The sequence below is a fragment of the Rutilus rutilus genome, assembly GCF_951802725.1.
Source record: "Rutilus rutilus genome assembly, chromosome: 13".
In the NCBI taxonomy this organism is placed as follows: domain Eukaryota; kingdom Metazoa; phylum Chordata; class Actinopteri; order Cypriniformes; family Leuciscidae; genus Rutilus; species Rutilus rutilus.
The window spans coordinates 11,224,024-11,284,971 of NC_140218.1; the positions used below are offsets into that span (position 1 = coordinate 11,224,024).

The 60,948-nt window shown below is 38.3% G+C and overlaps 3 protein-coding genes across 3 annotated transcripts; 1 reads left to right on the forward strand and 2 right to left on the reverse strand.

Moving 5' to 3' along the window:
* Nucleotides 1-26,485: 26,485 nt before the first annotated feature.
* Nucleotides 26,486-31,248, reverse strand: tent5ab (terminal nucleotidyltransferase 5Ab). The gene is made up of 3 exons (XM_084427907.1): nt 31,182-31,248; nt 30,203-31,058; nt 26,486-29,245 (listed from the first exon to the last, which is right to left on the reverse strand). Exons 2-3 carry the CDS (start codon nt 30,587-30,589, stop codon nt 28,463-28,465), a joined length of 1,170 nt encoding a protein of 389 aa, XP_084284033.1. The 5' UTR covers nt 30,590-31,058; nt 31,182-31,248; the 3' UTR covers nt 26,486-28,462.
* Nucleotides 31,249-46,109: 14,861 nt separating this feature from the next.
* On the forward strand, nt 46,110-52,382 carry tgm1l3 (transglutaminase 1 like 3). The gene is made up of 14 exons (XM_084428807.1): nt 46,110-46,292; nt 46,740-47,134; nt 47,866-48,057; nt 48,144-48,395; nt 48,797-48,915; nt 49,039-49,146; nt 49,283-49,460; nt 49,553-49,691; nt 50,102-50,294; nt 50,563-50,716; nt 50,798-51,082; nt 51,254-51,414; nt 51,621-51,757; nt 51,867-52,382. The coding sequence occupies exons 2-14, from the start codon at nt 46,741-46,743 to the stop codon at nt 52,009-52,011; spliced, it is 2,457 nt and encodes an 818-aa protein (XP_084284933.1). The 5' UTR covers nt 46,110-46,292; nt 46,740; the 3' UTR covers nt 52,012-52,382.
* A 3,468-nt stretch (nt 52,383-55,850) lies between these two features.
* On the reverse strand, nt 55,851-59,883 carry tgm1l6 (transglutaminase 1-like 6; the record flags this gene model as incomplete). The annotated part of the gene is given in 15 exon segments (XM_084428200.1): nt 55,851-55,998; nt 56,128-56,264; nt 56,349-56,509; nt 56,663-56,947; nt 57,196-57,349; nt 57,438-57,630; nt 57,710-57,848; nt 57,940-58,117; nt 58,255-58,362; nt 58,534-58,652; nt 58,755-59,006; nt 59,129-59,320; nt 59,450-59,529; nt 59,531-59,610; nt 59,713-59,883. Coding segments are annotated over 15 exon segments (2,397 nt in total).
* Nucleotides 59,884-60,948: the final 1,065 nt, after the last annotated feature.

A 60,948-nucleotide genomic window follows, 5' to 3' on the forward strand; every position in this document is an offset into this window, starting at 1 on the left:
TTCAATGACAAAAGTTACAACTGGCTTGAACTTGGCACAACTATTCTTCTTAGCTTGGCTGAATTCTACAATGCCGGCTCGCATGAACTATTTTAGCTTGATTTGATTGGACCCTTCAACTTTATAAATAGGCTACTCTTTTTCGGCTAAAAGACAATGATGGCAGCAGGGATCACGGATCTTGTTTTGTCTCCCTCAATCTTTTCCTTTCTCTTTCCTGTTTCTTATCCCTCGCTCTATCTCTCCTCTCCGTTTGTTCTCTTCTCTCACTGTCTGCAATGATCCTTGTCTGTGTCCTGATTGTTTAATTTGGATGTCACTTGCCCACTGGCTCTGTGGTAATGGATTTAAAACTGTAACATCTCATAACCTTTGAATGCCTGTTTTCTTTTCTTTTCTTTTTTCTTTTTTTAATTAAACAAAGCAGGATATTGTTCAGGCTTAATCTTATGTTGAACATACTCATTAATGCGAGTCCTTTAATGTTTTTCCCACAGCTGAGAAAGATTTCTCTCTACACCCCACCGTCCACCGCTTGCTGCACGTGTCCTTCAGTTTCCTGAGCCGAGTGGATTAATTTTATATTTATTTTTAATCCTATCTGGCATATAAAAGGCTACAAAATAGGGTTCCTAAACTCTAAAAATATGTTTAAAAATATTATTCAAATATCTATTTTTCAAAAAACAATTGAAAGATTTTTTTATATATATATATATATCTTCCATGTTCATTGTCAACCGCAGAAGATCAAACTAAATATCTAAATATTTGCACATTTCTATTTATAACCTTCCTACAGTATATAAGAGAGATTTATATGTACATGTTTTCTTGACTTCCTGGGGATGACAAACATAACGGACGGACAGATGGATGCACCAATGGATGGCTGGATGGATGGATGGACGACAGATGGATGGATGGGCAGATGGATGGATGGATGGATGGATGGGCCGACAGATGGACGGATGGGTGGACCAACCGACAGATGGATGAATGGATGGACCAACAGATGGATGCACCAATGGATGGCTGGATGGATGGATGGACGACAGATGGATGGATGGGCAGATGGATGGATGGATGGGCCGACAGATGGACGGATGGGTGGACCAACCGACAGATGGATGAATGGATGGACCAACAGATGGATGGATGGATGAATGGACGGACGGATGGATGGATGGATGGATGGATGGATGGATGGATGGATGGACGGATGGATGGATGGACCAACGGATGGATGGACAGACGTACGGATGGATGGATAGACCGACCGATGGATGGACCAACAGATGGATGGATGGATGGATGGATGGATGGATGGATGGATGGATGGATGGATGGATGGATGGATGGACCGACAGATGGACGGACGGACGGAAGGATGGACAACAAAAAGAATGATGGATAGATCGACAGATAGATAGATAGATAGATAGATAGATAGATAGATAGATAGATAGATAGATAGATAGATGGATGGACCAACAAAAAGAATTATGGATAGATTGACAGATGGACGGAGGAATAGATGATGAAACCTCTGTCCTTGTTTGACTTTAAACAGGCTGAGCGTCTAGCGTAACATCCATGAGGTCACGTTCTTGTTTCATCATAAACAGGCAACGTGGTTGCACATGGATCTGCTTTGGGAAAGCACTCTACACATCCGGCATCATATGAGAAACATATGAATTACGGGACAAGTCATAAAATCGAGCGAAATCAAAAGCATTCGGTCGAGCCCTTTCAGCGTCTCAGGGACTGAAGCGTATCCTCAGTGCACAAACAGAATAAACAGTGATCAGATGAATTCAAAGAGTTTAGAGGTTGAAATTGCCCTGTGAGTGAAGCCATGCAGATAAAGCTGCTCTCAGCCCTGTGCTTTACTGTGTGTCTGAGCTTTTGAAGGTCAAGCTTGTGGTTAGAGCAGAAAATGCCCGGTATGTGCAATGTTGCCATGCTTAAATATGGCACAGCTGTGAATGAAGCTACTTCAACTTCATTTACCCAACATTAATATGCTGGTCAGCATGGCACAACCTGTGAATGGCCGATATCTGGGCCAGTGCAGGCGATGATTTCCAGAAAGTGTTGAAAATAATTTTGTCAGTTGTACTTTTATTGGAATATTTTTTATGTGTTGTGTAATAGGGCCAGGAACAACAGAGAGAAGAACCAGGAACAAGAGTATTAGAGCAGTCAGTCTAACTTCAATGAAGACCATATGTCTAATAGCGTCTCTAGCTCTGAATATACCTGGGTCACATCCCAGAGGAATGGTTAATGGCTCGGAGGTTGCTCTTTGAGACTTAATGGACTTCTTGAACATGGACAATTAAAGGGTTAGTTCACCAAAAAATGAAAATTCTGTCAGTAATTACTCACCCTCATGTTGTTCCAACCCCGTAAGACTTTCATTCATCTTCAGAACACAAATAAAGATATTTTTGATGAAATCTGAGGGCTGTCTGACTCCTTCATAGGCTGCTAGGTAATCGATATCTGCCATCCCAAAAACGTTAGTAAAGACATCGTTAAAATAGTCCAAGTGACCAGCCGACGCTGCTCATGTGTGTGATGCTGGCCAATAGTGAGCTTTCGTTCTGACGTACAACCCAGAAGCGCTGTTACACTACGTGAACTCACTCAGAGAACCACAGAAGAAAATCAATAGCTGAATAAAGTCGTTATTTTTTTTATTTTTTTTGTGCACAAAAAGTATTCTCGTCGCTTGATAAACTTAAGGTTGAGCCACTGTAGTCACTTGGACTATTTTAACGATGTCTTTACTAACGTTTCTGGGATGGCAGATATCGATTACCTAGCAGCCTATCGGAGTCAGACAGCTCTCAGATTTCATCAAAAATATCTTAATTTGTGTTCCGAAGATGAACGAAAGTCTTACGGGGTTGGAACAACATGAGGGTGAGTGATTACTGACAGAATAAAAATTTGTGGGTGAACTAACCCTTTAATTATGTCTCAAATGTTCCTACTAAAAGTCGTAAAGGAGCCTCTAGAACACAAATAGAGACAATTGTTGACATTCAGCAAGAGTATAGAGCTATAAAAATGAATGTGGAGAGCAGATCAGATCATATGCTCTTGTTGGAGTTCATATAGAGGTCTCTGACTTCTGATTGTAGAGTTTAGGATCTTGGCACAGTTTGAGACAATTCAGATCTCTTTTGAAACTCTAGATGAGACATGTGAGAATGCTTTTTTGTGAAGAAAGTCTCATTTTGCTCTGTGAATTTGCAACTGCGAAATGAAACATCTCATTTGTGATTAATAGAATCTTTAGAATGTATATTTGCCCATTTCGGTCTCTTTTTGTCTTAGTTTATGTGCTCACGTTCGTTCCTCCCCGTCTGCAGTGTTTCCGAGGCCAGACTGTGGTCACTACGCAGCTGGTTTGTGCCTGAGAATCGAGATTCACTGGAGATTTCATAAAAATATATTCTGTTCCTAATTTATCTCTTTTGAGCACATCTGAATCACATCAAGGACTAAACTAAACCGAAGGTTATGCTTTCATCATAAATGCTCATTTAAGTCATTGTTTTCAACTTTTTTTTTAAGTTTAGCATACCAGACAGACAGACAGACAGACAGACAGACAGACAGACAGACAGACAGATAGATAGATAGATAGATAGATAGATAGATAGATGGATAGAAAGTTAGACATACAGATAGATAGATAGATAGATAGATAGATAGATAGATAGATAGATAGATAGATAGATAGATAGATAGATAGATAGATAGATAGAAAGTTAGAAATACAGATAGATAGATAGATAGATAGATAGATAGATAGATAGATAGATAGATAGATAGATAGATAGATAGAAAGTTAGACAAACAGATAGATAGATAGACAGACAGACAGACAGACAGACAGATAGATAGATAGATAGATAGATAGATAGATAGATAGATAGATAGATAGAAAGTTAGACAAACAGATAGACAGACAGACAGACAGATAGATAGAAAGTTAGACAAACAGATAGATAGATAGATAGATAGATAGATAGATAGATAGATAGATAGATAGATAGATAGATAGATAGATAGATAGATAGATAGATAGATAGATAGAAAGTTAGACATACAGATAGATAGATAGATAGATAGATAGATAGATAGATAGATAGATAGATAGATAGAAAGTTAGACAAACAGATAGATAGATAGACAGACAGACAGACAGACAGATAGATAGATAGATAGATAGATAGATAGATAGATAGATAGATAGATAGATAGATAGATAGATAGATAGATAGATAGATAGATAGATAGATAGATAGAAAGTTAGACAAACAGATAGACAGACAGACAGACAGATAGATAGAAAGTTAGACAAACAGATAGATAGATAGATAGATAGATAGATAGATAGATAGATAGATAGATAGATAGATAGATACAGACGTATACAGTATAATGTATATTTTGTTTATCATGAAGCAAGTGGGCTTGTAAACCCTCTCTGTCTGCCATTGGTCAGACAAAATAAGGTAGTCCCGCCCCAAAACCGTGTCATTGGACTTGAAATGTTGCACCCAAGGGGTCAAAGTTTGGTTGTTTAGCCTTGTTCCCTGCTGGTAGATGCTGTTACTACGCCATCAGAACCCCAAAAGCCTCTTTCTCCATTGACTGCCATTTGAAATAAACACTGACAAACTTTTTTACTTTTCACTCACATGTTGACATTTGTTTCAAATGGCCTCTTGAGAATGAAGTATACTGGCAGCTGCTATGGGAAGCGATTATGGGAAAAATTCCTGTAAAATCGGAGCAAGATTCAATTAAGCTCAAATTAACCTACGTTTTCTGTCTCGGTGATTTAAGAGAGAGAGAAAGAGACGCAGGAAGTTGTTTTTGATTTGTACCAGATTTTCCGTTTTTAACAAGTCCCTATCGATATAGTCAAAAACCTTTGTCAGCAAACATTACACAACAGTGACCCCTTTTTGACGGCACAAAACAATGGCAACAAAACAGCTTTGCTGCATTATATTTATAACTGGAAAAAACGCTGTGTTTGGGGATTCAGACTTGGTAGTGTTTGTATCAGGGTAATTTGTTCAATTAGTGAAAATCTCCTAAAAATGTTCCATTTGTTCCATCATGAAGTTGGATTGTAAAACATTCAATGCTCCTTTTTTTTGTGTGTGTAAGTTTTAAAAAGGCACAATTATCCATTTTCTGCTATTTCAGGTTTCAGGCTGGTGTCTTTATTCTTATATTCAGTTCGTATTGTCAAGCATCACTATTATTATTGTTTTTCTGAACCCCTAATCCCCAAAAAACATGATACTTTCTTGAACCACGTCCACAAAAACTTTAATCCATTGTAATTTTTATTAGTGTCCTGTGGATAAAACCTTTCCAGCTCTAAAGTCTTCGTTGTATTCCCAATTTGATGTTCTCCAGAGCAAGAGTGATTCACCATTTCTATGTTTTATAGATGGCTAGTGTTTATGACATGTTATGATTACCGCAGCTGAATGTTATCTCCACTTGCTCTGAGATCCAAGCAACATCTTCTGGCTCTGTTCTGTTCTCTTGTTTTGTCTTTACAGTGTGAAGCTGTTCAACCATCTTGTGAAAACTTTGAATATAAAACCACCGAATCCATCCGGAACTGTTAACATCCATGTGAACTGCGGACGACAACCAGATTACACGAGTTGAACAAAAATCTGATTTTGTCTTTAATCAGCACGTTCAGAGAAATGCAAATAAACACGATCACATACACTGATGAACAAACAAACACAAGTCACTAACACACTTCAGATGTCATAATCACTATTGGCTATTATAATGTAGTTGATCAGTCGATGTTTATGTAATGATTAGATTGAGATTGATAGATTTAGAAAACAGGGTGTTGTTGAATGAAGCAAGAGGAGTTCTGCTGTATCTCAAGTCTATGACCGCGTATACGCTGTCAAAAAATCACCATTTTTTTCACTGATTTCTGGCACAAATCAGATCTTGAACCAAAGGACAGAGAAACGCATTGAGATTGGGGTTATTCAGGTTTAAAGTTGAAAGGACAATATTGCAAACACTGCAATAAAAATCTTAATGACTAATCTTTTTTTTTGTCTTATTGTCCATGTTAACATATTAAACAAAATAAATCCAGTTTATTTATATATGTGTCATACATTGTTGCATATCAGAAAGCTTAATCTTGTTTTAAGGGTTTTTTATAGATATTTTTACTGTAAAAAGACTAATTAATTTTCTTTCTGTTTAAGCATCAATACACACAATAATGCATCAAAATAATGCATTTTATATTTTATGCTTAGCACATCATTAGCGCAACATGCTCTTGAATTAATATATTTATTCATAGAGATTTTAATAAAAAGTATGTAAGCGGTACAAAGTTTCAGACTTATTTTTTTGATCATAGTCAAATTTGTGAGAAAAAAATAAAAAATATATATACACTCACCTAAAGGATTATTAGGAACACCTGTTCAATTTCTCATTAATGCAATTATCTAATCAACCAATGACATGGCAGTTGCTTCAATGCATTTAGGGGTGTGGTCCTGGTCAAGACAATCTCCTGAACTCCAAACTGAATGTCAGAATGGGAAAGAAAGGTGATTTAAGCAATTTTGAGCGTGGCATGGTTGTTGGTGCCAGACGGGCCGGTCTGAGTATTTCACAATCTGCTCAGTTACTGGGATTTTCACGCACAACCATTTCTAGGGTTTACAAAGAATGGTGTGAAAAGGTAAAAACATCCAGTATGCGGCAGTCCTGTGGGCGAAAATGCCTTGTTGATGCTAGAGGTCAGAGGAGAATGGGCCGACTGATTCAAGCTGATAGAAGAGCAACTTTGACTGAAATAACCACTCGTTACAACCGAGCAGAAGACCCCACCGGGTACCACTCATCTCCACTACAAATAGGAAAAAGAGGCTACAATTTGCACGAGCTCACCAAAATTGGACAGTTGAAGACTGGAAAAATGTTGCCTGGTCTGATGAGTCTCGATTTCTGTTGAGACATTCAGATGGTAGAGTCAGAATTTGGCGTAAACAGAATGAGAACATGGATCCATCATGCCTTGTTACCACTGTGCAGGCTGGTGGTGGTGGTGTAATGGTGTGGGGGATGTTTTCTTGGCACACTTTAGGCCCCTTAGTGCCAATTGGGCATCGTTTAAATGCCACGGCCTACCTGAGCATCGTTTCTGACCATGTCCATCCCTTTATGACCACCATGTACCCATCCTCTGATGGCTACTTCCAGCAGGATAATGCACCATGTCACAAAGCTCGAATCATTTCAAATTGGTTTCTTGAACATGACAATGAGTTCACTGTACTAAAATGGCCCCCACAGTCACCAGATCTCAACCCAATAGAGCATCTTTGGGATGTGGTGGAACGGGAGCTTCGTGCTCTGGATGTGCATCCCACAAATCTCCATCAACTGCAAGATGCTATCCTATCAATATGGGCCAACATTTCTAAAGAATGCTTTCAGCACCTTGTTGAATCAATGCCACGTAGAATTAAGGCAGTTCTGAAGGCGAAAGGGGGTCAAACACAGTATTAGTATGGTGTTCCTAATAATCCTTTAGGTGAGTATATATTTTATTTTTCTATATTGCAGGTGTTTTTGAGCTGTCAAACCTAAAGAATAATTGCAGAAATGATCTTTCTCTACTGGAATTGTCAAAAAAAAGATACAAGACTGTTTCTGTTTGGCGTAAAAGGCATTTTTCTTGGCGTAGCTGCATAGAGACGCTAACCAAACCGACAGCGCTGATGATCTAAATGGGAAGTCCGGCTCTCCTTTGTGAATAAAAATAAAAAATATCCTCATATAGAAGCCTCTGTAACCTCTGATAATCAATATTTTATAGTTATAATTGCCTGCCAAAATAAAGCAAAGCTACAATCCAAGCCATCCATCTTTTCCGACTTCTTAGCAGGGATGTGTTGCCGTCTATTATTTGTGGCTAGCCCAAGAAAAATAAAAACCTCTTTGTTGCATTAAAAGTCCATTTGTGTTCAGGGCTGAGTGAACTGAGTTTAAAAGTCCAACAGCATTAAAGCAGAACCAGGAGTTGGCCTGAATGAAGCAGCTTTCCTGAAGCTCAAACAGTAGAGCGTTGGCACTTGCAACATCAAGGTCATGGGTTTGATTCCCAGAGAAAGCAAGAACTGATAAGAATGTATAAATGTGTACCTTGAAATGCAATGTAAGTCGCTTTGGATAAAAGCATCTGCCAAATGCATAAATGTAATTGTCATGACAGCAAATGCAGAGCAGTCACTGTGAAGGCACCAGAACAGCTGCTTCTAATACTGTCCTACAGTAACATTAAGAAAGAGAGCAGGAGATCTGCTTCGTTCTGCATAACAAGTCTGGGCTAAATAACAGCTGTCGTGAAACCGAGGTCGCCTCATCTGTCTGTTCTTACGGGACACCCAAGGACACGTTCACAACTACAGGTCATCTGCGCCTTCATTGATGCTTCAGCCCGGCTAATCAAAACCATTACATATCTTGTCTCCTCAAAATGTACACAAATTAAATCACATGTGTTGGGACAGCTGGTTGGTGAGGCAATAGTGAGACGCTTATTGGTGTCAGAGGTTCTGATACACACCAGCAGGCGGTCAAAACGCAGCTCAACAACACCGTTTAACCTCGTTTCACCTGTCACCACGTTTGTGATCAGTTTTTAACCATTATACATAAATGTTTTTGAAAGGAGTCTCTTCTGATCACCAAGCCTGCATTTATTTGATCAAAAAGTAAAAACAGTAATGTTGTGAAATATTTTTACAATTTAAAATAAGTGTTTTTCTATTTGAACATTTTCCAAAATGTATTTTTGAATTACTCCAGTCTTCAGTGTCACATGATCCTTCAGAAATCATCGATTTGGTGAAACATTTCTGATTCTGAGTTGTTAAAAACTGTGATGCATTTTTTGGATAATTTGAAGAATGTTCAAAAGAACAGCATTTATTTGAAATAGATTTTTTTTGTAACATTAAAAATGACTTTACTATCATTTTTGCTCAATTTATTAGATACTTGCTGTATAAAAGTATTAAAGTCAAGGCACATATGAGGTATAACTAAAGTCTTGTGTTAGTTTTTATACGGTTCAAATTTCAATCAAGTTTCTGTCTGTTCTGTTTTTGCTCTCACATTTCATATTTGGGTTTTGGTAATAGTTTCAGAGGGTTTGATTTGGCTTTCTGGATGGCAGTTTTTCATATTCTTCAACTTTTTTAACTTTTGTGCTCATGGTTGAGATTATTCTCAATATGATGTTTGGCAAACATTGGTATGCTTACAACTGTAAGAGTGAAAGAAATTATTATGATGAATTTATTAAATTCAGTTGTTTACTTGAGGAATATTGGTAGCACTTTATTGCAGTCCTTTTCCACATGCACATACTATGTACTTATTATAATAATTACAATAACTGGGTAATAACTAGGTACTACCCCTAAACCTATAACCTTAACCCATAGTTACCTCATATTAACCAGTACTTTCTCAGGTAAGTACACTGTAAGTACACATAAGTGCATGTACTGTTAAATAAAGGAAAATGCAACCGGAATATTGAAGTCATTCACCAAACAATATTTTGCAGTGTCTTGAAGCCTGTTTTAAAGTGTGTGTTTAAGCTGGAAGATGCACTTTGTTGTTGCACTTTTTTTCTGAATATGAATAAAACTTTTATGGAACAAAATGCTCAGACATGAATATGCTCAGATTTCACATGCATTTCTTGTAATCTTATTACTGAATTGCTTGTATTCACTGCAGGCTTCAATACTCATCTGGTGGGTGAAATAAATAAAAACATTCTAAAGCGTTTAAAAAATGAAATGAAAAACATGCCTTTTTTGGGCAGTTTTGCATTTCACCAGCCCAGATGATTAGAATAGTGAAGATTTCTCAACAAGCCGTTGTGACAAGTGACAAAAAAAGACAAAAAATGCCTGTGAAGTGTCACATTTGAACATGCATGTGTGCAGATTTTGCAGTGATTAAGGGAACATTTCAAAAGGTACATGATGTCAAAAAGGTTAGCAACCTCTCGTGTAGAAAATGGGACAAATGATAGATGGCAAAAGAGTAAAAACTACCCACAGGCCTTAGCCCTACATGAAAATACCTCTTTAGAATGAATGTCCATACCAAATCAGTCTAGTTTGTGCAGGTTATTGTGTTGTGCCTTGCTGGTTAAGCCAGTTAAAGGGATAGTTCACCCAAAAAATTTAATTCTGTCATTCAGGCACCAATGGAAGTCAAGTGTTTGGTTACTCATATTTTTCAAAATATCTTTCTTTTTTTTTCCAGCAGGACAAAGAAATTCATACAGGTTTGAAACAACATGAGGGAGAGTGAATGATGACAGAATTACAATTTTTGGGTGAACTATCACTTTAAGAAACTTGGAGGGAACGTGAGCACACTAGTCCAAAACACTAAATATGCTGGTGATCATATATGTAATGGTCCTTTCAGGGCAATTTAGTTTGATTATAACTCACATGAGAACCTTTAAGCTTTTCGTAATTAAAGTTTGGTTCAGAACATAAGCGCTGATCTGCTAAAGCTTGACAAATAAAAGCATGTTTACATGAGCTGCAGGCGCCTGTTGACAACGGCCTCTTCTCTTTAGTAGGCTATTATATTTATAACTAACCCATTTGAAGTCTTTTGGTTGACTGGTTTCTTTGGGCTCTGGCTGGTTGACAATAGCAGCTGGTGAGTCATCGGCTCACGGCAGAGTGTTCCTGATGCGGCCCGGGCCAGAGCGAGTTGGATCTCACATCTGGTTCTGATGTTCTCGTCTACTTCACCCTGCAGACAGACCCGAATCTGGCTCAGGGGATGAGGATCGGCCCGGGGAGCCCATTACAATCCTTGCTGAACGTCAAACTAATTTTTAGTCTTCAGAACAACGGCCTTTGCTTTCTCCTCTCCCACATTTTCAGCTCAAGAAACAGTTGCACTGCGAAAATCCTCCAAATCCTTGAGAATCGGTCCAAAACCTGGTCCAGTGCAGGATAATTGGCCGGTTATCATTTTTCCCCGTCTTTCCCTAAAAAGTCTAGTTCACAGTTTTTTTCTATTCTGTCAATTCCACTTTCTCAATGAGCATGTCAGTTTAATGCAAAGCATCTTACAGGACATTTATTGCAGATTCAGTCTGCTTTGTTTTAGTGTCCAATTAACTAAAGACAGATTTTGCGTGAAATAGAGCGGGAAAAATGATGCAACTAGGCCTAGTGAATTTGCTCCTCAGTCACCTATAAGTGCACGAAGACATGACACAGCTCACATTTATGCACCTTATACATTTACATTTATGCATTTGGCAGACGCTTTTATCCAAAGCGACTTACATTGCATTTTCAAGTACACAGTTACATTCTTATCAGTTCTTGCTTTCCCTGGGAATCGAACCCATGACCTTAGCGTTGCAAGCACCAACACTACTGTTTGAGCTTCAGGAAAGCACCTTTTTAAAGTATCCAGTTTCCATTGTTTTTTTAATCTGAAAAGGAATTGCATGAATTATTTTGATATAAACTAAACATTTCGGTTATTGTTAGGCTTCTGGATGTTCAAATATTGTCCACTAACATACTGTATATTAACTCCCAGACTGACGTGAGATTAAATTTTGCCACAAATGAATCATGATTATATAAGCTGTTGGGAAACCCAAACACTAAAACAAAGTACAATGCTATTTGGCTCTAAAAAGACATTACAGCGTGACAGACTGTTGGTTGACGATGAAAGGACAAACTGTGAATCACCTTCATGAGTTCAGCAGAGAAAGGATGAGCAAATGGATCCAGTGGGACCGAACTCAAAAAGCACACGAGCGCTCAATGTGTCCTGAGCAAATACTAACCGTTGGACCGTAGCATTCATCATGCTAACTAAACATATATACCACAAAACTGAACATTTGACATTGAAAAATGACCTACACGGTAAAAAATTTTTTTTAAGTACAATCAACTTGGATGTTTAAGTCACTTTAAAAATGAGTCTGACTTTTTAAAATGAGTTGAATCTTGTATAACATAAAGTTTAAAATTGCTTAACTTATTTTGATGAGTTAAAGCAATGTAAAAACAATAACTTATTGATCACATCATTTTTTTTACAGTGTGTTAGTCTGTACTGTATATCTATGACAAAGTCTGTCTGGTCAGGCATTTACTTACTATTCAATTAAATTATTATTTTTATCGTTACAGTTTTATTTTTATTTATTTTGACTGTGTACAGCCAGAAATGCTTTGATGCAAATGTACATTATTTATCATGCCACTTACAGTAAGCAAACTAAAATGAAATTGACAGAGAGAACAAATCTGCGTCTGAGGACGAAACGTGAAACGAACAACAAATGTGGTGTTAAATGTAAAACAGCTGTGCTAAACAGCTGGAAAATATGAAGATAAAAGACAGAAATACTAAAAGAGAGTATAATAAATAATATGCAATAGGATACTCTAAAAAACAAAGTACTGTATATTGTAATATTGAAATGTTTTTTAGGATTAACACTACTTCTCAAAAGTTTGGGGTTGGTAAGATTATTTAATGTTTTTCAATGAAGCCTCTTCTGCTCACTAAGGCTGCATTTATGTGATAATAATACAGTAAAAACTGTAACATTGTGAACTATTTTTACAATTTATAAGAACTGTTTTGTATTTGAATATATTGCAAAATATAATTTATTCCTGTGATCAAAGCATCATTGCTCCAGTCTTCAGTGTCACATGATCCTTCAGAAATCATTCTAATATGATGATTTGATGATCAAGAAACATTTGTTATTATTATCAGTGTTGAAAACATAGACTGTAAAAAAAGATGGACGACGCCCCTTCGCTCTCTTCCATTGATGAGAACTGAAGCCGCCCAGGGGGGAAGGAAGTCGACCGGAAGTTGAAGTCGGCCGCGTGCCGCCATCTTGTAGCAGAACTTCACCTGCAGTTAGCATCCCATTGACTCCCATTCATTTTGGCGTCACTTTGACAGCGAATAACTTTACATCTGAGGCATTTAAAGACTCCATTTGTCCATTATTTATTTCTAAAGAAACACGACAATGTATAAAATGCTCCATTACCTTGTAGCTTATGTTATGGCCCCGTAGAAGCAGTTTTTGTAAAAGTAGGCTAACGATTGCGTCATAACCACGCGACTCTCTGTCGCACAGTAGAGAGATTACCGTATGGACAGGAGGAGAAGCTCGCGGGCAATCGGGGGGACGTGGAGGCAAAATGACAATATAATTAATCAGAATACTTAGCAAAAGTTGCTCCTGCTCCAAGCTTATGGACACCTCCTACTCACGCTCTCCGTCTCTGCAAGATTCGGAAGGGAATGATTCAGATTTCTCTTGGCACAGCTACTAGAAGACAGACGGGTTGCTCACGTGGTCCGTGTAAAGCTTTGCTCGGTTTGAGTCTGCGCGTCAGGAAAGGAAGTGCTAAGAAATCGCTAAATATGGGCTTCACTTGTCTCAATTGAGTTCCAATGGGGTCGCTGTGTCCATTTCTTTTACTGTCTATGAAGCCGCCAGAGTCCCGATATGGCGCTGACATATTGGAACTTGAGTCTGCGCAGTAGCGATCTCGGGACCAGACCTGCGCAGTAGTGAGCAGGAAGTAAAGCCGCGAAAAAATGGAAAAAATGTCCGTTGGTGCTTCAGTGACTACTTCGCTCGAGAACCTGTCAATCACAGCTGTCAATCATGACGTTACACCACCGCATCACGTAACTAACTAAAAACCAACTTATTTTTGAAACAGACACTTGAACTTACATCAGCGTGATAAAAACGACAGCAAATGAAAGAAACCACATTTGGAAAAAAGATATTTGAAGTGTAATTTAATTGTTTAGTTGGTCTCACGTCCCGTTGAATAACATGGGGAGGCGGGGCTTATGACCTATACTAGGACCAGTCACCGGGGGGCGATCGAGACGTTTTGGCTTCACTTTTCAGGGCTTGTGCGGCACGCTTGGGGGGGGGGGTTGAAAACATAGACTGTAAGGGGTTGAAAACAGTTGTGTGTTCATACATGATACTTTTTTTCAAGATTCTTTAATGAATACATTTTTTTATTATACATAATTTGCAACATTGTAAATGTCTACACTCACTTTTGATCAATGTAACAAATCCTTGCTGAATATAAGATTTCATTTCTTCTCTTTAAAAAAAATCTTGTATGATTTACTTGTTTTAGCCAAATTCTAATTAAGCATGTCATAAATCCTTCAAAGTGAAGGAAATCCCAGAATGCATTGCAACAAGCTCAGTGAAAAAATAAATAAAAAGAATCCAAGATGGCAGACAAAGTAAGAGAAATGACTTTGAAATAAATGCAATCAATTGATCTGTGTAATTTCCCATATCTATTATGTTACTGACCCCCAGTTTCACAGACAAGGATTAAGATAGTCCCAGACTAAAATTGTTGTTTGAGCTGTTTTAACTGAAAGCAACTTGCAGAGACACTTCTTAAAATATGTCACTGCCATTGTTTTGTCTCAAGATGCACACCAGGAATGTGTTTTCTAAAGCACATGAACTATTGAACTAAGGCCTAATCCTTGCTTAATTCAAGCCCTGTCTGTGGAACCAGGCCTTGGAGTATTACAGTTTAAGCTTTGCAGCAGGTCGATAACTCCATTAAAATCAAGTGCAAGTCCAGTCTCTTGGGCAGGTGCTGTTTGTAGCTTGTGCAGGTTTCCAAATGGATCACTTATGAGTTATGTAAGCAGTGTAGTAGCAGCTCACAAAGTTTTGAAACAGTTTTTGTCCAAGCAGCGTGTAAAAAAAAGACTCCGTTTTGGCCCACACATCTTACAGTCAGTAATGATGAACTGAATGTGAGAAATGTGCGCAGTCGTGGGTGTGAAGTGACTATATGATTTGTTAATTTTGAATGTTTCGACTGTCTGAGGCTTGGTGTGGTGCTATGAGAGTGTGAGAGGCCGAATTTACTGCATCTCTTTCTGGCAAAGAAGAAACGGATTAATGAATGTTTCTTCCTTCCCCTTCAGCTGCTCGAGGACTTGAGATTTACAGACAGAAAGAGAGAAAGAGACCTGAGGAGGAAAATGGCATGAAAAAGGGAGTCAATGAAGGATAAAAAAAGTTAAATTTCACAATAAGAGAAAAGTAAAGTAGTCTCTTTCTTTATCTTCTAGTTCATATCTTGTTGCCTGTATGATATCCTACTGTTTACTTTATTAATAGACATTCCTGGTCTTATTGTGAACTAGTTCAGAGAAATCTTTTGTCAAAATATAGTAACTATATTTATAACTCCACTTATGAAAAGACTTTCCTTGTTGGCCACTATCTGGGCACTGTAAACGTTACTGACTGAAATTGTTGAGTACGATCAACTTGGATAGGTCATTTCAACTTAAATTACATTACACTGACTTGAAAAGTTGAATCTTGTACAACTTTTTATATTTTACATTGTTATACACTCACCTAAAGGATTATTAGGAACACCATACTAATACTGTGTTTGACCCCCTTTCGCCTTCAGAACTGCCTTAATTCTACGTGGCATTGATTCAACAAGGTGCTGAAAGCATTCTTTAGAAATATTGGCCCATATTGATAGGATAGCATCTTGCAGTTGATGGAGATTTGTGGGATGCACATCCAGGGCACGAAGCTCCCGTTCCACCACATCCCAAAGATGCTCTATTGGGTTGAGATCTGGTGACTGTGGGGGCCATTTTAGTACAGTGAACTCATTTACATGTTCAAGAAACCAATTTGAAATGATTCAAGCTTTGTGACATGGTGCATTATCCTGCTGGAAGTAGCCATCAGAGGATGGGTACATGGTGGTCATAAAGGGATGGACATGGTCAGAAACAATGCTCAGGTAGGCCGTGGCATTTAAACGATGCCCAATTGGCACTAAGGGGCCTAAAGTGTGCCAAGAAAACATCCCCCACACCATTACACCACCACCACCAGCCTGCACAGTGGTAACAAGGCATGATGGATCCATGTTCTCATTCTGTTTACGCCAAATTCTGACTCTACCATCTGAATGTCTCAACAGAAATCGAGACTCATCAGACCAGGCGACATTTTTCCAGTCTTCAACTGTCCAATTTTGGTGAGCTCGTGCAAATTGTAGCCTCTTTTTCCTATTTGTAGTAGAGATGAGTGGTACCCGGTGGGGTCTTCTGCTGTTGTAGCCCATCCGCCTCAAGGTTGTGCGTGTTGTGGCTTCACAAATGCTTTGCTGCATACCTCGGTTGTAACGAGTGGTTATTTCAGTCAAAGTTGCTCTTCTATCAGCTTGAATCAGTCGGCCCATTCTCCTCTGACCTCTAGCATCAACAAGGCATTTTCGCCCACAGGACTGCCGCATTCTGGATGTTTTTCCCTTTTCAAACCTTTCTTTGTAAACCCTAGAAATGGTTGTGCGTGGAAATCCCAGTAACTGAGCAGATTATGAAATACTCAGACCGGCCCGTCTGGCACCAACAACCATGCCACGCTCAAAATTGCTTAAATCACCTTTCTTTCCCATTCTGACATTCAGTTTGGAGTTCAAGAGATTGTCTTGACCAGGACCACACCCCTAAATGCATTGAAGCAACTGCCATGTGATTGGTTGATTAGATAATTTCATTAATGAGAAATTGAACAGGTGTTCCTAATAATCCTTTAGGTGAGTGTATATATATAATGTATATACATAATATATATGAACAAAACTTATTTTGACAAGTTAAAGCAATGTATACATTTTTATAAAAAAAAAGGCATGTGATAGAATGTGTGCAACAGCTTTTTCAGCAGTTTTGATCATGTTGATCAATTAGAGGCCTTAGAAATTAGCATGTCAAATATGATACAGTAGGCTTTTTAGGGTTAATGCACATTCAAATATTATTCATATTATTTTAATGTACATGAGCTAATAATATTTTCATCAATGTATAATGTTTGTGTGATACATTTGCAAGTTATTTCCTGTACGTTGACAGATCCACCGTCACATCACTCAAATTCTCCAGAGCCGGATACATTTTCATTTTACCTGATGGTTAAAGCTATACTTGCCTCAGAACAGGTGTGTGTTCAGGCCGAGCAGGTGTTTGCACGCTGTTTTGTGGGTGTGATAAAGACTATGATTTGCCACAGATGAGACTAGCCTCAGGAGAACTAAAATAGGTGAAGAAATTGCAAGAGAAAGCAAGAAATCTAGAAAGCGGATCTGTTCCCACTACTGAGTCTTGGGAAATGTTTATGTGCATGTTTATATGCATAATTACAACCATACAGCATGTGTTTGTGTGTGTGTGAGAGAGAGATAATCTTTACAAGCTTTTAACTAACTCTCTGTCAAAGAGTGACAAAACAGTTTATTTGCAAACATCCAGATGTGATTGTACATTCTGTCATATGATTTGATAATAAATGTAAGGTTATATATATATATATATAAACTTGAAGAGAGGGCAACTCTCTGAGAGAACAAAGGAAATTAACATTTGAACTCACTCTTGTGCACCAATCGAAGCGCAAGTCTCACCTCAGAATCATCCTAATCTACATCTCTTTCCCTCTTCCCCCATTCCTTCTCTCTCATGCTGAGATCACCAAAATTCACCCATGAATCTATATGGTTTAATGTAAATAATTATCATACAGTATTACACATGTTTGGTATCATTTGAAATGTCTCAGTGCGACTAGTACAAAGGTCCCATTCCCAAAGAAGTAAACCAAAAGGTAATAAGGGATTTAAGAGTTTAGAGATATCTTGTTAACTGCTGTGGGTGTGCCCCCAGTTGGTCTGGGAAGGTGATTAATGCAAAATCCCACTGTGAACTCATATTTACATTTGAGACGAGGTTTCTGCCTTGGTCTGAGTATTTAGTGAGATGCTGAAGAAGGCTTGTGGCGATTTGTAACTCAAATTAACCCGTGATGTGGAGTGTATGCAGGTATCGTATTTTATAATGTCAGGTTTGCATCTTCTCTCTTTATTCCAGAGCATTTGGTGTTTTGTATTTATTATCTTTGAACTGATTATGAAATTGGCATGGTACATTTACCTGACATAATAAATAGTAAACATTTTATTCTGACTGACTCTGAAATTGTTTTCCCAAGTAGATTAAACAGATTCGTATGTTACCGCAAGTTTTGCGACAGATTAGTGACGACTAATATTTGGCATCAATTCAAGTGTACTTGGTTTGCAAAGACAAGAAGTGAATTTCCGTTTAGAACAGCAAATGCTGCTTGACCAACCTAAATCATGGGTGTGTCTTACCTCTGTTTTAATTTAAAGTTACTTTAGATAAGTGTACGTGGGAAACCACGGCATGGCCAATCCAAAGCTATTATAAGAGAAGTAATGTTTGTCAGCTTATATCTGTAATAGTGGCCATACCTCTACTGAAGTAAACGTTAAGTTAAATTCAAGTGAATGCAATTCCATGGAGGCTATACCAAAGTATCTTTGATTGTGGACTTTAGCGTACAATACTAGTCCCCATTCGTCGACTGGCTTCACTCCCTTTTTCCTCACGCATGGTAGAGAAGCCAGATTGCCGACTAACCTGCTCTTGCCAAATTGTGTACCGCATTCTCCATCCAATTCACCGTCAGATTATGCTGTTAACCTGATGTGTAAACTTTAAGATGCATTCGCTACTGCAACCCAAAACAGGGAACATGCATTTCATCAGCGAAAGCGACACTATGATAAGGGTCTGAAGTTTACTCCTTATCAACAGGGAGACCTCGTGTGGCTGCATGACCCTACCACCAGCAGGCATAAACTTGCTCCTCATTGGAAAGGACCGTTGTGGACTGTTTGGAGTCAGAGGGTGATGTGATATATTATATGATATATATAAATGAGAGACAGTGGGTTAAAGTCTGGAATCTGTGTTCTGGTTCAAAAACCTTGATTTACTTCATTGTTCATCTTTTGTGTTTTCTGATTGGCTGTATTGCAAGTTGGTGTTGTTTTTCTCAGTGCTGAGCGGAAGAGTGAGTAAAATGACAAGACTGTTCACAAGCTGCTTCTCTCCGGTGATTTATTTCATCCTTTTGAGTGTGTGTCACGCAAAGTTAACGAATACTTTACATGAGTTTTATGAGGAACATCTGCTTTGTCAGCAGTGGTTTGCACACAAGTTTGAATGAAAGTGGCTGCTATTTTACTAGATGTTCTTGCAATTTACGATCTATCTATCTATCTATCTATCTATCTATCTATCTATCTATCTATCTATCTGTCTATCTGTCTGTCTGTCTGTCTGTCTGTCTTTCGACCCCATTCTGTCTGTCCATCCGTTTGCCTATTCATGCACATTATCATAACATCTATTCATTACATTATAATTTTTTGGTGCATTAAGGGATAGTTCTCGCAAAAATGCATATTCTGCCATCATTTACTCAGCCTGTCATTTCAGACTTGGACGTTTTTTAATTTTTCTGAAGATATGCAGTAGCTTTGTGGGAGAAACAGACCAACATTGAAAATATTATTTAAAAGATATTGATTGATTGGCTTTTCTGAAGACTTTGAAAGTAGCACATGAGTCAGATAGACTACTTTTATAATATATTTATAATATTTTTAATCATGCTTTATTTGGAGCAGGTAGCTAGGTCACTATTCACATTCATTATACAGGTTGAGGGTGAATAAATGACAGAATTACCATTTTTGGATGAACTGTCTCTTTAAATCACATTTAAGCTGTGTGAATGTCATTAGATAACAAAACATGAAGCCAAGTGTCATTGGCAAACAAATGTTTCTAGACCTTTTTTTGTGATTTGGAAGTGTCCAAGTACTTTCTGATCCCCTGTATATTCATTATCACACTATAGTTTTCAGTCTTTTTCTGTCCTATCAGCGATCCGTCTCAGTGCACCGTAAGGCCAGATGAATGTGGCTTTAAGTCTTTCTGTGAAGTTTATCTTTGACACCTCACATAATCCTTGAATAAATCAGTTTTGGGGATACAAGTGAGGTCTCCTCTGAGGTGCGAGGTGAAGATTGAGACAAATCTCAGCCGTTTTAAGGTACTCTCCATCGCTGTTTCCTGTCCAGCTGCTCCAGATGTTCCCCTCCATCAAAGGCCTGCACATCTGCAGCATGAAGGAGAAAGACTCCAGCTCCACAGACAGGCTCTTGGAAAAATTGCTACAGGGCAGTTGTAGCAGGAGACGTCTGTTCTGGAGTTATGGAGACTAATATATCACCGGTGAGGATGCAAACGGACAGAGTTATAGATCCATACTCACACACTCAGTGAAGGAAGTTTCAAAAGGAGGATAATTCGGGTATTCACATGCCTGATTTAAAGTCATTCATGTCTAGAACTATCCATCTATCTGTCTGCAAAGATAAGTGTATATATATATTTTTCCCTCATTTTGGCTCTGTATGCCACCAGAATAGAATTAAAATGCAACAATCAAGATGAAGTTGAAGTGCATACTTACAGCTTTAATTAAAGGGGTTGAACAAAAACATCATGTGAACTGTTGAGGAATACACAGTCCTCCTATTTTCAGGGGCTCAAATGTTATTAGACAAATATAATCATACATAACATTTACATTTTTAACATTTTGTTGAGAATCTTTTGCAGGTCTGGAATGCATGGACATCGCCAAATGTCCTCCTTTGTGATGCTTTGCCAGGCCTTTACTGCTAAAGGAGGAAAGCCCTCAAAAAACAACAAGTGAAGTCTTCTCTTGATTGTGGACTTTGACTATGACACGTCTTCTTACTGGAGAGTGTTCTTCACTTGGCTGGATGTTTTGAAGGGGTTTATGATCCCGCGATCATCCATCACCGTTGTCTTCCGTGGACGTCCAGGACTTTTTATGTTGCTGAACTCACCCGTGCATTTTTTTTTTTTTTTCTCAGAATGTCCCAAGCTGCTGATTTGGCCACTCCTAATGTTCCTGTTTCTGATGGATTTGTTTTGTTGGAGAGCTCCTCTGACCTCATGATCTGGGTTCACAGCATGAGCTCTCAAACGCAGACGCCATTGAGAATCAACCGCAGACCTTTACCTGCTGAACTGATCTGGGAATATCCCACACCTGTCCGTCAAACAGCTTTGAGTCAATCGACCAGTTACTTCTAATCCCTTGAAAAGAAAAAAAAAACATATTACATATTAAACAGCTGTAATACTTAAACACTTAAACACGTCAATTTGGTTGTGAATCCATCCATCTATCTATCCATCCATCCATCCATCCATTATTTCTATCTATCATATATTGTTCTAGCGTTCCATCCATCCATCCATCATTCTTTCTATCTATTATTCTTTCGGTCTATCTTTGTCTTTGTCATCATCTAATTATTATATTTTTTTTTTTACTTTCGTCCAAATTTTTATTAAAAATTTGCCTTTTTAAATTAGTTTTTTTTTTTATATAAAAAAAATCAAAATCAAGAACTGGTTTGGAATTTAAAAGGCATTCTTAATTTGCTTCTGAATGGCGCACAGTCTCTGTTTGTAGATGCCACTTTGTTTTAAACTTTCATAAATCTTTACGTGTGGCTTTATTAGCCACCACATTAGGGTACATGCTTTTATGCACATCATTTCAGGTGTGTTTTTTACGGATTAATCAAGAATGCTTCTTTGATAACACTGAGTTTACTTATTGTTCTGATCCCACTGCAGGCTCCCATAATGACATTCTCAGACAGGAATATGGCTGTGCGCGGAGGAGCCGTGGCTTTTGCCAGATTTGCACTCGGCTTGTCCCGTTTATCAGCAGATTTATAGATGGTGTGGAAAAGCCCCCTCATTCCTAAGCAGAAGTCTGGCCAATCATCACCATAATACTTTCATCTCACATTACTCCGCCATGGTGTCTGCTGCCACAGATGCCCACCCTCTGCGTAGGCAAGTACATGCGCTCGTGTTATTATTGAGCGGAATGAAAATGCCAGTCAATGTGGGCACTGAATATTACTTTCAGCATGCACTAACAACTAGCTACCGGAATAGCATCTCCCGCTCCTTTTCAAGGCCTTCATTTGCCTGGGTTTATATTGCCTGGTCAGCGTTAACATTGAGAAAACGTTTGCTTGTTTGGGTGTCTCGGAGGGAGGCAGTTAAATCAAATTTAGTTTTGCAAACTGAGACGTAAGATTAGCGTTTGGAGATTTATAATATTTACATAACTTTCAAGTCATTTTACCTTTTGGATGGGATGTTTGAATGACAGAAGGTTTTTGGAGCTTTAAACTGTAGATTGCATTATCGCTGCTGGCTCAAGCGTTTATGATTCTGTGAAACCCTACTCCCCCTCCCTTTTTTTCCGACCTCTCTCACTATCGCACACAGACAAAGAGCGTTATCCTCGTCTGGAATATTCTTCATTGGTCTGATGAGAATCCAACCGACAAGATCCGTAAAGAGTCAAAGGTCATTGTCTCACGCAGGGAGAAATCCAAACAACTGCTCCGTTAGAAAGAGGGGGAACCAGGGGACATACTCTCAGTGTCCACAACAACACCAGAATCTGTAGTTTTCATGGTTTACATCACTGACAGATCGGTTTTCTGAAAACATGACTTTTTAAATTGCCATATATGGATGTGTGCAATACAGAACAGTCAAGTAAACACGTCGTAATACAAGATGTCACAGTTTGGCCAGAAGCGTACAATAACGTTCTTGCGTTACTGTGGTGGTCAAACCGCAGTTATTGAATGTGGTGATCAAATATCATTAAAAGAAATATATTATAAGATCTAGCCAAATATATAAGTCAGCCTGGTTCACAGATGTAATAATGGCATCTGCTGCAGGAATGAGTCCAAAAAGCCATAAATAAGTGTGTGCTTCCATTTACATCATCCTGAAGTCAATGGTTTTTTTGAATGGGTTTTAGGTTAAATGCTTGAAATAAGATCTGTGGCTAACACAAGCACAGGATATTGTCACATTTTCACACCCACTTGTGATTTTTTTGTAAAGCTTTTACATGTTTGGAATAAGGTGGTTAATAAATGAGACTGTCAGGTACATTAAACGTCATCAGCCGAACAGATAAGCTCATCTACTCACTAGTCGCTTTCACAGCCTCATTGTGTTTATAATAATTCTATAATTGATCTTTCCAATTGATAGATTTTACATAAAGACTGAAATAGCTGTCGGAAGCTTAGTGACATTGAAGTTATGGCATCGTGGTCTAGTTCGACTTTAGCTTTTTACTTCTGCTGTTTGCATTTAAGCATCAATTTTCATAAAAAGTTGTGTTCACTTCAATCCAAAAGCCAATTGGAAAGCCCAAAGAGAAGAACCAGGGTGATGATAATGTCCGGGTTGGTCAACAAAAATATTTTATCCCTGCAGCCCAATTAGTAACGGCCGCTCAAAAGTCATCATATGTTCTGACAGAATTAAACTATTTGCAATCATATTGCTAATGTTTCATTGTTATCGTTTAGCAGTGTCCATGTTTTTTCAAGCATTCACATTTACATGCTAAATGACAAAATCAAAATTGTTAGTAATATTTTTTTATTTTTTTTTACTGAAAAGTATGCTTTAAAATCCATTTAACAATATTCTTTGGGCCTTGTAATTCTTATGGAATTGATTTAAATCAGTTTATCTGTTGAAGTATTTTTCCACCGCTCATTCAGGATGCACTACATCATTTTTGTCACAAGAAGGCACTCCAGATAGAACAAAGACAGACGGTGGGGACTGTTGGTTTCAATTCTCTCAAAATAGCCCATGAAGAGCCAGTTCATAATGGGAAGGGAACACTTAGCATGAGGAACTGCATACAAATGGTAGAAATGAATAAGTAAAAGCAGATCGTCAGATTAATTAGCATGTCACATGGTTAGCTCGAGGCTAGGTCAGTGGGAGAATTGTGTAGGATTGCAGCTTAGTAGAGCGAGCTTTTGTTTGCTCTGTCTCAAGGCATGAGAAGGAGGTGAACTGGGGAAAGGAAGAACCGTTTTCATCCTCGCTCTTTTTCTTACTGTTTTTCTATCCGTATCTTCATCTCGACAAAATTCAGTGCACACTGACCAACCAGTCTAATTTAATGGTAAGGGAGGGCACTCTCACCATGGTGTATGTGTTACAGTGCAATACTCATAAACCTAAGGGCTATAACTACCCGAGACTGTTGAGCACATGGCTATTAAGCAGTTAATCAGATTAGGGAAGATGGGTTAATATCCCTCTCATGGAGCGCTAAATATAGTATATTTGAAGTGCCGCTTAACGAGAGGATAACGTTAGCCCTGCCTATACGTTAACATACCCTCAGACCCAATTATTCATCCAGTCAGACCCGGAGGGCAAGCTGAACTAGCGCACGTATGCCAAAAGTGGGAGCTAAGCTATTAAAGCATCTAATAATGTGGGTGTTAAGTTAGCTCCCAATGCCACATAGTTAGGCTAACATTCAATGTTTGCTTTCAAGCATTTTGGGAGAAACCCCATGACCTTGTCATGTGGCCATCTTCACCATTTAAGCTACAGGAACTCTCTTAGCAACATTTGTTTGACAAATGACTCATCTCAACCTTTTTGGGCAAGAATCATATTTTGCTTTATGAGAGAGCCGAATTTTACTTTCCAACAAAAGCAGAGGGAATATTATTACTTTGTCTCACAAGGTCATGCCGTGATAAAAAGTCTAAATATTAAAATGTCTGATAATAAAGCGATCAGTTTGCATTGCATTGTCCAGTTTAAACCAGCTGCTGATCTCCCAAAATTCCTTTTAAATTCCAATTTAAGTTTGAATTAAGGTAGCGAACAGAATGGAGAATAGCAATTCAAGTTTAAATGTAAAGTAGATTTCAAATATATTGCAATTAAATTGATATTGCATTTATCAATGCAGTTTGTTGACTTCTCAAAGTCATGTTTGAAAGTAAAAAAAAAAGCCATGTGTATTTTGTTTATATATTTCATCATATTGAATAATAACTTTAGTGCACCAGAGTGGAACACTTTATATCCCACAATGCATTGTCTGTGTTGACTTTCTTTGAATTGCATAGACAGAAACTTCCTCTTCCTGCCGTTCCAGTTCAACTTTTGAATACAAAGGGAGTAAATTATTTAGCTCTAAATCTTACAAAACCATGAGACAAGTTAAATATAAGCAAGCAAACTTAGGCTGGTTTCATCTGTATTTTGTTTCACCAGCAGGCCTCCTAACAGACATATGGACAGTGGGAGGAAGATGGAAAAATAAGTGTGAGAGACTCAACCTGAAGAAAGCAGCACAAATCAAAAGGTAGAAAATAGTGCTGTTAATTCGATTAATCGCATCTAACATGCAGTTATGAAAATATATAATATGTGTGTGTGTATATATATATATATACACACACACACACACATTATACACACAAACTTTTATGTTAGATGCAATTAACTGCGATTAATCGATTTGACAGTACCAGTAGAAAATCTATATCCGAAAGTTTCGTAACCAAGTCAATGGTGCTATAGCGAAAGGGGATAAACGTAAATGAGGGAGAGTTAAGGACAGGCGGAGCGATATCCAGTATATGCCAACATGACGCAGGCTACAATAAATCTACTTACCCTGTGTGCTGCTTAGCTAACAGTTACAGGTCTGTTGAGAGACATACAGTTGCCAAAGTACATTAAAAGCACAAGATTATATAGAGAAATCGTTAAACAGGTAGATTGGTGCTTCGTTTAGCCAACAGTGATGTACTCTAAACAGACTAACCATCTGCTACTGTGAGCATAAGAAACTAACAGTCTCTGTAGGAGTGCTACAAAAAACGCTGGGTTTTAATGTGGTGCATTTGCAAGTGTTAATGTGATGCATTTGCAGAATCTAGATGTTTTTAACACATCTGGAAACACCATCTTATACCACCATGGATTTCTATACTAGTCAATTCTTGTTTATTCTAGTAAGTGCTAGTGTTGATCTAGCACACAGAGGTGTCCAAAAACTCGGTCTTGCCACAATCCTGCAGAGTTCAGCTCCAACTTGCCTCGACACTGCCTGGAAGTTTCTTGTACGCCTAGTAAGACCTTGTTGATTAGCTGGTTCAGATGTGTGTAATTGGTGTTGGAGGTAAACTCTGCAGGACAGTGGCCCTCCAGGACTGAGCTTGGACACTCCTGGTCTAGCATGATTTTAACCTGCAAAAACATCCTAAATGCATTGTAGTGCTCATTTGGGTTTTCTGAATACCATGCTGTCTGTTAGTTTTGTTAAAACCACACAACAGGAAGAGATAATCTGTGGGCCAACAAGAGATCAGGGTCAAATTGTGACTTGTGTTTTTTTTTTTTTTTATTGCTAACAAACATCACTGAGTCGATGTATTTTTTAAAATCACCATTTAATGAGTCATTCAGGTTTGCAAATACATGATGCATTGCGATATCGACACTCAGAATTTCACGTCTGAATTCACATACATGTTTAATTTAGAAGATAAGACACACATACACCGGGACATTCACACTTGTGTGGGCATCCAACCGTAATGACTCAGTATGAAAATTTACATCAACGCTTGTTGAGAATTTGCTGCACTAATGCTCGGCCGGGTTTTTCTTTCGACTCATAAAAGACAACAGTACTCTTCACAGCATTAGAGTAAGGTCCTAACCGAGACCTTTTCATAAACATCACCAATGTACAAAAATAGAAGAATCAGTAGAAAAATAAGAGATATGATGATAATGTGAGGGAGCGTTTGAGAGGAAAGTGTCCATCTCTGTATGATCAGGCGAATTTATCCATAAGTGCAAGCAACAAACTTAGGCCCTGTCCCAACTTGCAATCCTGCAGACTGGTGACAGCCATTGCATGCATGTAACCGCATGGTGTCCCATTTTTGGATTCCGAAGGTTGCTCATGAGTGCACCCATTTTGGCGAGCCCACACCTTTGAACTACTACCATACAGTCTATGCAGCATTGCGTCACCGAAGTGTAGACTGAGGAGGACCACAAGGGCTTAGGGGAGCATTTGGGACAAGGCTTTAAAAGTATGCATCTGAGCTTTTTGATTCAGACTTTATGGAATAATTCAAATGGGGTTCCAACAGCATGTAGATGCTCTTACGTCAAGTATTGTCGCTTCACAATCTTGAGGAACATTAAGAATATCTTTGGTATTTGTTGAACTTCCCTTAATTTTGCTTCTGCTTCTCACTGCTGTATCTCTGCTGGTTTTAATCCCCCAGGTTATGCAGGTCAGATGTGTCAAAGGTATAATCTCTGGATTTGGTGGCTGTGTGATAATTAGGCCTGCAGAAAGATGCCAGGTAACCTGGATGTAACAACAACAATTTGGACTTAAACAACTTTCATTAATTCTCTTCCTGTTCAGCCTCGACCTGTTTTACCTCTCTGCCTTAGATGTAATGGCATTGCCCTGGACATTTTAATCTGAGCTAAGCCAGCGCTGAGCCAACAGTATATTGAGGTCAGTTTAGATGAGACAAGAAGCTGTGAAAAACTCATACGTACATGCCTCGGGTGGAAATATGCAACACTTTCATATAGGCCCCCTAATTCTCACTATTGTGGTGCCAAATTAATACATTATAAGAATTAGGTGTTGCAACTATTGGTTGGAAATTCATGATCAAGTGGCTTTCAAAATTCATAACCCATTTACTACTGTACACTACCCACAGTTATATGTGACTCCAAAAAGATGTACTTTAGGGTCATTAAACAGAGTGACTTTCATTTTTCAGTTTAAGGCACTTAGTTGATAATCTGTTTTGGGTATCTGGTATCTACGAGAATATCCTTGGCTTGAGAAAAGTGTCCATTGATTTCAGTTCGTTATTTCTGATAGCATGAGTAATGAGCATTAAAAAAAAAAAAAAAAAAAAAACCACTTCCCTTGCTAATCTTTCCGCCCTTTCAACGTGATATGCAGATGTCTTCGATTCTTCAAGTATGTCTATCACACATACGTAAAAAAAAAAGAAAAAAAAAGTCCCTTTTGTGTCTGTGTAACTCAGATGCTCTTTATAATGTGTCCATGGTGTTTCCTCTCAGCCAGTGCTGTGCTTCTTTAGGCCTGGCACTTAGCCATGGAAAGCCTAGGTAGAACATGCTGCCAAATGGGAACAAATCCAAGTTACCTCACTCTTCTTCTCTTTTTCCCATCAGGCGCGCTCGTAGCTTCCCCTTGCAGCGAGTTAGCAACCGCCAATTGGGAAAGTCTTGGGTTTTCCTTACATTGTTGAGCACACAAATACAGACTTCTCAACTTGTCATTGGGCGGGTGCTCTAACTGGACATGTTGGACCAGATGTGAGTTAACACATTTTGGTCAGTTGCAGGGCAACCATGGCGAGAATGTGTGGGTGGGTTGGCAGGTGTAGACTGGCTGCACCTGAGCAATGTAGTAATTGCTAAAGTTGCCGTCCGCAATGTATGGCGCAGGCTGGTAAAAGCAAGTGACGTTAGCCACATTGGGAATTACATTCTGCTCTGCCAACACGCGTACTGCCAACATGGTGATAAGGCTCAGAGTCTGTCGCCTTTCATGTCCCATCAAGCATACTGTACTTTCATTGACGACACTGTGTAGGGTGGTCAGGTACTCATACTTCCGGTCCTCTAGTCCCACAAAGTGATTCTGCAGATAGGACTCGAGTTTGCGCCTTTGTTCTGCCACATCTGAGAAGTCGATGAAGAACCGGGAGCACATGTAGCGTTCGAGAAGCTTCATCTCGGCTTCCGAAGCGGCACGGAAACCTCGCACCAACAGGTGGCAGTACTTCAGCAAGCCGCCGCCCCGGATCTCTTCTGGATTTCGTGTGCAGATCAGTTTCCGTTGCAGGTGGTCCAAGGCTACGCTGAAGTCTCCGTAAACGCTCTCTCCCACAATGGAGGGATGGAACGTCTCAGCCATGGGGTTCTCCGAACACTCGTAGAAGAGGAGGAGGGAGTCCAGGCGGATCTGAAAAGAGTCGACGCTGAATTCAAACTGTCGCCGCAGGGAATCCACGAACTTCAATTCAACGTTCTTCCCGCTGTTGTTGGAGAGGGAGATCAGACTCCAACGGTCTGAATCATTACACACTTTCACCATCTTCTGCACATAAGCCTCCTGAGGAAAGAGAAAGAATGGTTGGGATGAGGACAGTGTTATCTTGAAAAAGTCCAATATATAATGTTCAATGAAAAATGTATGCATGTTGAAAGATGGAGATGCACAAAACTGTATGTGGGTGTTAAAGCAGACAAATAAATAATTATTGAAATCATTGCTAAGTTCCCTGCATTATTGAAATGTGTGCAAGAAAAGTTAAATATGTCTACAATAAGCATTTTGTCAATAGTAGAAGACTGCAGATGCATAATTTTGACATTGTAAAGTCACTTTGCATATCCAGTAAAGGCATTACATTGCATTGCTATAGCTATAAATTGTATCAGCCTAATTTGCATACATGAAAACGCTGTGTGCTTTTGCATACGGTAGAGAGAGGTGAAAGCGGATCCATCGTAAATTGGTTTAGAGAAATCCTCTTTGTAGTAGAAACCAACATTTTTACAACCAGTGACCTTATCTTATTGCAGCTTAAATCCAATAGACACTAGAGGCATGTCTAGTCCAGTCAATGTCAAATTATAACATGTCATGCACTTCCCCTTTACTTAACACATGAAACATGGAATTATATCATTATATTTAGCTGAATCTTGCTTATCCAAAGTAACAGTAGCTACACTTAGAATAAGGGCAGTCCTGATGGGATAGAGGTTAAGTGCCTTGCTCAAGGGTGCAGTGGCAATGATGAATCAATCAGCCCCTGCAAGGTTTCAGTTACTAGCTTGGATTTTTAGCTACCTTGCTTTAAAAAACCGCAACAAAAAAAAACCCAAACATATTAAGCCATTCTAAGCAGGTTTCTTTATCTGGTTTAGCTGGTCTCCCAGTCTGACCAAGTGCCCAAACCACCTGTAAAACCATGCAAAAAAAAAAAAAGCAGGACACTGATTTACAATACAAATGAAGACAAATGAAAATAACTAACAAATAATACGCTCACTAAATGTTTACCTTTAATGTCACTGGAGTAATTTTCTCTTTATTCACTCCTTCAGGCAGAAAGTCCAGGAGGGAGTCGAGAACGATATCCTTGACGGTCTGAAACGCCACTTCTCCTTTCAGATCCGCGCAAAATATGAGATCCAGATCCTTGTAGCCCAAACCGCTGTCCTCGTGGAGAACGTGACTGGCCGCGGAACCGTTCAACCGGACCTCCCGGACGTGGATCTTGCGCTCTTCCATGCGACACCGCACCACTTTGACAATATCCCGAGGTTTCATCTCCAAAGTGGGGAAGTTCCATTTGCCGTGAATAGGAATGGATTCGGTCAGGATGACATCCAGACGCTTCACCTGCTCCCAGTTCAGCACGCTCAAGTTACTCAGATTCTCTTCCATGGCGAGAGATCGGTTTGTTATAGACTTCTAGAATCAGGTCTGTAATTTTATATCGCTTTAGCCATGTCCAACGAAACGGTAAGCGGTTGTAAGGAAAATGCTATAATTTCATGAATTTATTCTAGAGAAGAGTCAGTCAGGTGAGAGTTTATATGCACGTCTATGCATTCGTTTTGCATGCAGCGCACCGCTACTGAGCCTCACCACTGTGCGTAAAAGCTCGCCAGATGTCCCGTTTGCGCACAGCGCTGAAGTTCGTGGCGACGGCGGTGGACGCGGGTTCTCACGGCTCTCGGGGAGCCGTGAGAATCAGAATGATTGCTGCATGATTGCGATGAGTTTTCAGGTCGGACAAAGAAAAAAGGGCACGCCTTTCCAAGAAAACGAATATCAAGTGGCAAAAGACTCTGTCCCTCTCCTCTTTTAAAGTGAAACCTGGACGCTTTGAGCCTTTACATGTTGTTATATTCTGTGAAAAATAAACGTATAAATCAATAAATCAATAAGTTGCAAGCCCGATTAATACATAAATTGCGCACTGAATGAATATAGATGCGCATAATCAATAATATGTGTTGAACGGATTACATACCTGTATGATCACATTGTCAGCTGTTCTGTCAAACTGCTGGCTGCTCATGTCATCTCGGCTGCACAGTGAGGATGCATAGAGATTAACCCGTAAACTAAAGCAGGAGTGACGGTGAATTTGAGTGACAGCTGCGCAAACCAATCCAGACACACGCTTCTCGCCTACAGTAATATTATACACAGTTATACCCCTTTACGACCTGTTAAAGCAATACAGGGATATTTATAATAAAGTATAGCTTAATAATTAATGATTAAAAACTTTTTTATTTTTATTTAGGCTATTTATTAATTCTGTTTCTGTAGCCCCAAGAATTGACTTGGTATACATGTCTCAGAAAATTATTTTATAATATCTAAAATACATCAGTGTAAGGAATACGTAGCCTATATAATAAACGAACCAATTAAAACTGACTAGCAAAAAAAACATCCCTTCTGCCTTTATAGATAGCTGTGAATGTCAATGCTGCCCTCTAGAGAAAGTCATCAGATCTTAAACTTGAGATGCACCTTTATACAGGTGAGTAAATAGAACTATATTTTAGGGACAACTTTGCAGAAAAATGTGCCTATATTGTATCTGACAAAGGGGCGTCTTCATAAGGAAATGGTTCTTTAAGACTCTAATGTCTTTATTGGCTTTTAAAAGTGCTGCATGTTTTATTTTAGGGTTCGGGGTCTGTGTTAGGGTTAGTCTGTAGTCATTATAATTAGCTTAATTTAAGGGCAAATGAAGTCTAAGGGAAGTCAAGTCCCTGTTTAGATGGCTATGCAAAAGGAGAGGGAGGGAGACGGAGTGTGTGTGTGTGTGTGTGTGTCATGTAAGATAGAAAGAGACTACTGGTAACTGTGTGTTGGTATGTGTGTATAAATGTCAGGCTGTCACCCAGATTCTATCAGGGGGAGCGGACCTGCGTCACAGCGGTAACAGCCAATAAAGCAGGATTATTCTAGATTACCCCCTACACCATGACTCTTTGGCGCACTTCTGAATGTGTGTGTGTGTGTGTGTGTGTGTGAGGAAGAGAGGAAGAGAAGGCAAAACGTGTGTTTAGTGCTTGAATCCGAAACAGAATGAATTTACTCTAACTGTACAATGCATGAAAAAAAACAAAAAAACTTGTAACAGTTTTTATTTTTATTTCGTTGTTTTAATACAGCAAAAGAACATGTCAAGAACATGTTGCAGTCATTTAATCTCAAAATCTAATTTTAGACACATGCATTGTCTGTAAAGCTGCTTTGAAACGATAAATAGGATATTATATATAATATATAGTATATAATATACTGTATTTATGTATATATTTATTTATTCGTTGTTTTTTTACATTATTACTTAATTAAAATCATTTTAAAATAAAGACTGTATTTAAAGACAATTCCCTGGAAATTAAAATAAATATAATTTATATAGCCTACAGTGATAAAAAAATAATAACAAAAAAAATGCAATGCAAAAGACTTTTAATATACTTGAAATCAAAGGAAATAGAATATTTTGCTCAGTGAAAATGAAGACTGTTGTGATATGTATTTATTGATTTATTTATTTTTACATTTGTGCACTTTGACATTATTACTTTTTTTAAATTGAACATTTATATACATTGATAGAAATAATTATATAAACATCAATTGCTATGCAGTGCAAAAAGACTAGTCCTTAAAATGCTTCGTTTTCTTAATGCAAACTGTAATCTCCTTGAGTCTTTTTATTTTCGGATGATGTGACCTGGACCTGATTCCTGGAGGAGTTGCATTGAAAGGGTCAGTTGAAGCGGTCAGGCATTTCCGGTCTCTCTCTCTCTCTCTCTCTCTCTCTCTCTCTCTCTCTCTCTCTCTCTCTCTCTCTCTCTCTCTCTCTCTCCACACATGGAGTCATAAACTTTATCACACTGTTTTTCGTATATTTGCCCGGATGCTTTCTCTTTAGCTCAGGCTAAAGTATGTTACGTGTGAACATACTACATTAGTCTACAGTGTCTTGTCTTTCTAGTCAGGTAGACATTGTCGAGGTAAGACAGATTGGCATCTGACCCCTGAATGAGATCAGAAGAGGCTTTATCCAATCCAGCACCCCAGCTATACCACTGAGACAGTTACACACTTTCTCTCGCTCTCTCTACTAAACCCCTGTGAGTCGGGAGAAGGCTTATTAGTAAAGCCTCAAACTGACGGTATCATTATATCATTATTTGCATATTTGCGGTGTCAGTGTCATTGATTAGATGAAAGCAGCAACTCTCTAGCATTGTGCTTCGTCGTATATATTGGCCTGTACTTTCACGACTCTTCGGACTTTTCATCACTGCAATTTCCAGACGCTCAGGGTTTCGTTCCAGTCCAAAACTGTCATGCCCCTCACTCGCTAACTTCCCTCGGTCCCGTTCACTCGGATGTAGGCCTACGTCATTGCTTACGTTGCATGAGTGGCCACTACTGGCGGAACCTTTGCAATAGGCTGAATTGGAACGTGCTAAGCACTTGATCGCTTAGAATCCACTATGGGGTTGATTTTTTTTTTTTTTTTTTCTTACGAAATTGTTTAATGCAGCATTCTATATATATAGGTGTGTTTAAGTTGTTTACATTATTCATTTATTTTAATAATTAATAGATCATTGAGTTGTTTGTGGTAGGGTAAATTAACCGCAATGACGTCACAATCGTGTTGTATTGTGGTATGTGGAGCTGCCTGAAGTATATGAAGTAGACTGGGGCTGCGTTCCAGTCCAAAATTGTCATGCCCTTCACTCGCAAACTTCCCTCCGTCTCGTTCACTCGGATGTATGTCATTGCTTACGTTGCACGAGTGCCCACTATACTGGCGGAAACTGCAATGGGCTGAATTGGAACCAAGGGGGTAATCTTTCAGCCGGAAACTGAAGCTTCCCCGGGCGCCGCCATTGATTAGCCGACCCCCACCTGCTGTTAGCATTCCATTGACTCCCATTCATTTTGGCGTCACTTTGACAGCGAATAACTTTACATCTGAGGCGTTTAAAGACTCCATTTGTCCATTATTTATTTCTAAAGAAACACGAAAATGTATAAAAGGCTCCATTACCTTGTATCTTACGTTATGGCCCCGTAGAAGCAGTTTTTGTAAAAATAGGCTAACGATTGCGTCATAACCACGCGACTCTCTGTCGCACAGTAGAGAAATTACCATATGGACAGGAGGAGAAGCTCGTGCGCAAACGGGGGGACGTGGAGGCAAAATGACAAAATAATTAATAATTAAAGTTTCTCCTGCTCCTAGCTCATGGACACCTCCTACTCACACTCTCCGTCTCTGCAAGTTTCGGAAGGGAATGATTCAGATTTCTCTTGGCACAGCTACTAGAAGACAGACGGGTTGCTCGCGTCACATCTACGTCGTCAAGCTCAGTTTGAGTCTGCGCAGTACGCTCGACCATCAGGAAGTGAGTGCTTCTAATTGACTTCACTTTTCTCCGTTGAATTCAATGGGGTCGCTGTGTCCATTTCTTTTACTGTCTATGATTGGAACGTCCTAAGCCCTTGATCACTTTGAATCAGCTATGGAGTTGATTTATGTTTAATGCAGCATCCAAATGTATGTAGGTGTGTTTGGGTTGTTTTAAAAAAAAAATATATATATATATATATATATATATATAATTAATATATCAAAGAGTTGTTTGTTGTGGTGGTGATTAGACGAGATCTGCGGTGACGTCACAATCGTACTGCATTGTGGGACATACAGGTGCCTGAAATGTACATATGAAGTACTGGCTCCCTCGGTCAAAATCGAGGGAACGAGGGTCTGTCCATATAAACTTCTCTCGTCCACTTCACGAAGTGGAACGCACTTCAAAATGGCAGCAAGGATTCCCCCGAGGGGAACTGCTTAGGGAAGTTCCTTTTTTTATTGCAAAAAAAGGGTACAAATCACAGTTGACTAACCAAAATATACTTAACAACATACAAAATTATAGTACATAAACAGAATACAATACAATATTGCCAGGGGAAGCTTATGGGCCATTACAAAGAGAAAGAGGACCATATGTTGACAGATTTAACTGCCTTTTTGTTGTTGGAGCCAGAAATCAGATTAATATAAAGTACAACTTCATGGAGAAAAATTACAAAATTAGTATTTTTTGTGCTGAATTTACACTTATGAATGTGAAATTTTGCCAAAAGACTGAACACATTTATAATGAAGTACATCTTTTCTTTACTTTACCTTATTGTGGATGAATGTTGTATTTTGCTTTAATAGAAGTCAAAGTCTTTATAAATATGGTCAATGATGAATCTGCTGAAGTTTTGCCAAAATGTTCTGGTGTGTGAGCAAAACCAAAAGAGGTGCAAAACAGTTTCTGGGTGGTCTTCACAAAAAGAACAGTTGTATTGATGTCTCTTTTAAATTTAACCATGTAATGATTAGCAGGGTAATATCTGTGAATTATTCTGAACGACACTTGTTTACTATCAAGTATCTGTGAGGAATCATCCAAACCTTTTTCCAGTCAATGTCATTTACAAATCGGTTCCAATAAAAAGTAACATTTGGAATAGAAACAATTTCTTTCTGAAATAACGCACGAATGTTTTTATTATTTTGAGGAAGTTGGGAAAAACTGATTTTTCCAACTGGTGATTCAGCCACATCAGGGAGGGAGACAGAAATAAGTGGAAGTCTGCCAGTATACCTAAAAAGGATGATTGTGCCTGATGGAATGGCGTCAAACACAATTGCAAATTCTCTTGGCGTAACTGGAATGTTATATGTTGATAAACTCTCTATAGGAGAAAAGTCGCCCCTCTCCATTAACCGGCTGGTCCACCAGCAGAATCTGATTAAGTACCCAATTCTCAAAAAAGAGTGACTTGTTCTTATTTAAAATATCTCTGTTATTCCAGTTTAGATGCCTGTGAGGTGTGAAGTTATGCTTATAAATTAGAGACCAAGCTAAAAGGACCTGCTTGTGAAAAGTGGACAGTTTTACAGGGAGTTTGTCCACATTGTAGTATAAAGCCCAGACCACCAAAGCGAGAGAATATATAGTGGGGAATAAAATTCCAAATCGAGACAGGGTTTTTAAGAAAATGCTTAGCCCAATTAATCTTAAAGGTATTATTTAGGCCGGGTATTGAAGTCCAAAAAGTTGAGCCCACCAGATTCATAATTATTCATAACAACACTTTTTTTAATATAATGGGTACGATTTTTCCAGATGAAGTCGAAAAGCATTCTATCAATGTCAACTGTCCAGGTGTAAAGAGAGAGCTGCGTACGTAAGCCGGGATATACCTTCAGCCTTGGTAAGCAACACTCTGCCTTTTAGAGATAAGTCCCTATGCAACCACTTGAGTTTTTTTAATGATTGGAGAGAAATTTAATGGACATCTCATTTTCTGATCTTTAGAGATAATAATACCTAAGTACGTAACTTCTTCCTTGATCGGAATGTTGCAAATAGTATATTACAATTTTTTAAAGGCAACAGTTCACATTTATTAATATTTAGGTAGACCAGAGGCCTCTGAAAACTGGTTAATTACTTGAATGGCGACAGGTATCTGGCTAGCATTTTTTTAAAAGATTGTGGTATCGTCAGCAAGCTGACTGATGATGATATCCCTACCCGGAAAAGAAATTCCTTGTATAGCACTGTTACCAACATGAGTTGTGAGAATTTGTGCACAAAGTAAAAACAGATAAGGGGAAATCGGGCATCCCTGACGAATGCCCCGTTCCAGATTAAATCTAGGGGAAGTTACATTTTTCAGTTTGATAGAGCTATTGCCAGTAACATATAAGGTTTTAATTGCTTTGCAGAAAAAGTCCCCAAAAACAAATTTCTCTAAAGATAGAAAAATAAATAAGTGGGGAAGTTCCTATCCACCTTATTTTGCAACGCGGAAGTAAATACGATGACGTACTTCCTTCTAATGTGTTAGACTTCTGTTTCGCTAGCCGGTCGGTAAGAAGCCATGTTGTGGGACCACGCACAAAACACTATTAAACACTGTGATGGTTGATGTTTATCACACCCGCGGTATAACACAGTGGGGTGATGAAATGAAGAAGTGTGGCCTAGACGGGTCTTCGATGCGCGTCTCAGCAGCTCGTTTAACAAATGCCATCTCTGCATATGCTGTAAATTTGGGTTGCTTATGACGTTCATATGGGAACACAATGTGCATTATGAAATAACATATAAATATATGAATAAAATAACAAAGACAAAAAAAAAATGTATTCTTTGTTATTCTAATTATTCATAACAACACTTTATGTATTCTTTATGTATTCCAACACTGTATTCTAACAATATGAGAATCAATGAATTATTAATAATTTACTGCCATTGTAAGAAATAAGAATTAACATGTAATCATGTAATCAATAAGAAGTAACTGTAGTCTGATTACCAGTATTTTAAAACGTAATATAATTTGCAAGTACTTAATTTTTGGAATCTGATTATGTAATTAGTAGGCTACCCATTTCCATCACCCTGTTTATATGCACATTTTGAAGTATCGCATCAGAAACGAGTGATGGAAACGGCAAATTTCAGAAAAAAATATCCCTTAATTCGCAAAAAAAGTTTTTACGCACACTTGAGGTGGTTTTTGACTTGTGCGAAAAAAATAGACCAACGGGAGATGGAAACGCGTTTGCTGAATAAACGTAGCGAACATTAAAACCCACGTGACTAATCGGCTTTTTCCGCTGATGGAGTTTTTTTTTTTTTTTTTACAGTTGGTTACCACCATCATCAGCTCGAACAACTTTGGAAACGCATCTAATTCGCTTTTCTTTTCTTTTTTTTTCTTTTTTTTGCGAACTTTGAAAAGATAACAGGTCACTAAATGTTGTTTTAATTGAAATAGCAACATCACCTTCATGACTGACAATAATAATGGTATAATAAGAAAAATAAATAAATAATCGAAAACTATTTTAAAGCCACAAAACCTCACATTGATACGTAGATGTTTTGAACGTTTTTTAATGTGTTGCTGTGTGGTTGCAAGGGTTGCAAAGTGGCCGCTTGCATGCACAAATAAGCCGAAACACCTGCCTTGCAAAAAAAGCACATAAAATCCTAAGAGAGTTGTATGCTTGCTTTTTCACTATTAATAACATACGAAATTTACAACATGCATTTTTTTTTTATTGATGCTACAGCAAGAAAGTGCAATATTATTTTTACACTTGTTTTCATTTTATCTGTCTCCATCTGTTTGACATCTTTAAGAGATCTCAGTAGCTTGTTTTGTTTGTTCTTGAAACTAACCTCAATTGGTTTGTGGTTAGTTGTAGCTTGAAGTGTACTTGTTCTGTCTCTGTGTGAAGTATGTGTAAAATGTGGTAAAATAAAAAGAGGTGTTGCAATATAGCACAAAATGGATGTTTAATTTCTAACATCGTTTAAAAAAAAAAAAAAAATTATAAAACAGACATAAAGCAAAGAGTTTAACCATGTTTTTTTTTTTATGTTTTTTTTTATTAAATGACAGTTATTCAATATGATTCATAACGAGACCATTAGCTGTTGTTGTTTTTTATAGGCATGGGACCAGCAGCTACTTTGACCCATTTGACCTCCATCCTGCATGGGGAAGTGTGTCTTCCTCTTACTAAGTTAGATTTTTTTGTTTTTCTTCCGAGGAATTGTTTCAAAAGAAGTCTTAAGCAACCAGCCAAGAAAAACATATATATAAACTTGAGGTTTTTAATTGCTTCACATTTACTTTGTTCAACATACAGTAAAATACAGTAAAGCTATTTCTTGATCTGACTCTTAAAATTTTATACATGCAGTGAGTGTGATTTGCCAAATATTTAATGTAATTATTTAATGTTTTACCTTGTGTAATGTTGATCATGTATTTTGAGGATGAGTGGATGCCACACAACCTGCCATGTCAGTGTCTCTTTAATTTAGCGAGCTTCTAGCAACCCGAATTACTGTGGTTTTTAAAAGTTGCTAAGCCTATTTTCTTTATCATACCAATGCATGACTAAATGGTTAGTTGCAATGTATTAGTTGCATTTAGCATTTTTGTTTCCCCCCAGCTGCCGGTATCATCAGAACACACCTGGAGTTTTTAGATATGACCCAGTTAACCAGTCAGGAATCATTCTTCTTAATATAAATATAAAGTCATTATCAGTTTGCGTCATCACGATCAGGTGATTTTAATGTTGATTTTCTAGAATTTGGTTGCAAATTAGAATACTATTCTTTTGGATTATGAGTGACCTGTATGAGATTACAGGTGAAGTGAATACATTTAGATAGTAGAACATTAGATAAGCAAACAAACAGTTCTTGTAATCAACATTTTGGATGCAGGAGAAATGGGCCTGAATAAAGAGCGACTTTGACAAGGGCCAAATTGTTAAAGTATGTCAAGGCGACTGGGTCAGACCAATCCGAGTGCCTATACGACCCCTGTCCACCGTCGAAAGCGTTTCAATCGGCACATGAGCATCAGAACTGGACCTTGAAGCAGTGAAAGAAGTTTGCATGGTCTAATGAGTCCCATTTTCTTTTACATCACGGGATGGACCTGCTGCGTCTTCATCCATTGTTTCGTCACCATTGAAGGTGATTGCTGATAGGCTGTCCCAATCAGTGGCGCCTGCACAATCCAATCACGTTTGAGAGAGAAACAACAAATTGAGGGTTTCCGAGATTTGTCTTTTTTCCTTTTTTTTTTTTTTTTAGAAGTAGTAACGGGTACTCACGGTTATGGATAGAAATGTAGCGGAGTAAAGAGTACAATATTTGCCTCTCAAATGTACTTGAGTAAAGTCATGAGTACTCCCCAAAAATGATACTCGAGTAAAGTACAGATCCCTCAAAATTGTACTTAAGAACTGTACTCAAGTAAATGTACTCTGTTACTGTCCGGCTCTGGTGTGCACTGTGTTAAAGAGATGCACCAGGATCACTGTGGGACGGCGAGCCGGTGGAGGGAGTGTGACGCTCTGGACAATGTTCTGCTGGGAAACACTGGGTCCGGATCCCACCGACCTAAACATTGTTGCAGACCAGACATCCCTTCATGACAACGGTGTTCCCTGGTGGAAGTGAACTCTTTCAGCGGGATAATGTAATCGCACTGCAAACATTGTTCAGGAATGGTTTGAGGAACATGTTGAAGAGTTCAAGGTGTTGCTCTGGCCTCCAAATTCTCCAGATCTCAATCCAATTGAGCATCAGTGAGATGTACTGGACCAACAAGTTCGATAGCACAACCTACAGGACTTGAAGGATCTACTGCCAGATGCATATATATGTATGTGTGTGTGTATATTGATGTAGGCTATGTAGACATAGGTTTATATATAAGTTCGTAACCATACAGTCAGTATTAGAACAAGTGTTAGACAGCACTATTCTTTTGGAATATATAATCGTGCTGTTCTAATTCTCTTGAGAGGAAGTGAAATGGCTTTGGCAGATCTGCTGAAATAGCATGTTCTCACCGGTTTCCTGGTGGTGTGTGGTTTCACAGAACACACTCACACATGCACATGCTTCGTATATTTGTGCTTTGTATACTCATGCTTTCTCTCTCACACAAAACACACTGGGAGCTCATTCCAGATGTGGTTTCTTTATAGAACAGTATATTTGTAGCCTGTTTGTTCATATATTTTTTTTTTTTTGGACATGTGCACTACATATATATATATACCATATCACCATATAAAGCAGGCAAATACCTGCCCCCTATTGGAAAGATTTTTGTTGACTGCAAAGATGCAAACCTGAACAAAGCTGCCTTCTGTAAGGCATGTCCAAAATGAATGATTGCATAACATTCTATATGCTAGATGTCTTTATCTGGTCGATGCATGCATTTCGGCGGTTGGTTGAAAGAATAAAAATGTCATCTGAGGGAGCGGTTGTTTTTATAATAATAACAGTTTTTATAATAAAATATAGCTGCAAGCAGCAATTACGGGGTTCAAGCATTTAAGCCTGTCATGCCAACTATGCTGTTGAGTTCTAGGCCAAACCGAAATGTAGCCCTGAAACCATTAAATATCCATGATAGAGAATACACAAAATCTATAATACCAGTGCACCCTAATTATTTGAAAAAAAAAAAATACTGGTTTTAAACATTTATCAGCCAATGCTGGATAATGATAAAGATTAGATTAAAAAAGATTGATTGTCCCTCTTGTGGACAACAGTAGTATAAGGCTTCATCTTCAGTTGAAATGTTTGATAGAATGTACTGTGAGCCATCTGAGCATCAGAAATCCTTGAAACCTGGCATGTTTCTTCAAAATCAGTTGTTCTTCTTATCTACACAGTTTTGTGAATTTTCTACTTTGTGCACACAATATATAGACATGTTACTCACAATGGGCCATACCAGAAATATATAAAAAATTGTATCTGCTAAACGCTTTCATCGATCGAAAATCTTTTGATAACTTTTTGCCATGAGAGTCCCTAGATGATGCATGTGAAGTTTCGAGCAATTCGGACAAACGGTCTATGAGGAGTTCGAAAAAGTAGAGTTTTCAAATAATCTCAAATATTTAACAAATCATTTGATTGACAGCAGTGGTTCTTGAGGCAAAGTTGTTCAGTATGAGGAGATCTATCAAATGATATGCATATTGTGTGGATTTGTAAAACACTACGTGATTACAGAGACATAAAACTCGTTAGCGCCATATAGTGGCCGATTTCTTTCAAAATTCTTACAGACCTCTAGGGCCATGAGTTGAACATGCCCACCGTGTTTTGTTCCGATCAGCCTTTGTTAACCTTGTGTAATAGGTGCTCAAACTTCACTGGCTAATGGCGGCCATGTTTTTCGAGATAGGCCAATGTCCTCATAGAAAGGCATGGCACCCTGGACAAAGACACTGCATGCCCATTTTCAAGTCAATCGGACTAACGGTAGCGTAGTTATAAGCTGTTTTATGCCTTTGTTGTATTATAGCGCCACCAAGTGGTGAATCACTGCAGATTTTTTTGGTGTGACCACAAAATGAGCTCGTACATGAGTATATCAAGTTTGGTGAAAATATCTCAGTGCTTTCAAGATTTATAGCCATTTTAGTGAAAGTGGCCCCGCCTACTTCGAACGTTTTGGCGTCCCATGGCGAGCGTGAATCACCGATCGTAAGCCGAACCCCTAATAAGAATGAAAGCTTTTTGCCAGTTATAGCGCCACCTAAATTACCCTATTACAGCCATCTAAATGCAAAAGTTCAACTTTTGTTCGATAACTTTTGATCTAGAGAGTCCAGAGAATTGTCCTAGACTGGTCTGGTTCCGATCGGGCCAAAAACCAGGGACTACTTCGCAAAAGTAGGTTTTGGTCAAAATGCGACAGCAGAAAATTCTGCCTAAATCGAAATTGGAGATAGCCATTTTATCCGCCTTGACGGTCTAAGAGTTATGAGCGATTTTGTACTTTTGGTTGCTGTAGCGCCACCTATGGGTCAATCGGGGTCATACTCTGATAGGTTGTCCCCAAATTGAGGCCTACCATCTGGCCAGGTTTCAAGTCTCTAGGCCTTATGGTTTGGCCTGCACGATCAGTTTTACAAATCCTTACAATTACAATAGGGTTTCAGCATTTCATGCTTGAACCCCTAATAAACACTGTGGTCCTTAAATTAGTAGTCAACAATGGCACAGCAGGTTTCAGAGACAGGCGTGATCTCAAGCAGGAAGGACTGATGGTTCAGATGCTCATTAAAGCCCTCTTTTGGCCACTGCTGATATTGCATCTAACCATACAGCACCTTTATGTTCTCTGAGAAACACAACTTATAAATTGTAGTATAAATATTTGCTTAGTTAATACATTGTATGAACATATGCATTGTAGGAACAGATGTAGCCTATAAACCATCATAAGTCACCTATTTACAATACAGATTGTATCAAAGCAGCTTCACAGTGATAGCATGAAAATAATACAACAAAGTTTGTTTCTAGAAGAAAATTGCATCATCATCCCTAATTAAGGCAGATCAATAATATTGTTGAATATTAAATGTCCCCAACTAAGCAAGCCAAAAGCCAAGGCAATAGTGGCAAGGAACCAAAACTCCATCAGGAGACAGAATGGAGAAAAAAAAAAAACTTGGGAGGAACCAGCCTCAGTCACTCAGTTCTCCTCTGGCCAACGAGTGAGCAGTGTATGATTATGATTATGATTATGATTATGATTATTGATGTCATTAATTGAAAGAAAAGTAATACTGTGTGTGTGTGTGTGTGTGTGTGTGTGTGTGTGTGTGTGTGTGTGTGTGTGTGTGTGTGTGTGTGTGTGTGTGTGTGTGTGTGTGTGTGTGTGTGTGTGATAATTCTTTGCACATTAACTTCACTTATTTTGTTAGATTTATGTTTAAAAGAAGAAAAAGCGATTTTCCAATTTTCCTGTTTAAGGATGTTTAAGTATTTTTACTTGAAGAAGACAAACATACTTTTTTATTATTTTTAATTGGTTGAGAGAAATCTAGACAGAGAGCCGCAAAGTGTTCATTTGTTTACATAATTACATATATATATATATATATATATATATATATATATATATATATATATGAAGAGTTCAGATGCAAAAGCCTCTAAGTGCCATCTGACGTTTTCTTCTAGAATGATCATTTTTATCAAGCTTGTATATTTAAGTTCAATAATTTCACTTAAATGGAAATGCAAATTACCTATTAATTGTCATTTAAGTGAAATTACTGAACTTAAATATACAAGCTTTATAAAAATGATCATTCTAGAAGAAAATTTCAGATGGCACTTAGAGGCTTTCTAAGTATATATATATATATATATATATATATATATATATATATATATATATACACACACACATATACAATATTACAATATATAGATAGATAGATAGATAGATAGATAGATAGATAGATAGATAGATAGATAGATAGATAGATAGATAGATAGATAGATAGATAGATAGATAGATAGATAGATAGATAGATAGATAGATAGATAGATAGATAGATAGATAGATAGATAGATCTGTTTATACTGTATTTTTGATCAATTTATTGTGTCCTTGCTAATTTATTAATTTCTTTCTAAAGTATACTTACTGACTTCTAATGGTTTTGAACACACACACACACACATGCGTATAAATGATAATTTTCTGTACAAATATTTTAAAGTAGGGAATTTGGTGTCGCCGTTTGAGAAGCTGAGACGTTGAGTTCAGTCAGAATTATGTATGAGATCCTGGTCTGACCTAATTAGTGCCATTAGTATCCAGACTGAATCATTTAAGAGATTCAGTGGCATTAAATCTGTAATCCTCCTTGCTGTCCAAACTGTAACAACATAATTTTCTTTTCATTCCTAAACTTCAAAGCACAATAACTACCCGAAGGAGGAGACACAAATGATCTTGCATGTCCAGTAAGTCTGCTTTCAGGATTGCTTGATAGTTCCCCCAAAGATGAAAATACTGTCATCATACTCTCAATGTCATTCCACATATCACTTAGTTTCTACTGGTGAACAAGTGTTGTATAGTTTTGCCCTCTGAATCTGCAAAATTAGGGCTTTTACACAAAGACCATGCAGGGTCAAGTTACATGGGAAAGTCATCTGGTCTGATAATTAGTCGGAAAATCAGATGAGCATTCAGAAGCAAATGGAGATTTAAACATGCAGGATGATTGTGCTTAATAACTCTGAATTAATTGAGGCCAGACCAAAAAATCTGTGAAAGTTAGATTTATAATTCATACAGAGCACTTGCCCCTCAATTAATTGATAATTTACTCAAATTCATGTGCTCAACCTCTGATCATAAAGGAGGCAATTTATGCAATACAGAAATAGACATTGGGCGAATCGTTGACTGATGGCATGATCGCCAAACCCAGCATTAACACTGGGTGTTTTGCCCTGTTGTGCTCAGATTATTTTCTTTGACGATTATGATGCAAATTACAGTTAAGTCCTCACCCTAATCCTTTATTTTTTGTGATTTATTTTTTGATGACAGCTATGAAACGCAGAAGCAAACCGTTTAAACCTGTGGTGTGTCTGTTTGTGTCTAAAGACTTGCAGAAAGGTTCTGGGTGTGTAAATTGCTTCACTGAGACACTTTTGGTTGAACAGAATTTTTCCCAACATCAAGATTATTATAAAATGATATAGTTTTAGATGAAGTTAAGCAAGTCACACCGTAGAGTACGAAACATTTACTAATGTAATGTCTCATAACAGTCTTGAAAAGTTCTTATTTACTCCCTGTGAAATATAAAATTAGCACACGATCTCTCTCAAATTGTCAATTAATATTAACATTCAAAAAGGTCTTATAAGTAATTGCATATAAAGAAATTATGCTGACATGAATTTCTGGAGGATTAGGGAAAAAGGTCATTTTCTTAATTACATTTTTCATCTAATATTTCAGTAAAAATGTCTAAGCATCCTTAATGTAATAATTCTTTGCACATTAATCTCACTTACTTTTGTTAGATTTATGCTTAAAAGAAGACAAGACAGACATACTTTTTTGTTGGTTGAGAGAAGCCAGCTTGTTGAAATCTAGACAGAGGGCCGCAAATTTGAAGAGTGTTTAATTTGTTTACATTTCTAATACTTTATACAGTATAGTGTTACTGTGTAAAACAGAGAATGAGGTCAAAACTCCATCATAAATGCATAGGCTAATCCATGCATAAATGTGCTTATGTGCTCCTGTATGCTGGAATTGCTCCATTAAAATTTAATTATGCTTATACCAATTATAGCCTACTATCAGAGCAATTACACTAAACCGTAAATTTGTTTCACATTCGAATCACATTCGTTTTTCGAATTAACCTGTGTGATTCATCTCCAATCCTTCCCTCCCTCCCATGATACAAGGAAACACTGTAGGCACTTCAGTTACTCATGTGAATGGGCTGGGAATGGAGATGTGAATATATATAGCAGACTACAGTGGAGAGAAGTGTCACAGCGCAAGAAGCCGTGGTTCCAGACAGACTTACTTTACTTCAGTAATTTGAGTTCAATAAGAACTGTTACTCTCTTCAGATTCAACATCACTCCAGAGAACTAACCGGAAACATGTAAGTAATCAACTAAAAAATGTTGATTTTTGCATTAGTATACTTGCAGCCAGACTAATTTAGCACTTCAAGTGTGTAATTGATTAGTTAACTTGAAGAGTGCTATTTTGAAACAACTCAGTTTCAAAGTATAGTATATTCTAGTTGTAATTAAATTGTAGTAAAGCATAACTTTAGGTATATTTAGTGTACTTTTGTGAGCTAAATTGGAACAACTTCAAGTATACTTAGTTAAAAATTGTTAGTAGCTTATATATTTGCAATGTACTATTGAAAAAGGGAATATATTTCAAAATCAATAAAGTACTTTTTTTCACTATAGGGTTTTCTGTTGAAATTTAGAGATGGAGTCCTTGAAAGATGTTATAGGCCTATACAGTACATGAATGTTTAACCATTTAGGTGACAACATCACTCTCCTTCTTCTTTTTCTGCACTTCTTCACAGCATGTCTTTCTATAGGTGGGGCCAGACCAACAACTTCTGCAACATCGGCCGTTTCCCAGCCGCAATACTCGGACCACACTACGGGCAGGTGTACCAGAACCCTTGTGTGGACCCTTGGGTGAAGCCTTATGTCACTCCTTGTGTGGACCCTTGCGTGAAGCCTTTGGTCACTCCTTGTGTGGACCCTTGCGTGAAGCCTTTGGTCTCTTCTTGTGTGAAACCTGTGATCCAACCTTGCGTGGTTCCTTTTGTGAATCCTTGTGTCAACCCGTGCACCAACCCGTGCGCCAACCCGTGCGCCAACCCTTGCAACTACGTGAGACCTCGCTGTGGCTATGACTGCAAGCAAGTCTTCTACAATGAGTGTGCTGATGAATGTGTGCGTACCTGTGAAGGTAAGACTTGTAGATCTGTTCTGTGTTTGTGAAACGTGTTTATTAACACTTTGGTGCTGTTCGGTCATTTTTTAGCGAAAACGTTTACGTTGCGAAACTTGGCAAAGGTTTTGGCAATTGCTGTGTGAACAAACAAAAAAGAAGCAAAAAAAAAAAAGAAAAAAAAAAAGTCAGACTTTGTATTGTTCGCAGTCAAAAATGAGCGCATTGGAATGGGAGACGAATTTCATCTAGTGGAAACGTTTGGTACTGCACCCAAACACAATCTTACTGAAAGCAAATTTTTTGAGATATCAACCTCAAATTTGGAACACAGCTTGTTTAGATTTATGGCTTTGATTTTCCCACAGTTTTAGAGTAAAACGTGTTTTGGAAAATATATATTTCATATAGAAACTGAAAATGGTATTTTTATATTTTTACCATTTATATATTTTTAAACTTTTTCACGTTTTTTTTTTTTTTTTTTACTTCAGCAATAATCTGCCAAGTTTCGTCCTTAAAAAAGAGACCAAACTGAAGTCTGTGCTCTAAAGCATTAAAGCTTTATGTGCGTTTAAATTGGAAATTTAATTGTCAGGTACATTATAAATACTGCATAAATACAGATTAGTATCATAAAATCTCATAAAAATACAAAATAAAAGAATACAAAAAGTTCATTCATTTTTGACCAACACGCGAACAGTACCAGTCCAGCAGATTGATTTCTTCTGCTTGGTTTTCCTCAGATTTGGTTCTGCAGGTGCGTTGTGTTGACCTGATTAAATCCTGGAAGTGTCAGAATCGTCTGGAGCATCACACCAATTGTTATCGTAGTGATAACCTCATTGTCCGTAGAGGACAGTGTTTCCAGATGTGGGTTGAGCTGTCCCGGCCGTTCAATCTGAAATGTGACAAACTTCACCTGGAGCTGAGACTTGGTTGGTTAAGTCTTTTGGATCAGCTTGAGTTTTTTTTTTTTTTTTTTTACTTTTAGTTAATGATAATAACTGTTTGTATTTTACAGGTAATGCTCCATCAATATGCAATGGCACTCTGGTGATTGTTCCATTAGTGGAAGAATTTAAAAGATGTCGCTGGGAGGCCAAGATTGTCGAAAGGGTGCAAAACCGAGTCAAACTGTCTGTGTACTCCCTTCCGACTGCTTGTATTGGACGATACAGCCTCACCGTTGTGACTTGCGGCCCAAGAGGCAGAGCCATGTCATCATGCAACCCTTGCAATGACGTTTACATGCTGTTCAACCCCTGGTGTAAAGGTATGTACAGTATGAAGAGGAAGAGAACTGCATTTCAGACTTTTGAACACAATGTTTAATTAATATTACTTAATTTTTAATACAGGACTGTAGCTGTGAGAAATCTTGCAAACAAAAACATGCCACACTTATTAATTTGCAAGATATATAAATATCTTATATATATATAAACTTACCAGAAATGTTTTCAATATAGGCTGTATTTGTATATTTCTACAAATGTCTTTGTAAAGAATGGCACTGGATGTTAATCAAGCATCTACCCAAGAGAAGGAACATTGATTATTATAATCGGTAAATGGTTGTAAAACTGAATCAAGAAAAAACAAATGAAACCATTATCGAAACTACAGTATATGAAGCTTCTCAGTTTAAATGTCAGCACTCTCTTTCTTTACTAGATGACTCTGTGTACCTGGAGGATGAGGCTCAGAGAGTTGAGTATGTGCTGAATGACACGGGCAGAATCTTCTATGGAACTAAATGTCAGATCGCATCCAGAACCTGGAACTTTGGCCAAGTAAGAGCCAAACTTTTCATTAATATTATGTCAAAATGTTTGCAATGGAATATGTTTGATCTGAAGTGCTGGAATACAGCCACAGAAATTGCACACTTAACTTTTAATTCCTCTGATTCTTAGTTTGATGACGGAATCTTGGCAGCGTGTTTGTTTGTGTTGGAGAAGAGTGGTGGACCTTGCTCAGGATGGGGCGACCCTATTAACGTGGCCAGAGTGGTGTCTGCTATGGTAAGTCTTCATTTTCCTCATGAAGCCTAACGAACTTCCTGATGGGCTCTATGCTTCATCTGAATGATGCAATCATGACTTGATGATGTTTAGAAAGAGAACAGATAATAATGTAGCACTCTTCACTCTTTCACAGATTAATGCCAACGATGACTGTGGTGTGTTGGTGGGTAACTGGTCAAACTGCTATGGAGACGGAACTTCTCCTACATCCTGGTGCGGAAGCAGTGCCATCCTGAAACAATACTACCAATGTGGAGGAATACCTGTCAGATATGGACAGAGCATGGCCTTCGCTGGAGTCACCAACACACGTAAGAGTTCAGGCGGAATGGACAAGGAGACAATAAGGGTTGAGAAAGGGATTGTAGATGTAATGCACTTATTCTTCTTCTCTTTCTCGTAGTGTTGAGATGTTTGGGCATTCCCACTCGTCCGGTCACAAACTTCTGTTCTGCTCATGACACCGACGTGTCTATGACAGTAGATATTTATCTTGATGAGAACTTCTGTCTGATCGATAACCTGAACCGTGATTCAATCTGGTAAGATTCTGTATGAACCTCTTTCATTATGCAACATCAGCAACAGTGTCAACTATAGTATCATTAAGCAGTATTATCTAAATTAATTTGACATTTTCACTACATATTTACAAAAGTAGTTGATTATAAAGATACCAAGTAGGAATTGAGACTATATCTTTACAATGGCTTGCATACTGCAAAGCTGAATATGCAGTTTGGCGATAGCAGCTTGAGCACCGCCTACTGGCGAGAAAATGTAAATGCACTGAATAAAAATTTAATATTTATATATCTAATTGTGATCACCTAAACTATGCAATGTTCAAGTGATGAATTTGCATTGCAATCTTTTCTTGTGTCCTCTTGCATTGCATTATATTTCTGTCTCCTCTGCTGTGATGTGAATCCTTCTCCTTCTCTTCGTGTAGGAACTACCACGTGTGGAATGAGGCCTGGATGGCTCGTCCCGACCTCCCATGTGGTTTTGGAGGTTGGCAGGTGGTTGATTCCACTCCTCAGGAGACCAGCCAGGGCATCTTCCGCTGCGGCCCAACATCTGTTGCTGCGGTCCGCAGTGGACAGGTCTTCATTAAATATGACACTCCCTTCGTTTTTGCTGAGGTACGAGCATGCCTTGTAATTGGAGCATTAAGCACAGGGTTTTGATGCAGTTATTCCAGAACATGTGAATCTCTTTGTAGCGTGCACACTATCTTATGGTAATATATTATAATGTTAGTGTTTTATTGATTTGACTGCACTGACACTATCAGATGAGAACAAAACTTGAACTGAATTGAGCTGGATAATTTGAATTTGCCTCATATTTGATGAAGCTTGCATCACTGATTCTGTTATTTTCCTGTTTTACTACATTTTCTTGCTGTAGGTGAACAGTGACGTAGTCTTCTGGCAGAGAACAGCATGTGGAACCTTCGCTGTGGTCCACATTGATAAGAACGCAGTGGGTCACTGCATCAGCACCAAGGCTGTCGGCTCAGACAAACGTGTGGATATCACAAACTGCTACAAGCACCCAGAAGGTGAAAAGTCAAAGACACACGTCACTTAAAGACTCTTTCACTTGGAATAGTTGTAATAGCTTCCTTCCCCACAACCTTCAGGTTCAGAGGAGGAGCGTTGTGCTGTAGAGTTAGCCCTTCGTCATGGCTCCAGGAGATGCACATACCCACTGCCCTGCGCTGAGGATGTTGTCTGTGATATCAGCATGAAGGGTGATGGACTGTGTGTGGGCAAGGATGCCATGCTCTGCATCGCTCTGAAGAACAAATGCAACTCAGCTCGTAGCGTCACCCTCCACAGCCATCTGTCGGCCACATACTACACCGGAGTCCAAAAATCCTTGGTGAAGAAGGACCAGAACTGCTTTGAGCTCAAGGCCAGTGAAAGTAAGAAATGAAAGAGCTTAGCTAAAGTGGAGAATGTAAAAATCCGTTCAGAGACTAAAATCAAATCAAGTCCAATATGAATTGTTCTGATATGATGGGGATGAGGATTTTACTGTTACTTTCAACAGAAGCATTAGTATTCATCATTGTTTATCTCTTGTTCCTCTTTAGCCAAGGTTGTGGAGTGGGCCCTGCGATATGAGGATTACAAGACTCACCTTGTGGATCATTCAGCCATGATGCTCACTGTCGCTGGACGGGTCACTCAAACTAAGCAGATTGTGGCCAAACGCTTCAACTTCAGGATGTGCACACCCGATCTGGTTATTACTGTGAGTTTGAATAACTTGAAATCTATACTTCAACTGCAGGACATAATGTGTGTTTGTTGATCAAACTATACATTTTATAAGCCTGTCTTATGGCTAGAAGTAAAATCAAGAACTACTGATGATTATTAGCTAGGTGGAAAATGGAGTCTTTTGCATGACTGTCCTGTAATCTGTAGTGTGGTGTTAATTTGGATTGTGGTTTTCAGCCTGGATGTGATTGTGTGGTGGGCAAAGAAGTGCCGATCCAAATCACTTTCCAGAACCCACTGCCCTGCGTGCTGAAGAACGCCATATTCCGTATCGAGGGACTGGGACTGAAGCACTGCAGATCCATTAACTATGGGTAGGAAATGAATCGTGTTAAACTATACAAAAGAATGGCACATGTAACATGCTACTATTCATTTTTATTGGTATATAAATAAATTCTTACTTTTTTGTCTGTTTATCAGTGACATCGCAAGCCATGCCATAGTGAACCTGACGGAGAAATTTATTCCCAAGTGTCATGGCCCTTACAAACTTCTGGCCTCCCTGGATTGTCCTCAACTCACTCAGGTTCATGGATGCTCTAACATCATTGTCAGAGAAAAGTAAACAAGCACTCAAATACCCGGAGGACCAGAAAGCTTTCAGCATGCTTTTCACGCGGAGTTAAAAAAAAAAAAGGTGTTTTAGTTATGTAACCAAAGGGTGCATTTAATCTCGGGATCTTGCTTTTAAAGGGATGATTTATGGCTGACATTGTTTTTTTGTGGGTGTTATATTTTGGAATATGTGATGTAGTTTCACATATCATAAGAAAGATTGCAAATATTCAATCATTCTAGTCATTTGCTTTCTTTTGTTATGTAGTCAACCTAAACAACTGACAATTGGTGGTTGTGTTCTATGATTTATTTTCTTCTTGTAGCTGCGCTGATAATCTGTCCTCAATGTTGCATCAATAAAAGTCATTAACTTGCAGTAAATGTGTGTTTGTGATGAGTAATAATGAATCTGTAGATCAAATGATCATGATGTTATACAACAAGCAATGACACTTTGTGGGTTATTTGAAACAAGTAGCGAGTGTATGAGCGTTAGAACATTACAGTGTACACTCCTGGGCAAAAAAACAAAAACAATTTGGGCTAAACCCAAAATGGCTCAACATTAAGCTTTTAATTGTCTAAAACAAATTATTAGTCAGGAAATTAGCAAAATGTAAGAAAATGCACCACTTAAAAAGCCATTGCGGTCTCAGAAAACCTTTCAAAGACAGAATGACGTTTTTGGCAGAATATGGTCAATTGTGTGAGGATTGATGAATCACAATGAAACACGAGTTGCATGGAGATGCTTCAAGTCAAGTCACCTTCATTTATATAGCGCTTTTAACAATATAGATTGTTTCAAAGCAGCTTCACAGTGATAATAGGAAATTAAAGTAACAGAGATTGTTTTGGCTTTACAGCAGCTCTAGAATATTATTGTCCAGCTAAAGTTAGTTTTGATCGATTCACTTCCGTTGTTTATCCTTTTGAAATATATATTTATTTATTTTTAAATGCAAAAATCTAACTTTTTATTGAAGCAAAATAATTGAAAGAAGGGGGAAAATCACATTATGAAATAAATGTTTTTCTCCAAAACACAGTGGGAACAATTATTTGCCCCCTTTTATTAAATACTTTTTGCAACCTCCTTTTTCCAGGATAACAGCTCTGAGTCTTCTCCTATAATGCCTGACGAGTTTGGAGAATACCTGACAAGAGATCAGAGACTATTCCTTCATAACCTCTCCAGATCCTTCAGATTCCCAGATCCATGTTGGTGCTTCTTCTCTTCAGTTCAGCCCACTCATTTTCTATAGGGTTCAGGTCTTGCAGATGCTTGGTTTTGTGCTCAGTGACCCATTTTTGTTTTGATTTTGATGTTTGTTTTTGGATCACTGTCCTGTTGGAAGATCCAAACATGGCCCGTTATAAGATTTCTAGCACAGGCTGTCAGGTTTTGATTTTTTATCTGTTGGTATTTGATCGAATCCATGATGCCATGTATCTGAAGAAGATGTCCAGGACCTCTGGCAGAAAATTAGGCCCACAGCATTAAAGATACAGCAGAGTATTTCATTTTACACATGGGGTACTTTTTTTTTCTCTGTATGAACCAAACCCATATTAAGTGTTTGCTGCCAAAAAGCTCTTTTTTTTTTTCATCTGTCCATATAACGTTTGAAAACTGACACTACTGAAACTTCAAACGGGACGGGTTCTATGGTCAGTTGAAATAAAAAATAAAAAAAAAGGTTTTTTGTACCACCTGACTGCTGCAGATTAATTTCAGTGTTGATAGTGTTGCCATTGAAACGCATAAATTTCCGAGTAATTCCAAACTGCTCCGAGTAGCCTATAACGTCACCGGTTTCCATCTCTTCCAAATTACAGTAGTTATGGCATGAATGCAGCATATTAAGCTCGTTGTTTTGGTTCAGGAGGAACTCTAAAGATGGCTGCTGTTTCAGTTGCGGTGCTCGGTGACTGACGTCTGACTAACTCATAGCATGAAACGTAATGATGCACGGAGGTATGGAAATACACATGTTGACAGGCAAGTAGGAAACCGTAACATTGCACATCGTACCTATGCCTTCCACAGATGATATATATATATATATATATATATATATATATATATATATATATATACATATTATAATTACATTTTTTAAATTAGTTTTAGACCATATAACTTAGTGATTGATTGCTATCAGGATGTGAAGAGACTTTCAACCAGCATAACAAAAAAAAAATTGAACAAATCACCTACCTTGCTTTTAAATAGTGAAGAACAAACCAAGTAAAAAAAAAAAAAAAAAACATGACTATGTAATATAGTGCATTTACCAAAATGCTCCTGTAGAGTTAATGTTTTTCTAACTAATTCATTTATTGTCATTGAATGGCTTTTTTTAAAGGTAAATGTATATGTGACATTACATAAGACATGACGCATTTCGGTAAGTTGTACTGTATCTTTCAACATACCTTCATGTTCATTCATATTTATCTCATACTATAACTAGTAATAGAAAAAGAGATGATCAGTGCACAGTCTGCACGTGCTACTGGTTGAATTAGCTAGGCGGCTAAGACAGCGATTAATCACAACACATTAAAGAGCGCCAAATAGTATTTATGGTTTAATTTCTTCATAAATTTTGACAGAACAACTATACAACTGAGGATTCAAATCAAAAGTAAAATGTACAATGGTTATTGCGATTTTTTCCCCCCAATTCCGCTTGGTGCCGCTAGTGGCGCTGAAATTATATACTTCACCTTTGAAATTCCGTCAGTTGCAGCAAGCAAGGAAGACTGTGCCAGACAACTTCTGCTACAGTTGAATTTAAGGTAAATTAGTAAACGAGCTTCCAATCAGCTGAAAACGTTTCGAACCTATTACACGAGGGTTTAATTTCCAAACGTTATCATTTGTGCGCAGAATACGTTACAAAACTGACACGATCTGCGCGCGCACAGCGACTTAATTGGCTGGCAAGAGAGGCGGGATTTTCGAATGTGTGACAATTTTACTTAATGTCAAATATAGTGATTTTTTTTTAATTTATGAGAATATAAGAATAAGGACAACTGAGGACAACTTTCATCGAATAACAATTTATCACAAATTGTACAATTGTCAGTCAGCTAGCGTGATGTGTAAAAGTTATGAAAAGCAATTCCATATACAGTACACTGAATATGTTTATCTCATAATAATAATTGTAATAATAATTATACTTATATTGATCATTTAAATGTGTTTATCTCATATCTGTCTGTTCCAATAATCTAAAAGAAAATTGATGCTACCTTAAGAGCTAAGAACATTACATTTTATGATGATGCGATATATTTATAATAAATCAGAATTTCACATCATAAACAGACATGATTCATTTCAATTATGTTTTATTAATGCTGCGACTGCACAGAGACAAGATTAACAATAAAGTGATTAAGAGAAAATAAGCCACAAGTTTCAAAAGTTTTCATTGATATTATTAGCATGAGAAAAAAAAGAAGCTTTTTTCATAATTCATTCATTTCAATCAGACATAATCATAATCTGCATTAGAAGGAATTACTAATCCCATATCCCAATACATTACTTAAAGAAGGGAAATTATTCATCAACAGGATGTAAATCACAATATTTAGAAAACAATTTCCAAGACCACAATCAATCTGTAACATTTGCCTTTAGTAGATGAAGTGAAACAGTGTTTAGTAGTAGTAGCCTTTATTGTCACTTAGTCACAAGTACCACCGAAATTAGCCAATCATTTGCAAATCATGTGAAACACACAATGGAATATTTTACTGAAGCATTTAGTCATCAACACTTTCTTTTCCAATCAAAATTTCCTCTCTTTCGGTTATTCGATTGGTTTAACAGTGCTGTTTGACCTCAAGGTTGGTGAATCCATGCACCTGAGTGAGCTGAGGACAGTCGAATGAAGCCAGAAGTTTCTGTTGGCCGTGACACTTGGGAACGAACTTCTCCGTCAGGCACACAGTGGCATGTCCTGCGATGTCACTGAGGAAGAAAAAGGATTATTTAATATTACAATAATTTATATATTTTAAAATAATTGGAGAATGTAAGAACAGAATAATGCAAAAATGATTTATTATTTAATCGAACAATTCATTAAATTAATTATACCCATAGTTAACAACTCTGGGGTGCTTCAGTCCAAGTCCCACAAAGCGGAATACACTGTTCTTGAGGACACAAGGCAGTGGATTCTGGAAGGTGATTTTGACCAGCACTTCTTGACCCAGGACAGCATCACATACAGGCTGAGAAGAACCACATACAAGACACAATTTAGCACTAAATTATTTCAGCTGATCAACAGAATAAGTTGAATACTTTAAACTCACAGCGAGAACTAGATCTGGAGTGCGCAGTCTGAAGCTGTACTGGGTGGCCAGAATCTGCTTAGTCTGAGCGACGTGTCCAAAGAGGTTGAGCATCAGTGGTGCGTGATCCACCAGGTGTTCCTTATACTCGTCATAACACAGGGTCCATTCCATAGGTTTGCCTATAGTGGGAAAAGTGATATGCTTTCATTACAAGTCTCTATTTTAAATAACTAACAGATTGTGTGCTAATTTTCATTATTAACTTTACACATAAGCTGCACCAGTAACTGTGTGGTCTCATGTATTTTAACTCAAACTTGATCATTTCTCACATTCAGAGGCCTTGAGCTCGATGCATGTCTGGTCTCTCTTCAGGAAGGTCTTCCTGACTCCAGTGTAGTACATGGCTGCTGCATGGCTGTGGAGGGTGACGCTACGAGGTGAGCTGCATTTGTTTTTTAGATTGATGCAAAGCACGGCATCTTTTCCCACACACAGTTTATCGTCCTTCAGGCTGACTTCACAGACAACATCCTCAGCGCAGGGCTGTGGGTATGTGCATCTCCTGGAGCCATGACGAAGGGCTGTCTCCAAAGCAGCACACTTCTCCGAAGAACCTGATCAATGGAAGCAGGAGGAGGTGAATGTACAATTAAAATGATTGATTCTTGCTCCACTTTTACTATCCAGGTGTTTCTTTTTTTGCCCTTTCACCTCTTTATGAGAAAGACATGATAAGGGAGTGTTATTGACTCAAACCTCATCCTCATAAGCACCATGGCTTAATGTGTCTGGAGCATGGGTTGCACCACATCCCTTACCAATTCAAATGTAAGTATTTTGTGGCATGTGTATGGATTCTTACCCAGTGGGTGTTTGTAGAGGTTTGTGATATCTACACGTTGATCTGAGCCGACGGCCTTGGTGCTGATGCAGTGACCCACTACATCCTTCTCAACGTGGACAATACCAAATGTTCCACTACTTTTCCTCTGCCAGTAAACTTTATCACTGTTCACCTAGAACACAAGGAGACAAACAGGAATTATAAGTCATTGTATGTCAATCTCTGTATGACAGAATGCTATATTAAAGGAATTAACGCACTTCTGCGAAAAGGAAGGGCACGTCATGCTTCAGGAAGGTCTGTCCACTGCGGATCGCAGCAACAGATGTTGGGCCGCAGCGGAAGAAGCCCTGGCTGGTCATTTGAGGAGTGGAATCAACCACCTGCCAACCTCCAAAACCAGATGGCAGGTCGGGACGAGCCATCCAGGCCTCATTCCAGACGTGGTAGTTCCTACACGAAGAGAAGAAGAAAGACATTCACTTCATGCACATTCAGAGGAACTTTTGGCGATGATGTTCACGATACTTACCAGATTGAATCACGGTTCATGTGATCAATCAGCTGAAATTTTTCATCCAAATAAACATCACTTGTCAAACGAACGTCAGTGTCATGAGCAGAACAGAAGTTTGAGACCGGACGAACAGGAATGCCCAAACATCTCAACACTACGAGAAAGAGAAGAAGAATAAGTGCATTACATCTACAATCTCTTTCTCAACCCTTAATTTCTATTGTCCATTCTGCCTGAACTCTTACGTGTGTTGGTGACTCCAGCGAAGGTCAAGCTCTGTCCATATTTGACAGGTATTCCTCCACATTTGTGGTATTGTTTCAGGATGGCACTGCTTCCGCACCAGGATGAAGGAGAAGTTCCGTCTCCATAGCAGTTTGACCAGTTACCCATCAACACACCACAGCCTTTGTTGGCAATAACCTGTTAAAGAGAGACGATTGAAAATGTTGTGTTTTTTATGTAGCAAACATCATGCATATGTACCATATTTAGAACAGAGCAAATCAGACCGTTTTGTTAGGATTTCCAACATAGATAGAAAGAAAATGATTACTCACCATGTCAGACACCCCTCTGGAAATGTTGATAGGACTTCCCCATCCTGTGCAAGGGGTACAACTCTTCTCCAGCACATATAAGCATGCAGCCAAGACTCCCTCCTCAAACTATGATTCAGATAGCAGTTTGTAAATTGTGAAACATCTGGAATGCTATCTTTTGTAACGTTTTTTTCTTGTAACACACAGTCCCCTTTGAAATCAATGGTTTTGCAGAGTCTCCCTGACATACCATAAACTTGTGTGTAGGCACTTTTAACTCTCAAGTTTAACACTTACTTGACCAAAGTTCCATGTCCTGCAGCCAATCTGCTGTTTAGTGCCATAGTAGATTCTGCCCATGTCGTTCAGCACATACTCGACTCTCTCCGCCTCTTCATGCAGGTACACGCAGTCATCTGAGAACAGAGAACATTCATAAAGTTTTAATCGTGCTTTCTTTCTTTCCGCATTCAATTTAATCTTCATATAATCAGGTTTCAGTGTAATGAAACGCGTACCTTTACACCAGGGGTTGAACAGCATGTAAATGTCATTTTCAGGAACACATGGTGTACAGAATCTTCCTCCTGTAGAGTGAGTCACGACACTGAATTGGTATCGTCCAACGCAAGCAGTCGGAAGAGAGTGCACACACAGTTTGAGTCGGTTTTGGCACTTTTCGACAATCTTCGCTCCCCAGCAGTCTTTCTTGAATTCTTCCACTATTGGAATGACCACATAAGTGCCGTCTCGGATGGATGCGATATGACCTGTAAAGCACACAGAAGAACAAGTGATTCCAGTGAGGGTAGAAATGCATGTTCCTCCTCAACATATACGGTATCTGCATGTCCTATATTGTCACCCACGCACAGGTCATACAGTAACTAACCTAGTTTCAGCTCCAGGTGGAGTTTGTCACAACTGGGATTGTAAGGACGGCAAAGATCAATCCACATATTAAAGCACTGTCCTCTGCGGACGATGAGGTGATCATCAGGGAAACAATGTGTGTGATGCTCCTGACGATTCTGTGCGGTCCTGCACTTGAGAAGATCGACTTTACTCACCCGGAGGAGAGTTTCTGAGAAAACGAAAACGCAGAAGATAGCTCATTAAATATCAAACGGATCATTCATTGCATTATTACAACAACACATTTCCCATCATGCATTGCAGGACAACGATCTACGACTCTAACGATCACCTCAACCTTCTCGCTTGACTGTGCAATCTTCCACGCACTCCTTGATGACAACTTCTTTAGTCTCATAATCATGGCATGGAGTGACAGTTGCAAGGTTTAGTGTATGGAGTAGTGCAAGAGTTAACGCAAGGGTTAATGCAAGGGTTGATGCATGGGTTCACCCATGGCTTTACACAAGGATTTGCGCATTGGTTCACGTATGTATTTGCGCTTGGGTTCACGTATGGATTTACGCATGGATTTACATGAACAATTGCGCATGAGTTTACACACGGATTTGTGCAACTGTTAGCATAAGGGTTTGCACATGGGTTAACACTAGGGTTGGTGTAGACCGGTGCGCAGCATGCACCTTTCCAGCTGTCGTCCTCCTGCAGTTTGACCTCTGGGAAACGGCCGAGGGTGCAGAGGTTTTGGCATGGGTTGTTTGCAAAAGGCATCCTGTCAGAATAATAAAAAAACAGAGATTGTGAAGGATGAATTAAAAGATACATTAAGATTAAGATCATCACTTGTTTGCACAAGTCCAGGTGGATCAACGTCTGTTGAATCCTTTCTGATGTATTCACCTAAATATTAAATCTATGAGCATTCAAATCATCAAGTCATGTTTCTAGAACTCAAGCTGCGTTTACTAGACAGCAAGGTAAATCATCTTAACCTTTTTCTTTTGGTGGGTTATTAAGGGTCCAGAAAACAATTAATAAGTGCAAAATAAAACCAGATAAGAAGCCTGAAGTGAAGTCAAAGTTGATTACTTACATGTTTTAGTCCTTGTCCTTGTTTAAGAGAAACTGAACCGGGATCTTGGTTTACTGAAGCGAGTGAACAGTGAGTCCTGCTTTAACCAGCTCTTCTTTCCACTGCAGCTCTGGATATATATACTTCATGTCCATCTCCACCCATTCCACATCTCTTGTGATAAAGAAGATAGGATTTTGGGTGAGTGACATGATAATTTGAATGTTTTTTTTATAGGGATTTAAGTCCAATTTATGTCTTAGTTTAATTGTTCTGTACTGATAGAGATCGAGAAATCCTAGAGTAAGGAGAAAATGCTCATTTATAATGACCAAATGCCAATGCCAAACTAGTCATGGCATGGTTACAGGTGTGATTACCAGATCGTGCATTAGTTTTACTTATATTTTAAATGATAAAATGTTTAAAAATGTAATTAACCAGAATTTAAGTTTTGTGGAAATTAAATTAAATTAAATTGATTGTCAGTTGTACAGTTTTACTTCAAGGTCGACACTGATTACAGAACCAAAGTTAAGTTAAATGTTGTTATTTTTAAATTATATACAATTTAGGTAAAAATAGACATGTCGTTATTGGAAAATATTCTCTTTGATTCTAACTACATAAACAGCTTCTACCTGAAGTTATAATATTTGTTTTGCAAAACAATCATAGCCATTTCACACCTAGTTTTACTAGGGCACATTATACATTGCTTTGCAATTGTCATAGAGTTTATGTGTTTCTAACATAAACAAAAC

Excerpts from the sequence above, each read along its gene's own strand:
- tent5ab (XM_084427907.1), bottom strand. The coding sequence starts at position 30,589 with ATGGAAGAGAATCTGAGTAACTTGAGCGTGCTGAACTGGGAGCAGGTG. Across the intron at positions 29,246-30,202 it reads TTACTCCAGTGACATTAAAG|GAGGCTTATGTGCAGAAGAT; the intron begins GTAAACATTTAG and ends CTCTTTCCTCAG.
- tgm1l3 (XM_084428807.1), top strand. The coding sequence starts at position 46,741 with ATGTCTTTCTATAGGTGGGGCCAGACCAACAACTTCTGCAACATCGGC. Across the intron at positions 49,147-49,282 it reads CCAGAGTGGTGTCTGCTATG|ATTAATGCCAACGATGACTG; the intron begins GTAAGTCTTCAT and ends ACTCTTTCACAG. Across the intron at positions 51,758-51,866 it reads TGCAGATCCATTAACTATGG|TGACATCGCAAGCCATGCCA; the intron begins GTAGGAAATGAA and ends TCTGTTTATCAG.